Genomic DNA, 72,089 nt, shown 5'->3' on the forward strand with positions numbered 1-72,089 from the left:
ACTTACAGCTATAGTGTTTCATTTCCCATAACCAACTAAATCAAGTGGAGAATAAGCAACTGGTTTCAGAAGGATCACTGATCACAGAATAGTGACATAATTCAACAAGTCCTTTAGTCCATTTTCTATGACCTTGTCTTGAAAATGAGAATGCAGATGGGATTAATTATATATGCATTTTTCCTTTGCTTCCAGGAGTATACAGCAAGGTGAATTATACTAAATATAATACCATGTAGCAGTGCACTGGGCTATTTCTCTATGTAATCTCACATACTTATTAAATTGATATTGTAAGTAGAGATGTTAACTACAGTGTATACATTACTTTTCAAACTGTGATAAAATGCCTGACCAAGACAACTAAGGATGGGAGGGTTTGTTTTGGCTCTCAGGCTGAGGGTGCAGTCCATGATGGGAGGGGATCATGGTGACAGCAGCAGTTAGGATCCTGATGTCCTCAAATCTTGATGGATAGGTTTCTGTTGCTCTGATAAATGCTATGACCAAAAGCAACCTGGGAGAAGAAAGAACTTATTTGGCTTATACTTCCACGTCACAGTTCATTGCTGGGGAGGTGTGTGTGTGTGTGTTGTATTTTAAAAATAGTGCCATGGCGGGAAGGAGTCACACCATACAACAGGACCCACGTGAGAGGTTGATTGAGGGGAAGGGAGTGAGTGAAGGAGCAGAGAAGGAGGCAGAGACTGGTCCCTGGGGATAAGAGCAAAGGAAGAGAAAGAGAGGGAGAGAGAGGTAGGCAAAGCCTGCCTTTTATAAGGAATGGAACATAGGGAATGCACACAGGGGGTGCTCTTAGTGGCTGCCACTGAGGATGTATCCTGTCAGGAACCTAAGGGCAGGCCAGTACAAATGCATAAATGCTAACATCTCTCCCTTTTGTTTATTATAAAAAGGTGAGGAGTTAGAAAGGGGTAGCAGGTGAGGCAGGGATGAGGGTGCCTTGTTCTTGAGACTGCTTCCTGCTGGCCTGGGGGGTGTTGATTATCTTTGGGGGACCTGAGAAAACTAGGATGCTGGCCATGTCCTGGGGTATCTGGCTGTTTTGCTTTGCCATCCAGGCTCTGTGGAACTGTCTGGTGCCTCTTGGACAAGATGTTGTTTGAGGTGAATCCAAGTCTACTCCCTGGAGCTCACAAGAATTTTCTTAACCAGCACCTGTGGAGTCCTCTCAAGAGCAGCCATTATTGTGTGAAGGTTCAAATTCAGATGTTAGCATGGAACTCTCAGAGCCTGTTGTGGAAAATGGAGAGACAGAAATGTCCCCAGAAGAATCATGGGAGCACAAGGAAGAAATAAGTGAAGCAGAGCCTTAGGAGATGGAAGCCACCAGAGGGAAGTACCCAAGAAATGATGGAGGAGGAAGAAGAAATACCAAAATCTAAGTCGGTGGTGGCACCGCCAGGTGCTCCTAAGAAAGTGGAGAATTCTTTCTCGGTTCGCTGACTGCTTGGTCTAAGAAATACTGGGGCCAGTCTCACATCCAGGGGAATGGTCAGAGGCGGGTAGCCCCACCAGAGACCCAATTGTTGGTACTGAATGGAAGGCAAAGCTGTTGGTGAATGAGAAAGCAGATTTGTTGCAGGTGGAAGAGAGCAAATCTGCTGTGGGTGGGCCAAGCCAGGTAGGGGCTTAGCGTGAAGTGGGTATCCTTGGTGGGCCCTGCCAAGGTATACCACTAAACAAACATGCAACACGCAACAAAGTTAATGCAAAAGGTTTGAGGGAGAGCAAAAGGGTGGAAGAATGAAAGGCTGCATTAGAGAAGGGATTTGATAAGGGAAAGGTTGAAAGCAGGGTGCCCTTTCCATCTGTCGGGTTGTTGGGAAATGGCCAGAACTGAAGAAGTGGGGAGCTTCCCAATCGTCGGTGTTGGGTGGAGAGTCCCAGTGATCAGTAGGTGGGAAAGTAGGGCTGTCGTGAGTGGAGCAGGTTCCAGGTGTTGGTTTCATGCGGCAGCACAATGTTATTCATCACGGCACTGTTGCCATGAGAGAAAAGCCACGAGGCATGACAAAACCCACTGTCAGAGTTTTATTAAAAGGGAAGGACAGAAGAGAATGTGATCAGGCCTGTGGAAGACATGTGCAGGGAGAGGGAGGGAGGGTGGGAGGGAAGAGGAAGGGAGGAGGAGGAGGAGTCTGTGGCCTGCTTTTTATGCATTCCCCTGCACGTGTACATTTGGGCTTATGGGGCTATGCGATGAGACCATGCAGCGCACGGATTACATAGCATGTAAAGCCCTGGAATGACTAAACATCTGAACAGCGGTCAGTCGTGTGTGGCCATGCAGATGGAGAAATGGCCAGGAATTCCAACACCAGGGCCCTGCAGGTTATAGACTGCTGGGAGAGCCTGTATTTTAAAAATGGCAGGGTGGGAAAGAGTCACACCAAACAACATGGGAGGTTTATTGAGGGTAAGGGAAGAGAGAAGGGGCAGAGAAGGGGGCAGAGACCAATCCATGGGGACGAGAATGAAGGAAGAGAAATAGAAAAGTAGGCAAAACCTGCCTTTTATAAGGGAACATTGGGAGTGCACACAGTGGGTGCTCTTAGTGGCTGCAGCTGAGGATGTATCCTATCAGGACCCCTAAGGACAGACCAGTACAGATGCCTAAACGCTAACTGGGGTCGGAGCAGGAACACAAGCAGGAAACTGGAGGTAAGAGGGACTGGAGCAGAGTCCATGGAGGAATGTTGTTTACTAATTTGCTCCTCAGGTTCAAGGTCAGATACCTTCTCGAACCTCCCAGGACCACCTGCCCAAGGTGGCCTCACTCACAGTGTGCTGGGGCCTCCCATACCAATCACTAATCAAGAAGATGCCCCACAGGCTTTCAACAGGCTTGCCTACAAGGCATTTTCTCAATTGAGGTTCCCTCTTCCCAGAGGACCCTAATTTGTGTCAGGCTGACAAAAATCTAACCAGCACTGTAGAACAGGAAACAGAGCAGACAGGAAGTAGGGCTGGTCTATTAAATCTCAAAGACCAGCCCCTGTGACTCACTTTCCACAATGAAGCTGTTCCTCTTCAGGTTTTCATAGCTTTCCCAAACAGCAGTACCAGCTGGCACCAAATATTGAAACACACGAGTTTACAGGGGCATTTCACATTCATACCACAACATCTGGAAACTTGAAATCTATAAAGTCCAGCTCTGACAGACACCCTAGCCAGCCTGCCTTGGCCAACCCTTGGGAATGGCTGGGCTGCCTCCTCCATGTCATCTGGTGGCATTCTAATCCACCCAGAAAGACCCAAGACTTAGAATCAACTCTAACTTAGATGAAATGGATTCCTTTTTCCCACTAGCAGAGGCACAGCAGCCTTAGAGCCCGGCAGCAAGGGAACAGAGGGAAGGTCTATAAAGGTGGACATCAAAGGTGGGCATTACAATTATCTGTGGAATCCACGGCCTGGCAAGAAAAGTGTTCTACTCTTCTCGGTTGTTTCTCTCTTCCTGGTGTCCAGTGATAAGGAGACCATTCCATCCCAGTCCCACGTTTACAAAAGCAGAAAGCAAATGGCTAAATATCTCACAGCAGGAACGTCATTATCCTGTTCTTAGCTCACTGGCAGGGTACTAGGATCTCACTGGCATTCCAGGGCGAAGAGGCCCTTGAGGGATGCCTGGTACAATATTAAGTTTCCTTAGCCATCACAGGGGAGTTATGTGTAAATTATTACACAGGTCTGAGCTCTCTGGAGGAAGTGTCTCTAACTGACTGGAACAGAGCAGGCAATAACACAGTGTCCTCAGGTTAGGGCTGGTGGTCAAGTCTCCACAATCTCTTGGCCTCTCTGATCATGTCAGTAGCTGGGTCTCAGCCCCTTCTACTCCTCAGTTCTGGGCACTTTTCCTGTAGACTGTTGGTGGCCTTGTAGATGATTTACTCAAGCTATTATTCCTCCATGAATTCAATACTAATGACCATACTGGATTGTGCTTTGTAATCAGGAGTGTGATCCATTGTAGAAGTCAAAATAGCCAGGTGTGGTATTGCACACCTTTAATCAAAGCACCCAGAAAGGCAGAAGCAGGCCAATTTCTGTGACTTTTAAGTCCAGCCTGGTCTATACAGTGAGTTCCAGGCTAGCCAAGACTAGGAACCGAGACCCTGTCTTTTTAAAAAAAAAGGCTAAAATTGAGGTTGCTGAGCAAACCTTCACGCCCCCATTCTTAGCTCTTTCATGCCCAAACACCACTTAACCTCACAGAAACTTCTGATCTCTTCGTCTCCATCTTTCTTTGTGTTACCTTCACCCTTCTCACGTCCCATTTTTCCACATCTGGCTCAAAACTCTGAATCACTTGATTTTCTTAATATCTTTTGTTCTGTTTTCTTTCTTTCTTTCTTTCTTTCTTTCTTTCTTTCTTTCTTTCTTTCTTTCTTTCTTTCTTTCTTTCTTATTATTATGTGTACAGAAGAGGGCGCCAGATCTCATTACAGGTGGTTGTGAACTACCGTGGGTGCTGGAAATTGAACTCAGGGCCTCTGGAAGAGCAGTCGGTGCTCTTAACCTCTGAGCCATCTCCCTAGCCCTTGTTCTGTTTTCTATATATAATTTATATATAAATATATAGTTTATATATTAAATATAAAATATAGTTTTTTAGACAACAGAAACATAGGATTCCACTTAAAGCTTTTTTGGAGGCTTATTCCCTTTAAATATGCTTCCATTACTTGGGGCTTAACTCCATTTTTTCTTTTTTCACTGAAAACCCACCTTTATCATATGTTAATTTTCATATGTATTTATCTATAATTCTGAAATTTACTTTTTTTCCTCTACGTTTGCCTGTCTTTTCATGAGCCCCGAGCCAGCTGTCCAGCACCACACCTCATTCTTCTTGATCTACTACAAATGGAGGCAAAATATAATCTTACAAAGGAGAAAGAATGCAGTTTCTCACTAGCACCCCTACATGCCACTATTTTAATGTTCTGACCAAAACCACTATATACCTAACAACATTCTATATACTCAATGTAAGTGTCTTCCAAGTGGGAAAGATAATGTGGCTTTTACCTCCCTGACCTCAACCTCAAGAGGCCAAGAAGAGGGTCTGTGTAGGAAGCAGAAAAGTTGAGCCCACATGACTGGGAAGAAAGGCCATTGTGGTTTTCCTGCTGGCTAGTGGGAGAGACAATGTCTGTCTTCCATCCCAAAAAATCTGCTTTCCTCCTACGCTTTTGAGATGGCCAGCCCCTGCCTGAAATCATTTCTGAAGACCGCCTGGCCATAGCAGCCTGTTTGATTTTATCAGCCTCAAGATCAATGAAGTTTGTGCCTCAGGTTGATAGTTCACTGCTGTAATTATAGGAAAGAAGTTGATATGTATTAAATAACTAAAGGAAGTTAAAAAAAAAAAAGACCACTACCACCAGCCTTCATTATTAGTGTGTTTGAAATAATTCCTTTTTATCATTAGCAAGATAACAAGTCTTTATACAGCCAACTATGGTTTTTATTCTCCCTCCATCTGCCCTCTCATTAAAGTGAAGTTGACTTGATACAATGCCTCTGTAGATTCTGTCTTCACACTGTAATGAACTTTATTTGAAGTTTCTGTTGGCAGTTGACTTCCTGCTGGAATCCACTTACTCTTTCTTGAAGGCAATGTTCTGCTCGCTCAGAAACAGATCTTCAATCAAAACAACAGCTTTAATGAGATCTCTGGTGTCCCTGCTGCTCCTCTGAGGGAAACTCCATCATTTTAATAATGGTTGTCACTTTAAGATGTGGGGTAAGATTGAAACCCACTCTTGAGAGTGTGTAGAGAGCTAATAAAAAAATCACATCTCATGTTTGTTTAACAATAAAATTCAGAATGATAAGGTTTTTGGCAGACAGTGATAAATTCCTGACATCCTCCACTGAATATTTAATAAAATATTATTATTTTAATAATAACATTGCTTGCTAGGGCCCAGGGCCATTCCTGGCATTTGTAGGTAGTAGCTTATTTATTCCTCATCATACTTTGAATAGGAACTACTACTGTCTACAATTTACAGGCAAGGAGACTTAGACAGAAAATTTAAGTGACTATCCTAACGCCATATGGCTAGTAAGAGTCCAAGCTGGGATGTCAGTCCATGCATTTGGCCTAAACTACCTTATTCTCCTCTGTTCTTCCACGTAAGTTTCTTTGATTTGTTTTTGTGTTGCTCTGACATATAGCTATGCTATACTCGAGGCAGAACAATTTCTAAAGAGTTTATTTAGTTCACAGTTCTGAGAATTCAGGAGCATGGTGCTAGTATCTGCTTTAGGGAGGGCCTCTGGTGGGTTAGCAGACAGATGTAGAAGAGCATGGAGAGAGAGAGACAGAGACACGGAGACACAGAGAGACTTTGTTTATAATAACGCATCATCATAGCATCCAATCTAGTCCTGCAAAAGCCAGAACTCACAAGGGGAAAACACCAATTCTTTTCTCTTCACTTCTCTTCCTTTAGCTGTGATGTAGTACTCTGAGAAAGGTCACATAAGAGACAAAGGGTTAGTTATGGCTCACAGCACCAAGGGAAAGCCTCCATGACAGGGTAGTCAAGGTGGCCAGAGCTTGAAGTAGCTGGTTACATCACAGTCAGAAAGCAGGGAGAGAGGAATAAATGCATGCAAGTGCTCAGCTCATTTTCTCTATTTTATATTGTGAATTCCAGGGCAACCAGGGCAGTACAGAGAAACTCTGTTTCAAAAAACCAATACACACACACACACACACACACACACACACACACACACACACACCCCAATTGTGTTCAGGCTCAGAATTCATCATGGTAAACATATTTCTGTTCATTTAGTTACAAAGTGAATTGGGGGGTGAAAATCATGACTTGTGAATGACTGATTTTCTTGAGAAGTCATTGCTCTTTGTTCTCAGAACCATTTTGCCATTTAACCTGTAAAAGGTACCCCCTCTGCCTCTGTTTCCTTCTTGAGACATTTAACAAGGAGAGGAGACAGGTTTAAAAATAAAGCATTTCAGACAATCTTTCATCTGTTTGGTCAAAGGTAAAAAATAATGAAGAGGCCGGGCAGTGGTGGTTCACGCCTTTAATCCCAGCACTCGGGAGGCAGAGGCAGGTGGATCTCTGTGAATTTGATGCCAGTCTGGTCTACAGAGTGAATGAATTCCATGACAGGCTCCAAAGCTACACAGAGAAACCCTGTCTCGAAAAAACCAAAACCAAACCAAACAACAACAACAAAAACCCCACAAAAACCAAAAAACCAACAAAAACAATGAAGACACAGGATCAAAATGATCTGCTGTATTTGTTTTATTTTACTTTATTGTGGTACAGGAGATGGAACTCAGGGCTTGCCTTTGGTGGGCAAGCCCTTCACCAGTGAGCTGTGTTCCAGCCCTAAAGAAAATGTCTATTTTGTCACAATAACCCAAAGTGTATTTTGCAAATAAAGAATGTATTTTCTCTACTTTAAAGAGGCTATCATCTAATGGCCTGAATCAGAACTATTCCTTATGGGAGCCACTAGCCACTACTGAGTCTTTGAAGGCAGCTACTCCCGACCTGGGAGGTGGTGGAAGATAAAATGTACAGCACATCCAGTTTTAAATACTTAGTATGAAAAACACCTTTAAAATATTCTGCAAACATCTTTTGAATATCAACTACCACTTGAAATGGTATTTTACATGCAGTGTGTTAAATAAATTTTATATTAGAATTCATTTCATTAAAAAAAGTTTACAATTGTGGTTGTGGAACATTTAAGTCCACATGTGTGACTGTGAGTATCTCTTAGCCCTGATCTAAGGCACCGACATTTTACATGTGAATTATTGCTCAATAAGTCTTTGTAGAAAGTTTAAAAAGAGAAAGACAGTTATAATTTGACTCTCATTTACCCAAAAGCCACTCTGGCTGTAAGGAATCAGTGCTAACCATATTAGAACAAGATAGAAAAGGGGGAGGGGTTGAGGAACTAGGAAATACGAGTAAAGTCAGGGAAAAAATGCCAGACTTCGTACAAAAAGCTGTTGAGTGAATGCCAGTTAAATGTTGGAGCCTAAGGTAGGCCATTTCTTAAGCACTATTTTTTTCCACAATTATATTCCCTTAATTCTGTCAGTGCTTTGCAGTTAAAGCTAAGGACAACCCTCCTGTGTCTCTCTCAGTACTTTCCTGTGTACTTACCAGTATTTTTATGTAATTGTTATCAACATGATAATGATTGCTTCATGTGGCTTCTACACAAAGGCCTCTCAAGTGACAAGGAACACACATCAGAACAGAGGTGATCCCAGCACTAGTGATGGTCTTTCAAAACTATCACCATAGCAACTAGAATGGTCACATCTGTGCCATCTGCCAAGCGATTATCAGGATTGGGAGATCACATTCCCTGTTGTTGAAGTTGCATTATTGGCTTATTTTCTGAGAGGCCCTCCAGTCCATTTGTGCTCTTTGCTTTATTCCTACAGCTCCTTTGCTGCTTGTGATTCTTTCTTCTGCCATGTTGGATGAAAAATGGCTATAGGATTTGCCAAGAGAAGAAGGTAAGAGAGTCAGTGATAATGAGCCTGACAGCTTTCTGGACAGTAATGAAAGAAATGGTAGGTACTAGGGATTGGACAGATGCATCAGTGAGTAAGAGCCCTTGCTGTACAAGTGTGAGGACCTGAGTTCAAATCCCAAGCACCTATGTAAAAAGCTGAGTGTGGCCCGCGTGTTCCTTTAAGCCCAGTGCTGTGGGGGACAAGCCAGAAGGACCACTGGGGCTTGCTGGACTGCAGAATAGCTCCAAGTTCAGTGAGAAATCTTGTCTTAAAGTCATAAGGAGGAGAAACAGAAAAAGACATGTGACAGCCTCCTGTGTCCTCTGAGCATGTGTGGGAAAGCAGCACATACATGTGTGCACGAACCACATGCACACTCACATAAATACACATGCACACACATCAAGGACGGGGGGTAGGGTGGGGAGAGAAGATAGATAGATAGATAGATAGAGAGAGGAACTCCTCAAGCTTTGTTTCCGGTGGCTTTGGCTCACTGAGAGTGGTGTTAAAAGCACAGGCTATAGATGTGAGTGCTTGGTGTTTAACAGGGCACCGTGGGGCTCGAGGGGTGGGTGGGGATCTGAGTGGAGAGCTGAGTGTATATATCATATACTTTATATAATTATGTAAGGTAAGTTTTAGTCATTTCCCTAATGACTTCCTGGATGGTGCCAGGTATGGAGGTGCTTGATTGGACCATGACTTACATGTAGTGAAGGTGGAGTAAAATTGTTCACAGAAAATGAAATCTAGATGTGACTTCTGCTTTCCTCTTGTCTCGGTTCTTCCATTTTAGATTAGGAAATTAAAATTTAAGTCCAAAGGCCAGTAGATTGTCACCCCACACCCCGTGTACTTTTCTATCTGTGTTGACACTTACAAAAGTTGGAGAGGGCTGAGGGCATGGTTCATTGGTCGAGCATTCTCCTAGTGTGCATGAGGCCCAGGGGTTTGCATTCAGCACTACACCAAAAATTAAATAAGTAAAAAAAAAAAATCATCATTTTATACCGGCCGTGAACAGCCCTTATAAGTCTAAGAGATCATAATTTCAAAGTGAAGATAATACAAACTGTATAAAAAGCAGACAGTGAGAGTTGGGGAAAATGAACGATGAACTTGACTCATGGGTTTTTCAGTTATTTCTCTATATGGAAATTGGGAGAAAATGACCCGAGCTGTGCTTAAAGTGAATGATATTACAGGTTTGGAGAATCAAACGCCTCACCTGAAGACATTTTGAATATGGATATCTGTTATGTGTGTGTTAGATGTACAGGTAGGAGTCTGTCAGTTATCAAACACTGGGTTTGAATTGCTCCTCAGAGAGAGGAGAGAGAGAGAGAGAAAGAGAGAGAGAGAAGAGTTAAGTTTACTGAACAACTAAGGTCATTTTCTGTGGGCCCTCTACTTCCAGTCTAGCATTCTGAACTACCTAGTGTGGTCTAACCTATGTCTGTCTGGTCCCACTTTCTCTTCCTTTCTTCTTGTAGGCATAAGGCGGATTGGAATTTGGCTTCTTGTTTCTCTCAGGACCTGCGTGAGAGGGCAGGGAGGAGTCCTGTGGTAGCCCTATGAGCAGCTCACACCCCAGCTCGGCGACCAGAAGACCTATCTAACCTGCCAGCCCTGCACTCTTCCTCTGGGACAGTGAGCTCACACAACCTCTAGGCAGGTTCTGAAGGGAGGGTGTGCACAGGACAGTGCCCACAGGGCAGAAGGCCATCCTGAAGGTGCTGCCTCACTGAAAGATGTCACTGGAGGTCAGCCGTCCATTCAGATGTTCCGATACACGTCTCTCTGCCAGCAGGGCCCGTGGCGGATGAGGGTAAACAGCAGTATCACTAGGATACCAGATACCAGGCAAAAGGTGATGGCAAGGATGACCCTCAGGACTGCAAAAACAAGAAATACACAGATGGGAAATTAATACGTGAATATCACAACACCCCCCCAAAAAAAAACACCCTAAAAAGTAGATGAAAATCATATTCATTGTTGACTTTTGGCCTTAATTTAAAACTTAAAATGCTTTATTTCATGTCCAGCAATGTATTTTCATTACTTTTGCCTTCTTTGTCCTGCTTTTCTGCTTGGTGAGACAGGGTCTCACGTAGCCCAGAAGGGCCTTGTACTTGTGATGTAGCCAAGGATGAGCTGGCTTGAACTCTTGAGCCTCCTGCCTCAACTTCCCAAATACTGGGATTACAGGTGTGTGCCATCATGTCTAGCTTTCCTGCCTTGATTGTAAATTCTAGAGGAATTTCTGAAGCAGTCTTGGGTTCGGTAGAGTGTGGTGGGTAGAACCCAGAACTCAGAGTCAGGAGGGACTTAAGGTCTAGTTTCGGCATGACCTTTGACATTTGGCCTCAGCTCTTCACTGACAAGGGAAGGTAACTGACTAAACTATCCAAGGTCTTTTCATAGTGCTGACTTCTCTCCTTCTCTCTTCCCTTCCTCCTCCTTTCCTGTCCCCTACCTCCCATGCACTAGCTCAAATTTGCAATCCTATTGCCTTAAGCCTCCTCAGTGAATTTCATGTATTTTTTTTTTTTTTCTGAGACAGGGTTTCTCTGTGTAGCTTTGGCACCTTTCCTGGAACTCACAGAGATCCACCTTCCTCTGCCTCCCGAGTGCTGGGATTAAAGGCGTGTGCCACCACCTCCTGGCAAAGTTCATGTATTTTTAAAATTATCATTTAAATCTGGTCACAAGTTCAGAGGAAAATTTGAATAACTCACTTCAAGCAACTGACTAAAAGACATGGAATCATTCCATCCTTTAAAATTGATTTTTCAATAAACATGTTTTATGGAGAAACTGAGCATAGGTTGAGTGTGGGGAGCATTCATTATAAGCATAGAGTAGTGTGAATCTGTAATTATTGAGAAATATCTCTTGATAGATGATGATGAGTGGCCATGAGGAGATGCACAAGGTCATATTTCAGATGAGTAACTACTGCATTAGAGAGCTTTTCTCCCTCCACGAATTGCTCACGTAGCTGACATTACTATACTGGCTTTTTCCATCTCTCAGTGCACATCTTTGTTGTTGTTACTGTAGTTGTTTAAGACAGGGTTTCTCTTTGTAGCCCCGAATGTCCTGGAACTCGCTCTGTGGATCAGGCTGGCCTCCAACTCAGAGATCTGCCTGCCTCTGCCTCCAGAGTTCTGGGACTAAATGTATTCACCACCACACCTGGCCACACATCTGTTCATTGTACAAACATGGGGTGAGTTATTGGCTTAGGCAACGGGAAGCAAACATTTCTGGTCCTGATGTCTCATCTATAGGTCAGTAGTGCTCCAAGAACACAGATGAAAATCACTGGTTTAGCCTAACGTTGTTGCAGAGGGAGGAAAGGAAGAAGCAGTTCATTTGGTTAAGGCTCAGCAGATAATTTTATTGTCCTAGAAATACAGGATCTTATCAATCACACAACTACAAATCCATCTATTCACTAATGACTTCCACCTCCAGCTGTAACTTTGCTTAAGCGTGACTCATATGCAATCTGTACTTGGTATGTAGGAGTCTCCCTTACCTATGAATTCACTTTCTGTAGTTACCCATGGTAGTCAACTATTGTATGAATATATAAAGTGGAAAACTCCAGAAACAACTCCTAAGTTTTAAATGTTGCACCTCTCTGAGAACCATGATGGTATCTCACACTGTCCCACTCCATCCACTTGGGATGAGATGAAAATCATCCTCTGTCCTTCAAGTCTCTGCTGTGTATGCTGCCTACCACTAATCACACTGTAGCATCTTGTTTACCAGACAGTTGTCATGGGTCTCAGTGCCTGTGTTCAAGTAATCCTTATTTTACTAAATAATGGTTAAAGATACAAGAGTAGGAATGATGGAAATTGGATTCATGGAGAGAGCTGTAATGTATTTTCCTTGAGTTAAGGGTGAAAACATATGAGAGAGACAGACAGACAGACAGACAGAGAGAGAGAGAGAGAGAGAGAGAGAGAGAGAGAGAGAGAGAGAGATTTATATGCCCCCATCACGGTACATTTAAATAATTGTACTATTTTTGTTTTGACTTTGAGACCAGGTCTCATGTGTTCCAGGCAGCTAGAAACTGGCTGTGTAGCCAAGGACCACATTGGTTTTCTGATCCTCTGACTCCACCTTACAAGTATTGAGATTATAGGAGTGCATTATCACACTGGGTTTTATGTGGTCCTCGATTGTGTGAGGCAGGTAAGTGTTCTACTGGTTGAGCTACATCTTCAACCCTGCTGCATTCTGTTACCAGTTCTTGTTCATCTCTAACTCTGCCTAGTTTGTAAACTAACCTTTAGTGTAGGTGTACATGTACAGGGAAAAGCATTGTATGTACAGGTTGAGTACTCTCTGCTGCTTCAGACATCTGCTAGGATCTCAGCACTGAGGCTCTTGGAGGACAGGGGCTCTGTTATTCAATAGGTATTTCAACTTTAAGTTCAAAAGTAAAAGCTAAGACTCCTCCCCACAAATCAGTTTTTCCTCATAACCACCCTTTCCTTGGATGATGAAAACTCCCTTCCATTGGCTTAGGGGGAAAATGAGTCTTCTTTGGTTATTTTCCAAATATCCTACACCCAATCTGTCAGGAAAGCCTGTCAGTTCTACTGGGGGAAAAATCTAGAACCTAATGGCTCTCCCCATCTGTGCCACCACCCTGCTTTGAGCTATCCCACCACTGTCATGGCCTCTTGGCCTATCCTCGGCTTTTGTCCTTGCTTCATAATCTGTTTGAAACACAGCAGTCAAATGCTTCCGTGCCAAATCTTGTCATGCTGCTCCTTCAGGTGAAGTCTGGTGTGGATGGATGGATGCTCATGTCCATCAGAGTGGGGGCTGAGGTCCCAATGACGGCTCTTCCAACCACATCATCCTTCAAACAACCCTTAGCATCCCTGCTTGGTGCCCTTGCTTCAGCTTTTAGAATTGCTGGAATACTCTTCCTACAGACCCCAGATAGGTCACTCCTTTACTGTCTTTGCTTAAGTTCATCTTTTCAATGAAGTCTTCTCATTTCAAAGTTCCATTCATAAACCGTACTCCACTTCCTTTTGCCAACAGGCACTTGTGATCTGAATCTTTCAAAATACTTATTACATTTATCATTTGACTCTCATTTCTTCTAATTGACTATTCATTTCAGGACACAAGAACTTTGTATTTATGGATCATAGATCAGTACCTGGATATAGGTATTAATAAATATTAATGCCAAAATCAGTGACCTAAGGACTGAGAGTGTGGCTCGGTAGAGTGCTTGCGTAGCATGATGATAGACCTGGGTTTGCCTCCCAGTACTGCATCGATTGGGTGGAGTAGAGATGCACTCACAATCGCATGCCTCAGGAGGCAGGGCCAGGTGGGTCAGAAGCTCAAGGACATTCTTCTATTACATAGGGAATTTGAGGCCAGCCTGAGATACACAAAACCATGTCTCAAACACAAAACAACTCTCCTCAAACACCCCCACCAAAAATGACTTACAACTCACAAGCTGTCAACTTTTAGTCCAGTGTTTTTCTCATGATCAGGATGCTGCTTAGTGCCATGAAAAAATCTAATCAATTTTAGAAAAGTTAGAGCCTAACAGTTTATTAGAACTGTAGATGGAACTGAAATAAAGTTGGAGAGAACCAAATAGAATTGAAGAAGGAAAGGAGACTAGATAGAAATAAAGAAGAGAGACAGATACTAATGATTTACATATATATCTATATGTATAGCTTGTCTCAGAAAAAAAAAAACAAAACTATTTTCATGGGGCTGGAAGTGCTGACATGTCTATGATCCTATCATTTGTGATGCTGAAATAGAAGGGTTTTAAGCTCTTGACCAGCATGGGCTATAATAGTGAGTTCCTGAAAGGGTAAATCTATTTTCATGGGTAGTTTCCTGAATTTAAAAGTTTGTTTTTTTTAATTAACTCATTAATGTTGGCTATCCTATTACAGCAGTCCCATGGAATAAGCATCCCCACGCTTTCCTGCAGGGAGCACATATCCTGGACCAGGTAGGCTAAGGGAGATGCTGAGACCCACAAGCTCTACTCCTGAGAAACTCAACATGTGAGTCCTGAGAAAGACAATCATGTAGTAGTGTGACCCATAGTGAAATGGAGGTGTCACTGGTGCCATTCCAGCAGAGAAAATTGCAAAAAGGGAAAAATTGGAAAGCTTATGAAATTTGAGATGATGTGTAGAGGGAATAGGATTTCACATGAGACAGAAATTGTTGCACAGGGCATGTCTGGGACACGATTAGTAAAGCACAGGAGTCAGGGTGGGGTGAGACTTGATATGTACCTTGTGGCTCAGTTTTTAGGTTTCTGGTTTAGTCTTGTTCTGAAACACCTGGAAATGACCAGCAATTTTAAAGATTGGGAGAGATGAGTTCTAGTCTGTGTTTAGGTGATGTCATGATGGTGGAGGCATGGTAGGTTTGGTAGAGAGCCATTGAAATATCTCAGGCCAGATAACGGAGGCTCAGAACTAGTTGTGGAATGGGGACACAGATGAGGGAACTAGAATGCTGGTCAATCCTGTAGTTGAGCTGAAATGTATTGGTGACAGACTAAACACACTGGTCAAGGGAAGGATGTGGCTGAGATGATCTCATGGGTTTCCATTGTGACTGGGGATGGACACCACAGAAAAGGGCTGGTACAGTCTATAGGAGGGAATGACCTTTATTTTTAAGTGGGATTGAGGTGAGCTGTTCTGTGGATAGAAGAGGCCAAGAGGTAGCTGGAAACAACAAGTCTGTAATTCTTCACTTAGATGTGGCAGTAGGGATTGGAAAGGTAGAGACAGAGGCTTGTGGTGAGCATGGGATGAGGACAGCAACTACAGGATTTTGAGATGCAGTTATTTCAGGGGTTGGTGGGAGGAATCTGTCCAAAAGAAGCTGGACAAGGGCCTTGAGAGAACAAACACACAACAAACAAAACTAACCAACCAAACAAAAATCCTCAGAAAGACACGCCCCCTTTTCTGTCTTTACCCGCCATCTTTCAGTACTGAGGGTTGAACCCAGGGCCTTACATATGTTAGCCAAGCACTCTTTCAATGAGGTAAATCCCTACCTCAAACTCATGATCATCCTGCCACTAAGTGCTGTAATTTCAGGCACATACCACACCAGCCTCTATGTGATGCTTTAAATTTTTAAAATTTAATTTAAAATTACATGCTTGTTTGAACTATAGAAGACTTTAGAAATTTGACAGCATTATATGTTCTAGAAGCTGAGAAATGACAGTCATCATTTATTCCTTATTGCAAAGAGCAGGGGTTTAAAAAGCATGCTAGGGCTGAAAAGAGGCCCCATCACATGGAAACACACAAAAGCTGCTGTGGGGGACGTCTTGACACAATCTTTCTTTAACTGGATATATAGCCAAGGATGGTCTTGAATTCTGGTCTTCCTGCCTCCATCTCCCAAGTGCTGGGATTACAGGCATGCACACACCATCACACCTAGTATTTTTGCAGTGCTGGGGATGAAACCCAGGTATTGCTGTGTGCCACATCAGCACTGAACCCTACCCCAGCCCCACCTCTCTCGTTCTAGACCTTGTTCACTGTAGTAGCCTTTAACCCTGCAAGCCCTCAGCCTCCTTTCTACCTGATCTGGTCTCTCACTGAAGCCAGGCCCTTTCTAAAACAAGAAGCCAGTGGCAGCATCAATCCTCCACCCAAAACTTTTCAATGACCAGAACAATTCAGCTTAATCTAGGATGCACTCAATCCTCTTCCTAAAATGTCCCATGCTGTCTTCAGTTTTCTGGACTCCATACTTTCTCTCTCCCCTTTGTCTAGGACATTTTCCTTTCTGCTCAGCTCCATCCCATCCACCTGGCTGACTCCTTTTCTCTCTCAGGCTCCTGTTTAAACGTTAGCCCATTAGGGGAAACTCTATGACCAGTAGGCTTAGTTGATTGCTTCTGTGGTGTGTCCTTCGTGTTGCCTGTATGTCCTTCATCACGGTGCTGCTGTGTGGCCGGGGCATGTTTCTTAACTCTTTCCCTGCTTGTCTTGTCTGTCTCTAGGGTTGGGTGTTGGTTTGGTTGGCAGGGCACAGGCTTGATCATCTCTATGAATGCCATGGCTGCCGCCAATGAGGGAAGGAGTAGGCGTGGGGTCAAACCACTGCATGCCAAGTGATACTGCAAGTGTCAAGACCTTTAATGATGGAGGAGAGATGGCCCCAGAAACTGAAGACTGTGGTGACAGGGTGTTTTAATCAGTTGACCTCACTCTTGAGGGATGAACTTCAGTGCTGGGAGGGACATTACAGAGAAGTCTCTTAACTATGACTGTGCTAAAAACAGATGCCAAGTGACACAGATTGATTGGTACATGGGTTTGCAAAGAGAGCCAGTGATTGGGTCTTTAGAAAGCAGCTCCATTTGAGATTCATTCATAGCTTCTTTCCATTATTACCAACCAACCAACTTAGAGTTCCAAAAGGAAGTAAGGTTGAATCTGGAGGGTCAAACAATTATTCAGTCTGCAAACATCAACTGCAGGGTTGCCAGCACCTTGTACATACAGGATACTTCTATATAATTTTTTGTCTTGCTTTAGGTATTGGCTTTCTCAGAACATTTGTTCTGTATCCCACTCCCTGACCCCTGATTCTCTCCCCACCCCAAGATCATAATTCAGCTGTTAGAGCTATTTGTGGATTGACCTTTGACTCCTATACTTTTTATTTGATAAGTTAGGTACTAAATTTGGTGGTCCTATTAAAATGATATTCAGCAATTACCACCTTCCATGCTTAGCTTGTACTGTATAGTACCTATGCTAAGGCAAGTGCTCGTCCAACCCAGTGGTCATTTCCTATATCAGGAATGTTTCCACTTTTGCCTCCCACCTCCAGCCTTACCCATTGAGACTTTATTGAATAGTGTAGTCTAGTCCTTTTTCATTAGGGAGTTCAAATATAAAGTTTCTTTTTATTGGAGGTCACTTGTATCATAGACTCTTAAGTAGTAGACTATTTTAAGGTGTGTTACTTTTGTTCATGTTGCATTGGTTTAACTCTGTGAAGCTGTGTTACTGTGTCTGTGTAAAACACCTGATGGTCTAATAAAGAGCTGGCCAATAGCAAGGCAGGAGAGAAGATAGGTGGGGCTGGCAGGCAAAGAGTGTATAGAGAAGGAGAAATCTAGGAGGAGAGATCTGAGATCTAGGAGCCAGAGAAGGAAAAGGACTCCAGGGGCCAGCCTCCCAGCTTCACACACAGCAAGCCACAGAGTAAGAGTAAGACATACAGATGTTAGAGAATGGGAAAAGCCCAGAGGCAAAAGATAAACGGGTTAATTTAAGGAAAGCTCACTAGAAACTAAGCCAATCTAAGGCCAGGCATTCATAAGTAAGAATAAGCCTTTGTGTATGAATTTATTTGGGAGCTGGGTGGCGGTCCCTCAAAAGAGTAAAAAAGAGTAAGAACCCAACAATACTCCTATCAAGCTTTCTGCTAGATAAAATCAATAGGGTGTTGGCAACTGGAATCTGAAGCAACCCACTGGTTTGTGCCACTCGCTGATTTCTGTGATGGGCAGCTTCAACCAACTTCAAGCTACCAGAGAGAAGTCGTGGAAGTCAGTACCAGGAAGAGACACATTTTTACCCTTGAATCTGCACAGGATGCTGCAGCACGGCAGCCATTACATTTTCTTCTGGTTGATAGACTCTGCTGCTTAATCATATTTCTCTGCACTTGGGTATGGGATTGCCAAGGGTGCTGTTTTGAGGGTGAAATTCTGCAGACATGCTGCAGAGAGGTTTAACAAGAGACAAACTGGCTGGGAAATAAAGCACAGAGTGGGCTAAACATGACTCCCTGACTGCTGGGTATTGTGTCTAATAAGGGAGTGTCTAATAAGATAAGAAGGGGCTTAGGTGGAAAGATAACTAATTATACACCAGTCAGAAAATATTTATTGAACACCAAACAATGCCCTCTACCAGCTCTCTGAGGTACAGGACACAACAGATAAAATTCTTGCTTGGTAGAACTGACGTGTTACCTTATATTTCTTGTATCCTATAATTCTTGCTCCTACCATAACCCATATAGTTACAAAACATGCCCTTGTTCTGAGTCAGATATATCACTTCTGTAACATATTATAAACTTTCCAAGGGTGTTTTCCTGCTAAGTTCTATCCTGAGTAGATGAGACAGAACTAGCTATCCACTGCTTACCCTTTATCTCAAGTAATTCAAACTATGTTTTAATGTAAAAATTAATTTAAGTCAATTGAATAATTTTGTATTATCTTAATACAGTCATGCCTGTTATATTAGAACACTCCCCATCCAGGTAAAGAGAGAGTCCTTATGTCAACCACAGGAGTTGCATTCTAATGAAATACACATATACACACTCAACTTTTCGAAGCTCATTATTAAAGTATTTCCTTTGGACTTCCTAATAATAATGACTTTACCCACCACTTTCCACCTGCCTCACTACTAGAAGACATTCACAGGTGGAGATGCTGCATGGCCCCAACAGCACATATTTACACGAGGGAAAGTAACACAAAGAAGCTTGTCAACCCATGTCTTGGGTTATTCATTCCATAACCAACCCCAGAGAGGGTGGCCGTGATGTAGATTCTGGCTTCCAGAGGAGGCCACCTCCAGCAGCCGTCTCATCTTTATCAAAATAAAGCTCTGTTCTGCTGCATGGCCAGTCAAGGCTCTGAAGGGCCATCCAGGCACGGTTTCTTCTTGCGTAGGGAGCAGCGGTAGTAGACCAGGAATTTCACTTAGGGCCTTGGAAGGTACCAGAATCAAAGCCTTGAACACTCCGTTGTCCTCTGAGCAGATTTTGCAGCCACACTCAATGTTCCAACATTGAGTTTTGGATTGGGAGGCTTCTCTAATACTCTCATTTTGTTTTAGTGGTGGGTGTGGGTGCGTGGGTGCATGGGTGCATGCGTGCGTGCGTGCGTTCATACATCTCTTATGAATCAGCATTAAGTCCTGCATCTTTTAGCACTGGAGTTTTGGGAGACGCTTGGTGGAGCCCTCTCACCTCTGAGGTGCTGTTTCTGATTATCTTGCTCTTGTCTGGTTATTTATTGGCTACAAAGTGCCTTCCAGGAGCTGCTGTATGGACACCATATATGGAGCTTTCTGGAGAGCTTGACTTTTAGTTTCTTTGAAAGGAATGTGAATGGACACAAAGAGGTTTTTATTTTTCAGTTCTGCTACCCAGTGTTTTTAACGTACATATAAAATCTGACCATGCTAGGCGGGGTGTGGAAAACTCCTCCAGGTGTTTCTGCTGTCTCATTATTTTGCCTTCCTTTGAGAGAAGGCAGGAACCGATGAGCACAGCCGTTGTCGGGTAAATTAGTCCTTTGCACATTAGCCTAGGGTTAGCGGCTTCTTTTTCTTGCTTGTACACTAACTCGTGGGCTTTGTTTGAAACCCATTTTACTTCAGATATTTTCAGTGCAGCCTTATTCCATCCCGCTCAAGCAAAACCTGGGAGTCCTTCATCAATAGAGTTCTTTGGGCTCATCACGGCGCCCATGGCAGCCCCACCATTTGGACCTAACTCTTACTCCTGATTACACTGGGAACTGGTTTTCTTTCACAGCAACACTGAAAGAAAGACCAACCAAGACAAGCATTAAGGCTAAATATAGAGCTAGGAGTTGCTCAAGGTTATCAACCCAAACTCATTTCCTTCCAAGCTGGGGGTAATGGCCAAAGAACTTTCTGGAAAACCCTGTCACTTGAGAAAGCACCCTGCACTTCCTGCTGAGCTCTGGGAGCTCACTAACCGGAAATGTCGCCAGTACCTTGGTGATTGCTTGTTCCCATACACTCCGTGGACCAGTCCTCGGGGATCACCGGGTCCAATAGCCCTGCAAACTTCTCCAGAGGGCAGCTGTGGGTGCAGCCTGGCAGCGTGAGTGGGTAGGGCTCGTGCTGGGTCTCATTCCGATAGTACATCTCCACAAAGTGCTCCCTGGTGCGACAGGCAGAGGACAGAGCTGTTAGTTCTGCGATGCTAAGTTGTCCTGTGGATTTTTTTTTCCCCAAGCTACTGTAACATTTCCCTAAGGACCGGTGGAACTGGGAGGGCTGGTTTGCTAGATGCACCGGGCCTGGAGAGTGGGGACCAGCATCCTTTCATCAGAGAAGATGGTTAGCAGAGCTGCTGGGTGTGACTTTGAGTAAGAGTGAGGATCTACTATTTATTAAGGCACTTTATTTTTATATATGTGTATGCCTGTGAGTGTATGCCATGTGTTTTGTGGGTACCCATGAAGGAAAGAGGGCTCAGAGCTGGAGCTGAAATTACAGGCAGTTGTGGGCTGCCTGATGTGAGTGCTGAGGACCAAACTTGTGTTTTCTGTGAGAGCTGTATGTGCTCTTAACTACAGAGACCTCTCATACGCTGTTTTTCATAAATTTCATTTGTTTTTTGAGTACCTCCTAGCTCCTGTTGAATACAGGCACTTAATCCTTGGTGTAGCTTTCTTCATTTTTGTATTGTGGGAATGGACTGTCCTAATTTCTTACCTCTCATATTAAACCTGCATCACATAGGGTCCTAAGTCAGACACCTCATCTTAAGACAGAGGTTCTCAACCTGTGGCTCACAACCGCTTTGGTGGTTGAACGACCCTTTCACAGGGGTCCCCTAAGACCATCAGAAAAACACGAATATTTACATTGTGGTTCGTAACAGTAGCAAAATGACAGTTCTGAAGTAGAAATGAAAATAATTTTATGGTTGGGGGTCCCTACCACGTGAGGGTCTGTATTAAAGGGCCACAGCACTAGGAAGGTTGAGAACCACTGTGCTACAAGGACAAAGGTCAGCGCAGGGGAGGTGCTTTTATCTTCCATGTTCCCATTTGATCTCTGGGTAAGGAGACTGTTTCTCTTTGTAAACAAGAGAAGTTTTTGCCTTCCAGTTCCTGTTAATGGCAAACTATAAACATGGATAAAGCATTACTGATTTCTAAAGGGAGAATGTGAGGATCTACTGCGATGCTGGGTCTCCCTTCTCATAGTCTGTCCCTTGGATGCTTCTCATTTGCTCCTCCCTCCCCCCCTCTTCTCTCAGGGTTCTTTCACTCTTTATCTTAAATGTATCTCTCCTCTTCTTCAGCAGTAAACACAGAAGTGAATACCATAAAACAATTGGGGCTATGCCAACACTTCAGAGAAAGTTCTCTCGGAAGAAAATGATATGCGTTCAATTCCTGAGTCATTCTAGGTAGGACTCTCCCTGAAACTCACTTCTTCTTCTTCTTTTCTTTTTTTTTTAAACCAGAGCTGAGGACCGAACTCAGGGCCTTATACTTGCTAGGCAAGCACTCTACCGCTGAGCTAAATCCCCAACCCCGTGAAACTCACTTCTAAAAACAAACTCCCGGAACCTTGAATGGCCCACACCAACCTGTTTGTGGAAGTCACTTACCAATGAAAGAGTCAGGAGAGAAATTCAAATGGGATTTAATGATCTGTCTCATTATAATGACCTCACATTTCAACTTGAAGATGGTGTTATAAGCAAGCCTTTAAAATATCACTTTAAAGAGGGAACATAGTGACTGCAAACATTCATTTATTAGATATGTTTTTGTTTGTGTATATGTGTGTATACACATATATGTATGTGCACACACCTATGTGCTCATGCGTGGAGATCAGAGGTTGAAGTCAGGTATCTTCCTCCATTGCTTTCCTCTTTAATTTGGAGACAGGATCTCCATCGATGGATGTGGAGCTTGTTGTTTTGGCTGCACTGGCTGGCTTTTGATTGCCAGGGTCTGCCTGTCTTTGACTCCCAGCACTGGGGTTGTAAACACACACACACACACACACACACACACACACACACACACACACACACACACAGTTTTTATATGGGTGCTGAGGATCTGAATTCATGTCCTCATATCTGCATTGCAAACACTGTATCCATTAAGCTATCTCCCCATCCTTTGAGATATGGTTTTTAAAACTCCCTAGTATGGAATGAACTGATACTTATATCTTGGAGTGACTTTTTCAGTAACAGCAGCTCTTTTTTTTTTTTTTCTTCAAATGGCCTTGTTGACCAATATTCTACCAAAAATCATGATTATCTTTCCAAAGACTAGAATTATGGCTCAGAAGTGACTGAATTTCTTAGACCCCCTTGCACCTTGGTGGGATCAAGTGTGTCATTTTAAGTAGTAAAGTATGAACCAAAAGGCCACGTTTTTGGGGGGCTGGGGTACTTGAGAAACCTCTTGCCCTTTCCACTTACTAATTTCTTTGTACAAGTCACCTGCCGGTGGGCAGCTCTCAAAGATGAAGGTCAAAACCTGAGTGCCTAGACCCGCTGAATGTGGGTGACAGTTGTGTGGCTTGATCTGTCTGTGGGGTCCCTGACAGCAGGACCAGAACTTATCCCAGGTGCATGAACTAGCTTATTGGAGCCCATTCCCTGTGGTGAGATACCTTGCTCAGCCTTGATACAATGGGGAGGGGCTAGGCTCTCCTTCAACTTGGTTTGCCAGACTTTGTTGACTACCATGGGAGGCCTTACCCACTCTGAAGAGTGGATGGGGGTAGAGTGGGAGGAAGGTGAGGAGGCGGGAGAAGGGGAGGGAGGGGGAACTGGGGTTGGTATGTAAAATGGAAATAAATAAATAAATAAATAAATATATATATTTTTAAAAAAAGAAAAAAAAACCTGAGTGCCTGATCATCATCTTATGACATCACATCAAGGAGAACCTGCCTTGACCTAATGATCAGCTATCCCCTACACTGGAGTATTAGATACACAAGAGATTATTTTCCATTGTGTGAAGCCTCTGAGAACTAGTGCAGATAGGAAAGTTAATTTTATGAATTAATATATCTGCAGAATAGTTTCTAAATTGGATCAGGTGGTGGAGATACAAACTAAAGGCACACAAAAATGGATAAAATTGTGGCATAAAATGGGAACATGGAAGAGTACAGTAATTTAATATACTAAATTACTTTACATAACCTATGGTTTTAAACGTATATGCCCAATTAGAAAATCCTTGAACTGTAGCAGGCATGGTGCTGCATGCCTGTACTCCCACCACACTGACCCAAGAGAGGAATATTGCAAGCTGAAGTCCTGCTTGGGCTACATTGAAAGGCCCTCTTTCAAAAACAACAAATCCTTTAAGGACACATGCAACCATGTCATTTATGGTTTCAACAGCTTACATATGTAATGGCTAGCAATTGAACACCTTCTCCCTTTGTGTCCCTATCTTTTCTTCTTTCAGGGGAAAATATAGGCTGACTCTGAATCAGGATTAGGTAATAAACAACTAAAGCATATGCTAACTTGAACCCTCCTGTTCTAACTTAAAAGCAAGCAGTCGAGTTTAACCTTTGACTCTTCCCTGGAGTACAGATAAGGATATCCCAGTATAACAACCAGGTTGGTATGTGTATGTGACCCTTTGATAAAGTTTGTGAGTGTTCAAGTCTCTTGGTGGAAAGAACCCTACACTTGGTTGGTAACAGGGACTTGATTGAGGCTGTGAGAGAAAGTGATCCAGTGAGAACATACTATAGCACCCCAATAAATTTATGACTACATACCCCAGTAAAGCAAGTTTAGGACTGCATACCTCAATAAGCAAGTTCAGGACTGCATACTCCAGTAAAGCAAGTTTGGGACTGCATATCTCAATAAAACACGTTTAGGACTGAACACCCCAATAAAGCAAGCTTGGAGCTGTGGTGCAGATATCAGAGAGGAGAGAGGCCTGGAGAAATTGATAAACCCTCTTATTTCTGAAGAAACAGACTACTCCTAGAGCTGATGCCAGGATTTTAGCTGGATCTCTCAGCTATGTGCCCAGAGTTGGTCTTCAAACTCGTGTGTTATAGAGAGAGCATTTGTTTCCAGGCCTCTTATTGTCATGCTCTGACCTGTTTGCTAGTTTCCATTATGGGCTCTTCTCTTCATTGATAGACGTGAGGTGCTTGAAAGCAAGAGTAGCTAAGTTGACATTTTAGTTCCACTTTTTCATGCCTGGTGCCCAGTGAGAGGTTCAGGAAAGAGAGTGTCTACCCTCTCCTGACCGTGCAGAACTCATTCTCTTTGTAAGTAGTGAAGGTATTGGCTGAGGATGAAATCTTAATGATGTTATACTTCCTTACAGTGTCTCCCTGCTAAGAGACTCTGGACAGCCTGCAAATATATCAAGAGAAGAGGTGCATGGACTAATCACAGCATATCTCATATGCAAATGAAGGCTTGGATTTGTGCTAATCAGAGCACACACCTCATGTAAAAATGAGAGTTGATGTTTCATCAATGAGTCTTGCCTTGTTAGCACCAGTTACAACAGTCACTTTGCTATGCCATCAAGGGAAGTGCTCTGCCTTTGGCCTAGCTTGAAATGGTTGTAAAGCCATCCAGAGTTCACCGAGCCTTGCGTTAGCAAAATGTCTGCTATAAACTATGTGAAACAATCTTTGCTGGTATTGCTCCTCAGGAGCTGGTGTCTTTCAAGGCATTCATTCATAGAAAGTTCAAAATGTCTGATGCTGGATAATGTTAAGTCCAGCAAGCTAGCCATTTGAGAGGTTTTTTTGCTCAAGACAGCCAGGGTAGCAAGGGAGCATGCAACAGCTGCCAGCTACGGAGTTAAAATGCCCCACCCTTCAGTGTCTATTGGAAAATGAGCATCAGAAGGAATGCTTACAAGAAGTTAAAGAGCACAGCATTAACACTAACAGTAGTTCCTACAGATTTTTAACAAATGCTCAATATCTGCCATTGCTCCAGGGAGACACTTGTGCTATTTTAAGGGCTAGCTCTCTGCTTCCTGTTTGTGGATTAAGATGTGAGCTCTCAGCTGCTGCTGCAGGGCCACGCCTGCCTGCCTGCTTGTTATGCTGCTCCCTGCCATGAGGGTGATGAATTCTTATGGCTCTGGAATGGTAAGCCCTCAATAAACCCTTCCTTCTATAAGTTGCCGTGGTCATGGTATTTTATCAAAGCAAAGTAACTAATACATTTGTTTATGGTAACCACCTTTTTCTGATTTTTCCTAGAGCGTCCCCATTTGAAAAGTGAAAGAAACTCTTTGTTCCTGAAGTCCCTCAGTTCTAGGTAAACTAGGACATTGGAAGTCTCTAACCTGACTTTTTCTTTGTCCTTTTGCCTTCCAGGGGTCAAGCTAGGCATCAGTTGAGAGTCACACCAGGCCACAAGGGGGTAAGTACCATTCAGCAATTATACTTTGACTATTGGATGGTGGATATGAGTCACCAGGAGCTGTGTGACAGGTTGGACTGTTTAATTAAAAGATATCTTACATTAAGCATCTTTATTCCCCTCTTGGCGTCTTGTACCTGACAGTTTCTTTTCCCCCAAGGGAAGAAAATGTAATGTCTGCCTTCTCTTTAATACTGCCTTCATTTAAAAAATGTCATTTCCTTCACTGTGGATGGTTCTCTCAATCCATCTACTGTGTGTACATTATTTCCCAATAAAAGGCTAATGGAATCAGAAGAGCCAAAAGTCCTGTTATCCCTGTTCCTTCCCTCTGACTATAAAACCAAACCAAGTGTAGACTGACACAATGGGCCTTAAGTCAACAACAACAAATATTATCAGGCTGGCATAGAAGCCCATTCCTGTAACTCTAGCACTTTGGTGAGTGAGATGGAGGAGGATCAAGGCCAGCTTGAGCTACAAATGGAGTTCAAGGCTGACCCCAGCTACATGATGAAACTCTATCTAGACAAACAAGCCAAGAATGAAACTTCCAGCTGAGGAGCTATAGAGGGTTGATGGCCAGTAGAAGATGCAGAGTTAGTTTACTTTAGAGAGTCCTTGGAGGTTGACCATTCTCCATGGATAGTTCCACACACATGAATATATGGGCATCACAAATTGTCACAAATTGGACTTAGTAGGGTAACATATAAAGGACATGAAGTTGGGAAAGTGTATGTGGGGTGGTGGTTGTGAGGAGAATGCAGAAGTAGTTCAGGGGAGGATGGAGGTGAATATGTTCAAAATACATTGAATGCCTGTATGAAATTCTCAAAGGATTAATAATTTTTTTTAAATCTTTATGAGTTCCAGATAGCCTAGTATGCATAATGAGTTCCAGGGCAGCCAAGGCTACTTAGTAGGACCCTGCTCAAACCAACCAAACAAACCCAAACTAGTAATATCAAAGCAGACACTTACCCCTCTTCATGGTACAATTCCATTATGTGGCAAGAAGCATAGGGTGGTAGAAGTCCATTATAAACATCCAGCGCCATCTGCAGGCCACTTACAGTAGTGTCGTGCTACAGAAATTAGAAACACATCATTTTGCTGTTTGCTTCCTGATTCAGAGCCACACATATCAAACTTCAATTCAGCACATGTAGGATACAGTGATGGTTCCATACTCTCAATGCCATTATATGTAAGAAGGGGAAAGAATGAATTTATCTTGAGTAGCTGGGCAGTAAGATTGACTCAGACTGTTTTCATTTAAAAGATGAAGAAATTGATATCCAGAGAAATTAGGTACCTTGCTTAATTTCATATAGTCATAAATAGGATAAATGTGAAGCAAATCTTCTGAGTTTAAGTTCCATGCCTATGGAGGGACTCTTTCCCTTCTGCATGCAATAGTGGTTTTCAATATATTTAGAAAGAAGTCTGGAACACATGAATGCTAAGTTGTATTTTCCACAGAATTGCAACATCTTTGATTTTTAAAGTTGTAGAAGAGTATCTGATACCAGGGATGTTTAGGGAGGTTCAAGATGTAGGGAAGTGGAGAGTGTAAGGTTAAAATGTTAAATGATTAATGCAATAGTTATTCACCTCACAGTGGTTTTTAGTTCCACTTGTGACATGGATAAGCTGTCTAACCTTTGGTAACCTGTATCTTCCATATGTATAAAATGGGAGAGCATTTGACTGCCTGGGGCTGGGGCTATACCTCAGTCTGCAGAGTACACAAATACCTGGCTTCAGTCCCTAGTATATGGGGAAAACACACATGCACAGACACACACACACATACACACACACACACACACACACACACACACACATTTGTTGCATACATCTGGATGCCTAAGCTGTATGGCTGTGCACACATATTCAAAAGGAGTTAGAAGCAATCCAGTTAAAGCTAAGCTTTTCTAGAATTCCCACAAGTCAGGACTGGAACCTCACTTAGAAACTTTAAGGAATTGACAGTACCATCTAATTCCAGGCCCACTTCTCTCTCAGAAGCACTTCTCTTATTTGCCTCCATGGGCTCTTTCTCTAGTCTTTTCCATTTGGAGCGCATGCTGGTAACAACCCTGCTGCAGTGTCTTCAGGCACTTCTTTCCCTTTCTCCAACCAAAGCATAGCTTTCCTCATAACTGAGCTAATGCTTACCTCTCCTGCTGCCACCCCAGTTTTATGTGCACCTCTATTTTCCCTCAACATACACCAGGCTTCTACTCTATAGCCCATTCCCAGCTTCCAGTCATGTACAGGAGGATGCATTCCCAAAGTGATGCCCCCATTTTACCTCCCTGCTACTGTCTTTCCGGTGTGAACACCTTTGGGGGCTTTCCACACATCACCACCTCAGGCATGTAGGACAAGACGGCCTTTCAGAGCCTTCTAGCTCAGACAGTCTGCATTGTTTGAAGACTGCCTAACAAAATGGCGAGGATGAGAAAGCTCTGTGTCTATGCTGTGCAGCCCAAGAGATGCTGGCTGCATGGTTGCATGGTTGCACGGCTGCATGGCTGCATGGCTGCATGAACAGCACAAATGTGGACAGTGCAATTGAGGCACTTGAGCTATCTTTCTTTGCTTCTTCCTTTTCTTTTTTCCTTCTCTTCTCTTTTCTTTCCTCCTCCCCTGCTCCCCTTTTCTTGAGATGGGGTTTCACTATATAGCCCAGACTAGCTTGGAATTCTCTCTGTCAGTGGTTCTCAACCTTCTTAATGCTGCAGCCCTTGAATCCAGCTCCTCAGGTTGTGGTGACCTCCAACCATAAAATCATCTCATTAGTACTTCAGAACTGTAATTTTGCTACTGTTATGAATTGAAATGTAGATATCTGATATGAAGGATTTCTAATATGCAACCTCCGTGAAATGGTCCTTCAACCACCGAAGGAGTTACGACCCACAGGTTGAGAACTACTGCTCCATGCAGTCCAGACTTGCCTTGGACTCATAGTAATCTTCCTGTCCCAGTCTTCTAGGTAAATGCTTGGGATTACATGCATGAACTGTCATATCTAGTCTGAGGTTTGGTTCTATGTAACTATAATTGATTTAAATTTAAATAGTCGAATATAGCTACAAGATTCTATATCAAGTAGACCAGTTATCTGTTAATTTGATACCAGAGTCTCCACAAAAATGTCCCTAGCTGTTCACTATTTTAGCAGTTCTTTCATGAGCCCTACACCCCCTTTCTCTCAATGACTTGGGGCTGCCTAATTCAGGATATCCGATGCCTCTTTTCCCCATGTCCTGCAGCAGAAGGATGACTGGCTGCCTCTTTGGAGGTGCAAAGGCTCTTGCTTCTAGTGGATTTCATGCTGTATTATCTGGTGTGTATGCCTGGCTTGCTGTTGGTCTTAGTATTACATTGTAAATTCCTCAAGGGTGGAATGAAGTATTTAGTTCTAGAAGCTTTGTGCAGGTTTCTACCATTTTCTGGGTGATGGGGACATGAAGACGATGAGGTCATACACTTGGATGTGTCTATGCTAAATGAACACCAAGGTACTTACTGCAGAATACATGACAAATTTTCTGTACTTGTGTGGCTGAGTTGCAGTCTTCATGTTCTTGAGGATTTCATTGACCAGGACACCTTAAAGGAGACAAGATCAACAACAGAGTTGAAACAACCATAGGCTTATCTAATGGTCTGTGGGCTTCTTGTCTAATCATGATCAAGAGTTCTGTCTATTGTGAATTAACAGACTAGGCAAAACCCCAATTTTGGCTCATAATCTGCTGCATGCCAGGCAGTATGATTAGGTCTGGTGGAAGCTGAAACTCAGAGGCATACGTGACTTACACAGCTTGGAGAGGAGAGTAGAATGGGCCCCTGAGCCCTCTCCTGTCCCAGCTTTCATTAAAGCTTAAGTTAGGAGGCTGATACACTTCAAAGTTCCTGTGCTTTTCAGACCATAAAGACAGTTCATTGTTAGCCAATGATTTTTTTCCAAAGTTGACCTGAGATGATGGCATGGCAGGTACTTGAATCTTCACCTCTGGCTTCTACTCTTTGGTAGCCAGACCTGTAGGAGGCCATGGGAGAAAGCAACGACACTCCATAGGTCTACTCAGATCATAGAATGTTTCCTGTGGACCATTTCTTCAGCATACCCAGGGAGTGTGTGTGTGCATATGTGTGTGTGTGTGTGTGTGTGTGTGTGTGTGTGTGTGTGTGTGTGTGTCTACATGAGGCCAGCATCATTAGCTTTCACATGGCATTTCTGTATGTCATTTGCAGAGTCAATCTTCATTTCCTTCATATCCAAAAATCTGTCCTCTTCCTTCTGAGGTATTTGAGCAGGGTAGACAAACAATTGCCATCTCCACTCTGTCTGTACAGGCAGAAAGCTGTGGGAGGACCTAGCCATGCCAGACTCTATTTGAGGACATACTGCTTCAGAGATCCCCACAACCTTCTCTATTGAAGAGTCTCCAGAGAGTTGGGTCCTTGGACCCCTGTTGGTGTATGTGCTCTGGCTCAGGAAAGAGTGGTAGCGATGTATATTTTCAGGAATGAGAAAAACTGGAGTCAGTCTGACCATAATCTAAGAGTGTGTCATATATTCAGAAATGTACACCAAGTAGTTATGCACAACGCTAAGTGAACCAGACTTAGTCCCTGCCCCCCAAAAACTAATGAGATAGTTACATATAGGATTGTGGGCTGATACGTTAATGGAGTCAGGCGACCTCTTTTTTTAAAATGGGGATCCTGGGATTTCCTAGCTGTGGGTAGAAACACTGGGAGCTGCACCTTGAGCAGGTCCACACCTCTGTTCCAGGGAAGGCTGCCCCATAGGATACTTAGGGGACTGCATCTTGTTCTTCATGCCAAGGCAATCCTCAACTCAGTTGCTAAGTTCCTGGGAATCATGGAAACTACCTGCAAGGAGCAGCTTGCCCTCAGTCAGCAGGGGCCCCTGTGGCAGGCTGCAGCCCTGGCAATGAATATACCACTCCCCTTCAGTTCTGGGGAAGGTATCTAATTCTGACTATCATAAGTACCAGATGATAGGCCCTGGAATTCTAATATGCTGTTGTATATGTGGGGAAACGAGGCTTGGCAAGACTCAGAAACATGCCCAACATGTATATGTAGTTTGTAAGCAGGAAGGCTGTGCTTTGAAGTGGTGTAGACCACACTGAAGCATGATGCTCGGTGCTAGGTTTCTTGTGTCGTTCTTTACTAAATCCATATAAATGAGATAAAACCTCTTTGATTAGGAGACACAAACTGCTTTTTTGACTTCTGAGCTACATACAGCAAAGACTAGCAAACTTATCTTTTCTGTACAAGGGCAGATAGTAAATATTTTAGATTTTGTGAAGCATAGGTCTGTTGCCACTACTCAGCTTTACAGTGGTACCAAGGAAGTAGCTATAGGCAGAACAGAATATGTGAGTGTGGCTGTTTCAATAAAACCTTATTAGAACCCCTTCTTAGCCATTGCTGGAGCGTCAGCCACCAATCCCCTTGTGACTCTAACTTCAAAGTGTCTTCTCCATTGGGAGGAACACTGACTTCCCTTCTTTCCAAGGGCTAGGCAGAAGTGCCATGTCTCATCTTTGCCCATCAGATAGGATGATGGTGTTTGCCTTGTACAAGAATGCTATAAAGGTCAGGAGGTTGGCACAGCCGCACAGGTTTTTAGGAAGGAATACATGTGGTGCAGTGGAGAAAGGCTAAATGCACACTGTCCACATGGCATTCACCCCAGGGTGGTTCTTACCACCAGACTAAAACCATACAGAGGCCTCACAACAACCCTGGAATAGAAAGCCAGATCTTGCCAAGTTGGAGAAGAAAAGTGCAAATACAAGGAAGAAGCAATGGAGAAAACACAGGTATAGAGCAATATTGTATACAACTTTCAATAAATGGTAAATTGGAACTAGTTAAATGGAACATAATGGGAACTTCATTTACAAAATCAGGCATAGGGCTGAATTCAGCCTACAGGCAGTTATTTGCCAGTCCCTAGTCTATGGCAAGAATAGACAAATGTTCCTGAACTAGATTTGGGGATTTTGGGACTATATATGGGTACATACTGCTAAGCACCACCATCCACAAAACCAAGTGCAAAACAAAATTTCCAGCAATGGTTAGACAACATTGGCCACCATCCAGGTATTCCTGTGTTGCTGTGTCATGGAGGCAATGGATGCTTTCTATGTAGGATTGTGTCTAGCTGTTTTATTATTTAGTCACAACATGGTTGACAAGTCTCTCTCACTTAGCCAGATCGGAACAACAGGCTGAGAGTGTTTTGTCAAAACCATGCAGGAAGCTGGGCCTGGTGGCACATGCCTTTAATCCCAGCACTTGTGAATTCAAGGCCAGCCTGGTCTACATAGGAACTTCAAGGATATCTGGAGCTACATACAATGAGATCCTATACAACAACAACAACAACAACAACAACAGTCAAACAACAGCAGAAAAACCATGCAGGAAACAGTTTTCTGCCTAGTCAAGGGCAATGGACTTCTCCCAGAAAACAGGTCAGGTGGACTCACATGAAGCCAGCCTTTATAATCCAAGGCCAGACATCTCAGGGAAGGACTATTCTATACAGAATCCTCTCTTCAAATTGAGAACTCGTATCCTTGGAGAGGAATTGATCCCCCTCCCCACCTCCCTGGTGTAATCCTCTAGTAGTCAAAGGGGGAATAAAGTAGGAAAGAGTAACAAGCTAGGATCAACTCCATTTCTATTCATATAAACAAGTCCCTACAACTAGCATTAGACTTCTGATATAAAGCACATTGGGATTTCATTAACACACAGATTTTCATTCTGTAGGTACTGAGCTGGGTCTGAGAGTCCCCTAGCCACTGCTGGGGTAGACTGATGCTTCAGGCTACACTCTGAACACTACATTCTTGACCCCATCATTGATGTGGTTGGGGAACGAATCTAGGATTCCACCTTAACTTTCTAATGGGGCTTGGGACTGTTGGTGTCTGCTGGACCAGTAATGAGGCTTGCTGCTTGTATGGCTAATGAGGTCCTCTGCATCCTTCGCTGGGAAGCATAGAGAATGGAGCTTCTTCTATGCTTCTACTCGAAGTCTGTGTCATATTTGGGAAATTTCCCAGTATGCCAGGTTTCATCTAAGACTCCTTTCTGATGTGATACACTGCTTTTCCTACAAGACTCGAGTTTGCTGCTTTTGCTGTTAGTGTGGAAGGAAGACTTGAGCATTTCCATTAGGTGTGTGCCATGCAATTGAGAGTAATGCCCTTAGATTCTTTTTTTTTTTTTTTTTTTTTTTTTTTGCTTTTTTGACACAGGGTTTCTCTATAGCTTTGGAGCCTGTCCTGGACTAGCTCTGTAGACCAGGCTGGCCTCGAACTCACAGAGATCCACCTGCCTCTGCCTCCTGAGTGCTGGGATGACAGGCATGCACCACCACCGCCCGGCGTCCTTAGATTCTTAATGACTATTGTTCATCATCCCCAACCTACTTTATTTGTATCAATCACGTTTGCTCCTGACCAGCCCGATTTCATACCTTGTTCGCTGTTCTCCTGGAGACAGCTGACATGCAGCCCTACTTTTCTAGCTGCAGTCTCCTCTTCTGGCCAATGATTTATGTGCTTTATTTAGTTATCCACTTCCTGAGCTGGTCCAGTTCCTCCCAGTCTGGTCTAGTTCCTAGAGTACTTTGCCCCTGTGCATTCTCTAACTGACTTGTCTTGATCAAGTGTGAACATCTACCAGTGGCTAAGATCCTGATATAATTGTACTACTGTCCTCAAAATGTTCAGAGCATGTCAGACGGACAAATTTTCTTTACTATGTCAACTGTAAACACAGTTTGACCTTCTCTTGTTTCCCTCAGTGCTGATGACTCCATTAGTCATGTCTGAGCCTGACTCTCCCTATGTCACATTTCAGCCTGCTTACATCGATCCCCTTGCAGGCCTCAATATCTTTCCCATCCTGACGTTTTTCTTCTACTTCCCTATCCTAATTGTAAGGATCCAGCATCCTCTTTTCTGGCCTTGCTTTCATGATGGGAAGGTGTCAAAGACTACAGAGTACCAATTCTAATTGTGAAGTGGGGTCACTGATAAATACCTTGATATCTTTCAATACTAGTGAGAGAAGCCATATAAACCTGCCAATTGCAGTATTTGTCAAATCATTTCAAACTTGTGCCAAACTTCACACTTGTGTGCATCCTAGCAGCTACCAGACACAATTCATTCTCCTGGAACCCACACAAAAATCCTTAATTATTACATTTGGAATAAATGGAAAGGACCATTTGGCTTCAGCCCCAAACTCTCATTTCCATAAGTAAAAATTTACACCCAGAGTGGGCAATGTCAATCTCTTTTAGCAATGCAGTGTTTGTGGACAATGTGTTAGGTACCGGTTCCTGTTTGTTCTAAGCCTCCTAAACATATGTTCTTTTTTAGTATTCACTGTCTCTTGTGCAGTGTTCATGTTATATCCACTTTGCAGAATGGAAACTACATGATGATTAAGTGTCTCCTGTAAAGTCACTCAGTGGGTAGGTAACAGAACTGGAACTCAGACCCAGACTGTCCAAGTGCACAGCCAACAGGTTTTGTTAAAAAAAAATACTCACCCCCCTGGAGTCTAGATTTTTCTTTCTGCTTGTGAATTCCATAAAGAGATAGCAGAGATAATTCTGACAACTCTCTCAACTTAGTCATGACATCCTTGGTGGCCCAGGAGGGTAAGGTGAAATTGTGAACACCCTGCAGAAAATGGAAAGGAGGAAAATGTGTGCACAGTTGGGATTTATGACTTCCTTTGCTGATTTCCATTTTGCTTTCATCCTATAAGAACAATTAGGGACAGGCAGCCTTGCTGATCCTGACATTCCTCTCTAGGAATTTATGAGAACTAGTCATGGTTTTCAGATAGAAAATCTAAGTAAAATAATTTGTCCTTCCCTACAAGCCTGTAGCTTTATGGCTTAACTCTCAGTCAATGCATAATTCAGATTTTACAGAACACGATGCCGCAGGACAAGGGTGTACCTCATTCCTTTATGAAAGGTTTAGGAATATCGTTATGAACCTAGAGGGAGGCTTGCTGGTTAGTTATTGTCCACTAGACACAAACTAGAGTCACCTGGGCAGAGGGAATCTCATTTGAGGAATTGCCCCCAGCAGATTGGCCTTAGGCAGGTCTGCGGGAGCATTTTCTTAATTGGTAATTGATGCCAGAGGGGCCAGCCCACTGTGGGCAGCACCACACCAGCAGGTGGTCTTGGCTTGTATAAGAAAGCTGGCTGAGTGTGAGTCAGAGGGAGCAAGGCAGTAAGTGGCATTCCCCTGTGGTCTGTTTCTAGGACAAAGGCAAAAGGTGTGTATAGAGTTAGGTGATGTTCCCTAAAAACCAGGACTTTTTTATGAGGCCAGTTATAAAGGTCCATGAGTTTCTGGAATCTTCACAGGTTTACTATGAACTTCTAGTTCGCTGCCTGGGGGGGATGTCTGTACCTCATGCACAGTGACTACTGGTACATGTTTGCTAAATGTATGACCAAGCTGCAAGCAGTGAAGATGCACACCTTGTGCAGATGTCATTACCTGGTAGGGAGAGCTGATTAGGATCCTCCTAGTTTCAAAAGTGGGGGAAGGTGGGGTGGGTGAGAGGGAGAGAGAGGGAGGGAGAAGGAGAGAGAGAGGAAGAGAAGAGGTTATAAGGAGAGCTGAGTGGTGTAAAGGGATGCAGGAGGAAGATGCAAGGGCTGTGACAATGACACCAGGTGACAAGGCCTTATCAAAGGATAGCTCAGGTCGAACCATATGAAGTTGTAGGGGTAACATGACTATGTCCCTATTAATCTCCAGAACAAGAAGACAAACAAACAGTAAATGTAGAGAAAAAACAAAGGAGAGGAGGAGGAGCAGAAGGAGGAGGAGAAGAGGAAGAAGCAGCAGTTGCTGCCGTTGCCAGGACTAAAATGAGGCTCCTTAAAGAAATGCTGAAGATAAAGAGAAAATATGGGGGAAGTCATGGTCAGGTCACCTGACTGTCACAGAGATGGGTAAACTGTGTTGTCTCTCTTTGAGACAGAACTAGGAAGGTCAATCTTGCCCCACATACTCATGATGACCTCCATGTCAGAAGTGTACTTGAGGCATGCAGAGGTCAGAATTTTGCTCCAAGACACAGGAATAAAAATTACTCCTTTTGGCCAGAAGATGGAGCCTGGTGAATGAGAAGTTTTATCCAGCTACAAAGATGATTTCAATCGCACCACACAGGGGAGTTCTTTTCTAAGAAGCCATGTCTGGCAGCCTGGTTTACAGTTATCTGACTTATTTTTAATATCCAGAAACCTGACAATTTTTCTCCCCTTTTTGTATATAACAACATTGCTTTTTTTTTCTTCATTAAAACCAGTGACAGAAACCTGGCATTCCAGCATGAGTGCAGAATAAATGAGTGTCAATGTTTTGAAGAAAAGCAATTTTGTTTGCAATTTTCTAAAGGACAGAAACATAAATAATAACTAGAAAAGAGAAGTACAGATTTTCAAGCTTGTATAAGGACATCTTGAGTTATGTTTCAATATCAAAGGCCATATAAGCAGCACATTTTAGAAAAGAGAAAGAAAATGAATGAATTTATCTGATTCAATATACACATCAAATCATAAAATCGGATTGCAAATGAAGTTTTGATAAGTTCTTTTACCTCACAATATAAAGGGTCGTAAACCTTGCTCCAAATTCCAAAAAGATCCTGGCCAGGGAATCCTGACAGTGATGGCAAGGTTTCTATGAAGCTCTGGAACACAAACAGAAGGACAGTATTTCTACATGGAGGCTTTTTTATTTTTATTTTTATTTTTTTATCATACATAGATACTGATATCTATCCCAGCACTCGGGAGGCAGAAGCAGGCAGATCTCTGTGAGTTTGAGGCCAGAAGCAGGCAGATCTCTGTGAGTTTGAGGCCAGCCTCATCTACATATTGAGTTCCAAGACAGCCTGTGCTATGCAGAGAGAATCTTGTTTTAAAACAACAGTGAAGAAAGAAAGAAGCAGCTGGATGGTGGTGGCACACACCTTTAATCTCAGCACCCAGGAAGCAGAGGTAGGCAGATCTCTGTGAGTTCAAGGCCAGCCTGCTCAAAAAGAGTGAGAGAGAGAGAGAGAGAGAGAGAGAGAGAGAGAGAGAGAGAGGGAGGGAGAGAGAGAAGGAAAAGATAACAGGAATGACAGGTGATTAGCACCTTAAATACTAAAATACACTACTAAGTTCTAATAAAGCATGGTTTGATTAATCAAAACAAGAAATAGAACTTAAATTCTAGACATGGGCTCCATCTTTAAGGAGATTTTAATCAACAAGAGCTCACATGAGTGAGAAAAGATGGACTAGTTAACAAAGCATGATGGAGCAACGTGGGATCTTTCCAGGAAGAACACAGAGTGTTATGATGGAGCAGAGCCAGGTGTGGTGGCGCACACCTTTAATCCCAGCACTTAGGAGGCAGAGACTAGCAGATCTCTGTGAGTTCAAGGCCTGAATGGTCTACAGAGTGAGTTCCAGGATAGCCAGGTTACAGAGAGAAGCTCTGTCTCAAACACCAAAAAACCAAAGAAAGAAAAAAAAGGATCAGAAATGATCTACATTTTCAGTAAATCAATCAAAATAAGAAAATAAGCCGGCAGTGGTGGTGCATGCCTTTAATCCCAGCACTAGGGAGGCAGAGCCAGGCGGATCTCTGTGAGTTTGAGGCCAGCCTGGGCTACCAAGTGAGTTCCAGGAAAGGCACAAAGCTACACAGAGAAACCCTGTCTTGAAAAACCAAAAGATTGTTTAAAAAAAAGAAAGGAAAAGAAAAGAAGTTATAAGTTATGGTATATCAATTAAAGCAACACATTTGCAAAAAATTGAGGAAATACTTTACACCAACACATAAAATATTTTCCAGATATTTTATTAAATAATAAAAACAAAAAAAAGTGGTTGTGATTGGTATAATGCTTCTGAGTAACAAAAGGGAACGCTATTTAATCAGGGAAAGGAGGACTTCCCTAATTAAATATCCTAGCCCATTGCTAAAACAAGCCACTAGCAGACACATTCACTCCACAATTCTTTCAAGAAGGCCAAGTTTCATCCTTTGGCTTGACCTTTGCACCCTAGTATGAGGAAGATGACAGTACTAACTTTATATGGATGAAGCCTCTTCTGGAATTCCTCAGATTGCAAAGTCTCGCTTTTGAGTTCTTGAAAACGAGGGCAGTCCATGAAAGGCAGGTAGAGCAACTGTGGACGAAAGAAAAAAAAATAAGACCTTGATTAGTTAGATGAATATTGGCAGATACTCAGTGCCAACATTTTAAGCCTCATTAGGTCTAAAGCAACCTTAAAAGCCCCCAGTGTCCTTTGAGCTGAATAGAAATTCTAAAATTAGAAGCAGTGAGGCAAATGGTCCTCAGGTCTTGAGACAATAGGGCATGTATCCAGATGCAGAAACTGTGATTTACTTATTTTCCTTTCACAAGCTGGTAAAAATTCACAGTTGCTAATTTTCTGTGTGGATGACTGTTATCTTGCCTTCCCCCCATCCCTTTAATTCTGGCACTAAGTGCACATCTGTGTGCACTCTCTCTTCACCAGGAGGAAGGTAAAATAAATTAGAGGCTTGGGACAGAATCTTAAAGGGATCAACTGTTCCTTGATTTCATTCTAGCAAATCTGCAGACTGTCAAAATAAGGGTAAGTATTAAATGTATGGGCAATATCATTAAAAATGTATTAGGACAAACAAATCACCGTAAAATTAGTGTAAGTTTCACAACCGCCCTCAGCTCTAACTATAACGCATGGGCTGCTGACTCACAAATTTGTTTTGTGGTTCTTTTTCATCTGGTCTGTTTTTGCAGCCCTTGAGAGCACTATTTGGAGGCTGCTCTTCGATCACCAGTGTGTGTGTGAAGCTGAGGTCAACTTCATCTTCAATCATTTCCTTTTACTAACGTCTTTACCTCTGCCTTCGATAAAGTTTATAAACCTCCTTTGTAGGTGGCAGTCACTAGAATTGGTCTACTTACAGCCTAGATCTAAAACAGACCTCTCCCTTCGTCTTCACTGCCCTCTCCCAGTCTGGACCGTCATAATCTGTGTTTCAGTCTCATGCCTTCTATCTGGCCAGTTGCTGTCCACTCCTCTGACTGCCCAGTCCATTCTCCTCACAGCAGCTACGCCCTCTCTAAGGGTACCCCAAAGATCCAATCATTTTTATGGGTCTCAACTTTCAGAGACTTTTCATTTTACCTGGAATCCAATCTAAACTTGCCATGCGTCTAAGAGTCTATGTGAGGTGACTAGTAGACGACAGTAAATACTTTCCCCACTCCCCACTGCCCTTCCTTCTCACGCTCTCCTGTCCAGAAATGCTGGGATGAGTACCACACCTTAGGTTTCTAAGCCACTCTGCCCTGGCCACCACAGCAACTTCTTTCCTTCTTCTGAGGAACTTACCACAATCTGAAAGCATTTTATTGGTGTTCTTTATTGTCTATTTCCTATAAGATAGTGATCTCCTGTCACACTCACTGATGTATTGTCAACAAGTGGAGCACGGGCGGCGTGCCAGGCACTACTCAGAACGCGACCTATCTGTCCTTTCTGACTCTGTATGTCACCTGGTTTCATCTTTGCTTTTTTCCTTCTTATGACCACGTGATCTTGGGCTTTCATTTCTGCATCCCTGAATTACATCAACAATTACTCTCTGAGGCTCCCACATCTCTTCCTTTTAAGCACTGTCAGGACAGTGGCTCAATACACCACTCATCACATGTGTGCAATATCATTGAGGAATGCATGCTTTCATCTCCTCTCTTACCTCAGAGGTCTAGCTCCATCTCACTCTCTGTGAGGACCTGAATCCCTGCCCTGGGTAGCCTCTTCTCTGAACTCCTGCAGTATATGCAGCTTGTGTTGAAATCATTGCCCATCATCTTGTATTGTGCCATGTGGTTGATATATGCTAAGTTTCTTTCATCAAACAGATGTTAAGTTGGGGGTGAAGTTTGGTCTTATACTCATTGCTCAGCACAGCTCTGAGAGTAACCTGGCATTTTCAACAATTTTGTTAGACTTCTTAATTGATAAGAATTTTGCTTGCCTTAATGAAAAAGTACCTGGAACCTATGAATAGATAATTTTTGTTTCTCTCTCCATCTCTCTCACTCTCTGTTCCTTTTTCCATCTTCCAATAGCACCGGTATCTTTATTGTGTAATTTGATTACCATCTATCTGGATTATAATTTGCTCCGCATTGGCTATGTTTGGTATTGCATTTCATGTTTCATCTCTGCAGAAAAGGCTGTGGTAAACAATTTTCTTTTCTTTTTGGAAAGTATTGTTCACGACCTTTTTAGAACAATGGTAATATAATGCTTCCATTCTGATCTGTGAAGGTGAGGATATAAATACAACATCCTAACTTTCCAGAAAACATCAGAAAAAAATGGTTATAGTGGATTAACCTTGGGTGGGGTTGACAGGGGAGGGCTGTTTCTACAAAGCATTTTGAAAACTTCTATGAAACATGTATGAAAAATTCATATGGCCATTAAGTCAAGTTTCTAGCAGTATTGACAGGGCAGAGAGGAGAATAGTGTATCCCAGAAGTCCCTGGGAAAAGCTTCCGGACAATACTAATACACAGAGTATGAGATGCTGCTGTGATAAGGATATGTCACCTAGAGAAATCATGTGTTGGAAACTTGGTCTCTTATGAGGCTATGCTGAGAGGTTGAACTTGGGAGATGTAATTGATTGGGTTACAAGTGTGCTGCCCTCAGGAATGAATTAGTGGGTCTCTATGGGTGGAAGGGGATTATAAAAGCAAACTTTCTTAGATACACTTGCTCTGCCTCTCCATCTGACATCCTCAGGCAGGTCATGACTCAACAAGATGGTCAACACCAGATTCTGAACAGATGTTGATGTCATGCCTCAGACCTCAAGTCTTTAAAGTATGAGCTCAATGAACCTCTGTGTTTAAACAAACGACCCAGTCTGTAGTGCTTAGTTACAGAAACACAAAATGGTCAAGTTTACAATACAATTCAGGGAAACTGAGGAATAATTCTCTGTTCCAAACTGTTTCCTTCATATTCCTTTACATTCTACATTGGAAGGTTAGGTTTATTTATCCCTATTTTCTAAACACCAATTCCTTTGAAAAGACTAGATTTCTTGGCCAAGCCTATTCTAAATGAGTTAATTTGAATTTCTCTCAAATAGTTCCATTTAGGCAACTGGGCATATGGTGCTGCATCTCAAACTTGGCTGCCTGTAAAATCATTTAGGAAGGTTATTTTTAAAATACTGATGTTGGATGACAGGCAGCGGTAGTGCATGCCTTTAATCCCAGCACTCAGGAGGCAGAGAGGCAGGAGGATCTCTGTGAGTTCGAGGCCAGCCTGGTCTACAGAGCGAGATCCAGGACAGGCTCCAAAACTACACAGAGAAACCCTATCTCGAAAAGCAATAAATAAATAAATAAATAAATAAATAAATAAATAAAATAAAATAAATACATAAATAAATAATAAAAAAAAATACTGATGTTGGGGCTGAAGAGATGGTGCAGCAGTTAAGAGCACTTGTTGCTCTTCTATAGGACCAGGGTCTGCTTCCTGGAACCCACATAGCAGTTCACAAGTATCTGTAATTCAAGTTCCAGATCTAACTCCCTCTTCTGGCTTCTAAGAGCACCTGGCGCACACATGGTGCACAGACATACATGTAGGCAAAATACTCCTACACGTATAATGAAATAAAAACAATTTAAAAGATACCAATCACGGGCCCTACCCTCAGGAACTGACTTGAGGAGGACTCTAGTCATCGGGCGTCCTGAAAACTCAATGGGGTTCTCATGGGCAGCTGAGTCTGAGAACCACTGTTTCACAGGGAAGAAGATGCTTCAAATGGGAGAGGCCCAGGACTGGTTACTGGTAATGGGGCACTGGGCAAAGTTCATCTGTTATTTTATCTCTCTGAGCACTTTATTTCATTTGCTCCAGAATGTAAATTTTTAATGAGAGAGCAGTTTTTGGTGGGCAGGGAGCTCTTTGGATATTTAGGGGAGATGAGAAACCTGTGTTGGCCATTAAAACCATGGGCATTGAAAGCAGAACACTAGGGTGTGTGTGTGTGTGTGTGTGTGCGTGTGTGTGTGTGTGTGTGTGTGTGTGTATGTGTGTGTGCGTGTATGTGTGTGTGTGTGTGTGCGTGTGTGTGTGTGTGTGTGTGTGTGTGTGTGTGTGTGTGTGTGTGCACGTGTGTAGATGGAGGGAGAGAGATTAAAGTTGACATGGTAGTAAAGTACAATGGAGCTAAAGAGAACCTCAGCTCCTAGCCTTGGTTGTCTGGACATTTCCATGTCCTGTGTGTCTGTCCAGCAGACCGAATCTGTAAGTCCCTAGCAGCCTGGCTTCCTCCTCCTGGATTACGCAGGGTACTGACCCGATCTTCTGAGAGTGACACCGTGTGCACTGGGATGGGCTGCCAGGGCAGGCTGGGATTCCAGATGCTGATCCCTTCTGGGGGAAACAGGGCTGCCAGGTTTGTCATAGCACTCATCAAAGTCCGGTCGACATCTGTGCTCCGAATATAAACCTAGAGAGTGATAAGACAAAGCAAAGGGAAATTAGAGAAAACGTGATGATTTCTTTCTGCGGAGCTAACAGGGTGTCAGGGAAAGAGCTGAAGAGAAGCATGTCAGCAGGCATGGTGGGAACATCATATTCATATTTGTCAAGGTATGGATAATACCATAAAAATACAGTGGGACAAAGAAATCAGTAGGCCAATAGTTGAGTTGACCAGTGACACTAAGCCAAAGTATTTACACAGGTACCTATAAAAACTTGAACTAAGATTCATAAATTTTTAGGGCAACATAATTCCATATAGAGAAGTACATCTGTAAATAAGATCTCTGATGTGTATCAGTTCTCCAGACAGTAGGCAAAGGTATAAGTTCTTCATGCACATGAAGGATTAGTTTGATTTTTTTCCAAGGGTCAAGGTTCAAAGTCCTGATTCTCTAACTTACCTGATCATGTTTATAGGAATCATTCAAGAATCTTCCATATCTTCTCCTGATATAACTTCCAAGTTCATAATGTTGTTCCATGCCCCGCTATGGGGAAAGAAAATAAAAAAAGAAGATTAGGGAAAGTACACATTATCATAGTAATGTGAACAAGACGTGCATCACAGTTCCACAATAAAACCTCCAATTTTAACTAAGACAAGAGAGAAGAGTGGCCTTAGGCAGGACTCCCTGAGAATATTCCTTCATCTTCGTTAGTATGTGTTTAATTGAAAGTTGACAATTTATCTAGGTAAATGGCTCGTCTGAGGTGTGGAAGTGGGATTCCTGTGGGCAGAACATTCAAAGTGATTGTTTGATCACTTCCTAGGGATTTTTGCGAATAAAATCCAGTCATCCGATGAAGTTGAGCTTGCTGAATCTGAAGGTCCCTTTAAACCTTACTGATTTATTATATTCACAGTCTATTTATGGCTGGCTCATAAAAAATATAGCTTGTTATTCAGTGTGATCTGTGGATCAGCAGGGTTGGCATTACTGGGGAGCATGTTAGAAATCAAATTCTTGGGCCCTACTAGTGATGTATTAAGCAAGAAATTTTGGGAGTGCTGGGCATGGTGGTACAAGCCTTTAATCCCAGCATTCAGGAGACAGAAGCAGTGGATTTTTGTGAGTTTAAGGCCAGCCTGGTCTACAAAGTGAGTAACTTTGGAAGAAGGGTCCAGAAAACTTTAAAAAAAGATTTGTTTATTTTATTATTTTATGTGTATGAGTGTTTTGCCTGTATGTGTCTATTCAACACATGTGTGCCTGGTGCCCACAGAGGTCATAAGAGGGCATCAGATCCCCAGGAGTTACAGATGGTTGTTGAACCACCATGTAGGTACCAGGAGTTGAATCTGAATCACCTTCTAGAACACCAAGTACTCTTAACCACTGAGCCAACTCTTCAGCCCCAGGGATCTGTTTTCAGCCATCTCTCTCAGAGAGTCTGGTGCGCCATTGAGATCAGCCTTAGCTCAGAGCATTGATGTGCATCAAAATAAAAGTATCCAGAGGCATTTATTGAGACCCAGAATCATCAGCATCTCCCCCTAAGATTCTAGCTCTCCACATCTGGAATGCAGCCCTGGATTATGTTTTAACAAGGACCCTAAATGATTCAGGCTGGAGGAACAACATGCCAGGCTTGGAGGAACATTGCATTTGAAGTTTGTCATGAATCCAGAGCCTCACCAGAGATTCACAAGTCAGAGAGGATGTAGTTGCTGGGGCCACTGCTTGCACAGGATTATCATGTGCATATTACTTGCAAGCATCTCTGTCATCACACCTCTTACCAAATATGAGGATGAATGTTGTGAAGGAACAATGGACCACAGCCTGAGTAGCTGAAGAAGCAGGTACTTTGGGTTTAATTGTCTTCTAACTTAGAGCTGTTTTTTGGAATCTGCTACTTAAGAGACTTCTAGGATGGAATCTGGATCTCATGGTCCTCCAAAATCTTTTGGTCTTACTAGAAAAGCAGAGCAAGGAAATAGGAGCCCTGTACTAAGAAAACAATATGTAAGCCTTTGTGACATTCTCTCATTAGCTATAAAGATGGTTAGGCCATGGTGGGAAGTGCTCTGGCCTTCTGAAGCAGCAGATACTGGCTTCCCATAGCTTCTCTGAGTTATAATTTCTACAAAGCCTGATGGTTGGTTAGGGCTGTGATTCTCAGCTTTGGCTGAACATTAAAATGAGGCAATCAGTTGAGGATTGTCCAAACATCCTAATGCCCAGGCCATGCCCTATGCCAATTAAATAAGACATTGTTGCCATTTTTAATGTCTCTAGACAATCTCCATGGAAATCTCTCATGCTTAAATACAGTCAGCAAGATAAATGCATCAAAGTGGAAAATTTTGTACATATTTCTCCTTTACTCAAAAAATTAACCAAAGCCGTGGTTCACACCTGAAATCCCTGCACTTGAGGGGTGGAGGAAGGAGTTCAAGGTCATTCTTGGCTGTGTACAGAATTCAAGGCCAGCCTATGCTATATGAAACTCTGCCTCAAAAATATAAAACAACAACAAAATAGATCAAACTAACCTGGGTGAGTTGACCAAATCCTTGTGGCCATGAGGATTCCTTAATGGGGTCGTTAGGAAAGGTATTGATGGGACTTCGGTCTCCATGCCGAAACACCTAAGAAGAGATGTGGGACAACATTACAAAGTTCACTTGAGAGTTTTACCTCTACCCATCATAACAGAGTTTCTTAAACTATGACTGCTACCTTGTCTGTCCACTGGAATCACCTGGAGAGCTCTAGATTCTAATGACAAAGCACTCCCTCTCCACTGATCTTGTTTTTGTTAGTTGGGCTTATGACCAGGGGTATCAGTCTTCTAAAATTCTGTCCAAATAAAACTCAGGTGAAGAACCACTAACATTTTTTTGTGCTTGAGGTAATTATAACATCAAGATGATTGGGCATTGGAAATTGAATGGTATATACATGGAGACAGAGTTACATATCCAAGATAACAGACAGATGCATGAGCACACAAGATCACTTGGTGCAGACAGACTGATTAGAAATATTCTTCTCTTAATTACTGTGACAGCAATAATGCTCTTAAAATTTCACATATTAAAAAAAAAAAACAGTGGTTTTGAATTGACACACTCATTTGTGGATACTTTGGCTCAGCAATTATTTAGTTTTAGGAGGTTGAGGGCACATGAGTTACAGATTGGGAGCTTAGAAAAGCCAGATTTCATCATGTTAATAATACACTTTGGATCTATATATACACCATGCTATTCTGATTGTGCATGTGTTTCTGAAGAGAGATGTTTGGACTTCTGAAGCCTTGGTACTTGATTCTAAAATAGTAGCATGTCAGGCCACTTTCAATGCTATTTTATAACCAAAACATAAAGAAAGAAACATATTCAAGAAGGACAAGACGAGGTCTTGCATGGATGCAGAAAATATTTAATAATATAGAGGATGGTTGCTAACACTTCATTTGATCTGAGTCACCTCCGCTTGTCACTTGGATCACCTACTGAGAGACCCCACTGTAAGTAAGCAAGAACGCTGTGTTTCTGAACACCTACAAAACAGTTCGGTAGACACTGAGGAAGGAACAACCTCAAATTTGAGACACGTTAAGGAAGGAATTCCAGAATAGCAAGGAACGCTTCCAAGACCCATGCTATGCCTCTGGTGTCTGAACGAAGTGGGTCTTTGCTGCCCTAAACCAGTGGGAAACTAAAAGCCCAGCAAGACAGCCTGCAGAACACAGAGAGGAATAGGGTAGAGGGTGGTAAGAGGCCCCTGGGGGCAGGTAAGGAAAAAGAGCTGTGAAGTTTCCCTTTCCGGCAGGAAGACCAGCTGCTGGTGCCAGTCTGCAGGAGTGACTTGGTTGTGAGTGGGAACCACCAGTGTGACTGTTTCCACAACCAGGCGCATCTTAGACTGTGCAACAAACTTCCCAGATCTGAGGAATAAAAAAAGTGACACAGCTTTCACAGGTTCCAAATCTCACATTGATTCTTCAGGGTCTTTCAAGCTTAGCACTGTACATTTTCAGGGGTAGATAATTCTCCACTGTAGGAAGCTGCCTTGTGTACTGTTCAGCAGGCCCTTGGCCTCTTGCTCACTAGGTGCCCATAGTGTTTCCTTGTTACGACAATTGCAAAGACCAAACCAACCTCACCACCAAGTTAGCCAAAGAGAAATCCCATAATGAGTATTCTACTGAAACAATGAACAGCTCTTCTTACCGGGGCACAACCCTTTCTACTAGCATTCGACTGCATATTTATGTAGTTAATGTTCTTTTCCATACCAGCTCTGCCTTGAGAAGTTGCTAAGTGCTTCTTGTGTTTAATCCTCTCAACCAGTTCTGCATCTTAGTCACTATTAGTATTATGTACACTTCACAGCTCTTCTCAGTCAAGTGATGAGCCCAAATTCTCAAGCAGGTAGGTGGTAGAGCTACCCAGGCATTGGCCATGTCTCTCTCTCTCTCTCTCTCTCTCTCTCTCTCTCTCTCTCTCTCTCTCTCTCTGTGTGTGTGTGTGTGTGTGTGTGTGTGTGTGTGTGTGTGTGTAGACTGAACCCAGGGCTTTGGGCGTATTCTCTCCCAGTGAGCTACACCTCCAGCCTTCAACACTAGCATTCTTTTTTTTAAGATTTATTTATTTATTATGTATACAGTGTTCTGCCTGCATGTATGCCTGCAGGCCAGAAGAGGGCACCAGATCTCATTATAGATGGTTGTGAGCCACCATGTGGTTGCTGGGAATTGAACCCACAACCTCTGGAAGAGCAGTCAGTGCTCTTAACTGCTGACCCATCTCTCCACCTCAACACTAGCATTCTTCACCACTCACTAGTGACAACTTCACTAGTGACAACTTTGTTTCTCCAGGTCCACTCCTCATCCCCCCTCTCCCCAGCTAAGTCAGCATGATCTGAGACCTGGAGATTTTCTTTGTAATAAACTCTTTTCAATATCCTCTTCTGTAAGATTAGAATTTGTATGTATGTATGTATGTGTGTGTGTGTGTGTGTGTGTGTGTGTGTGTGTGTGTGTATCTGTGTGTGTATGTATTGCACAAGAAGAATTCAAAACCTTGTTATAAAAAACAGTCTCTAAGGCACCATACTCTATAATTAGTATTTAAATAATAAGGCTGAGACACAACAAACAAACAAACAAACAAACAAACAAAGTGTGACTTCCTTGGCAGAGCACTGCCCTGCAGGTTGGCAATCCCCTGTAATCCCAGCACCCAGGAACTGAGACAAGAGGCTAGCCAAGTTTCACATGAGACCCTGTTCCAAAACAAGCAAACAAACAAACACAACTGGGCATAGTGGTGCACATCTTTAATCCTAGCACTCGGAAGGCAGAGACCGGAGGATTTCTGTCAGTTCAAGGCCAGCCTGGTCTACAAAGTGTGTTCTAGTACAGCCAGGGCTATGAAGAGAGACCTTGTCTCAAACAAACAAACAAATAAACAAACAAACTCAAAACAAACAAAACAAACAACTCCCCCAAAAGACCCAAAGCAACATCAAAGCAGCCAAGTGTAGTGCTGAATACTACCTAGTGAGTTGGAGGCCAGCCTAGGTTCTAATATGAGACCTTGTTCAGATAAACAACACATATATATATACAAATAAAATAAAATGATAAATTTAATAAAGAGCAGAGCACTGAGATTAATCCTGACTATACCCAGGAATAATTGTATTCTCACATGATACAGTAGATTTTAAATGTTGCTAAGTTAGTGGTTGAAACATACTATGAACTTTTTAAAAGAGGAATTCCATAGAAACACTAAATATCCCTGTTCCAGTGAGGAACTGCAGGTTAAGATTTTTTCTTTCTTTCTTTCTTTCTTTCTTTCTTTCTTTCTTTCTTTCTTTCTTCCTTCCTTCCTTCCTTCCTTCCTTCCTTCCTTCCTTCCTTCCTTTCTTTCTTTCTTTCTTTCTTTCTTTCTTTCTTTCTTTCGTGTTTGTGTGTGTGTGTGTGTGTGTGTGTGTGTGTGTGTGTGTGTGTGTGGACATCCTATCCCTATGTGTGCTTGGACCCATGAATCCATGCCTGTATGTACAGATGACATTCTTTGAGCTCAGAGCTTCTCAACTCAGCAAGGACTATGTCTAGGCATTCTTAAGTCTACAGTGAGACAGTCTCTTAACTCTACTACATTATTGCTTCAGTCAAGTAATTTTGTTCTATCAAAACCTTTAGAAAACTAAAACTACATTATTAAAGGTCAGGAGTTTCCACAGAACTAGTGATGATTGCCACAGGAAGAGATCTGAGACCACGAGAACTCTCAATCACACACTCCTTTATGCTTTAAAGAACATTTCCCTTGTTATTTCTTGTTTGTTTTAGAAGGGGTCTTCCTCTACATGCCCTGATCTAATTCAGGCTGGCTAGAATTTGCAGTGATTTCCCTGCTTCAGCCTCCCAAATGCTGGATTGCACCATACCTGGATTTCCTGGCCACTTTTACTATGTTAATCCTACCAATCCATGAGCATGGGATAGCTTTCTATCTTCTGATATCTTCTTCAATTTCTTTCTTCAAGGATGTGAAGTTTTTGTCACTCTAGTCTTTCACTTGCTTGGCTAGAGTTACCCCCAAAATATTTTATATTATTTGTGGCTATTGCGAAGGGTGTCATCTCCTTGATTTCTTTCTCCACCCATTTGTCATCTGTATATAGGAGGACTATGGATTTTTTTGGAGTTAATCTTGTGTGTAGGCACTTCACTGAAGGTATTTATCAGCTGCAGGAATTCCCTGGTAGAATAGTTTTGTTGATTATGTATACGATCATGTCATCTGCAAATAACAATACTTTTTTTTTTTTTTTTTTTAAACAAGCAATCCCCATGAATCCACTGCTGGCTCCTATGGTCAGTCTGTATACAGTTAGTATTTAACTTAACAACCTTATCACTCTTAGAAATATCATGTTTTACTGCTCTTCACTAAAGTCCTTGTAAGAGTTCTTCCCCACAAACCCTACCTGGTCAGGCCTCTCCTTCACCTCAATGTCCTCAGCTGACATTCTTGCTAAATGTGCTTAACTGCAGTGGCCCTCCTGCTAGCCCAGCCCCAGTGCCCTTGCCCTGGTTTTCTATCTGCTTTGAATGCCTAGTGTCTGCTGCTTCTCCAAACACACACACACACACACACACACACACACACACACACTCGATATTCAGGCTTGTCAGAAAAACAGGAGGAGCCTTTCTCATTGAGGAACCCTTGCACAATCCCCTTTCTTACTGTTTTAGTTCCAGCTAATATTTTCTGGTTGTATTCATTAGAGATTTAAAAAATATTACCTGTTTCCTTCTCTTCCGTACTAGTTATTTTTCTCATTGCTGTGACAAAATCCCCAACAATACTACTTAAGGAAAAGAAGGAAGGTTTTGCTTTGGCTCTTTGTTTGAATGTGATCTGTCCTGGAGAGGAGGGCATGGTATTGGGAATGTGAAGCAGATAGTTACATCATATGTGTAGTCCAAGAGCATAGAGAAGGAGGGGAATGCTGGTGGTCAGTCAGATTTCTATTTTTAAACTCTCCGTTTTATCCAATCTAGGACCCTGGGCCCTAGGATGGACCTGCTGGCATTCAGAGTGTGCCTTCCCTCCTTAGTTACTTTTCAGACATGCCCAAGGAGTGTCCCTAGGTGATGTCAGAGCTATCAGGTTGATAATGGAGATCAATATTGCAGTTTCCTAGGAAGTCCTTGGAAGCAGAATCCCTGAGGAAATGGCCACTGTCTAGAATACAATAGCATACAAAAGGCCTGTGTGGATGAGCAAATGGAGCCTGGGAACCATCCTTCCAGGCTGGTGAAAACATCTTCCAGCCCTCTGGTTTCATGAGAGCTTTTGATTTTCATTGCCATGTAGCAAAAAGCTATGCTATGCAATCTTGCTTTCTTCCTTCCTCCCCTACCCTCAACTTCCCCTTCTATTATGCCATTTTCTGCCTTTGGTTCAGAATAGTGAGTCTTCCCTTGGACTATGCACAAGTTTAACAAACCACCACGTTGTCCTTTCAGGTTTAGAACTCAAGACAGCATAAAAACTTTGGGATGACTTTGGATCCAAACTCCAGTGCTCACACTCACACAGACAAAGATTTTAATCACTAAGCCATCTCCTCAGTCCGATCTCCTTTTAAGGAACTGAGAAAGAAATCCATTGGCAGATAATTAGAACGTAAGACAGTTTGGCAGAAATTATGTTTACTGTAGATGGATGCCATAAGAGTTAAGAGGGAGAGTCAGCTGTGAAAAGTCAATATGTAGCTACATCTTGCTTTGGCCCTGAGGAATATGTGAGAGGACTAAGCAAGATCATTCTCTAGGGCTCAAGAAGAGTAAGAAGCCTGCAGGAAAGGGAAGTGGTGCAAACCATGTGCTGCATTGCATGCAAGCTGTAAACAGAAAGCTCTCATATTCTGGTTACCCAGGGCATGTTTCAGACCCCAGCTTTGTCAACCACTGCCCCAGTGTGACCTTGAGAAAACAACTAAACTCCAAGTCCTGTATGTCTCAATTTCTCTTTCCAGGTAACAACAAAGTCATTTCAACCAGTTAAGAGTAACACAAGAATTGCATGTGTAGTAATATATGTGAGCACGGAGCACACAGGATGGAATTTCTTACTATGTTTGTTACTAGTGTTATTCACACCCACAACTGTCCCATATGCTTCCTTTCCTGCTGAAAGTAGTTTGCAGCATCTATGGCATTACCCATTGAGCAAAGGAAAACAGCCCTCTCTTTCAAGAAACACATTTATTAATATCTAATCATCTCCCCTGACATGCATTTACCTAAGAGCTATACTTCTTTTGCCTTTGGATTTGGGCCACCCTGCAAACTTGACATGTCTAGTTTGGCAACCTAAAATGTTTTTAGCCAAATACAGTATCTCTAATGACGTCACTGCTCTGAAAATTTGCAAGATGTGTAAACAGACAATTAGGAAGAGGTTTCTGACCCTACAAGCTTAGACTGACCTCCTGCCTGGCCAGTACCAGCTCTTAGGACCATCAGCTTCCAGCACACATGTCTACAGAACTTAATGGTTGCCAGAGACATCTTCTGCTCCTGGGTACTCATGACTAGGGAGCCACACAGTAAGAGAGAAAGAGGAGAAGGTTGTTTGTGAGCAGAAGATGTGCTTTTTCTTTTCCAGTGGAGCATTTTACGTAGTGGCTCTCTTTACAATCCAAGCCAAAGTTCTGGATTAGCTTCCAGAATAGGATTTATTGAATGTTAGGCCATTAAAGACAAGGTCTAGGTCAAAACAACAAGAAACAACAACAGCAAGAACTCTGACTCTCATGTAACACTAAGATCATATGATATGGCCTTTGGGTAATTTGGAAGATTCAGTATGAAAAGTCAAGTGCCTGGCATCTGGTAGATACTTACAACCTATTACTTACACTTAAATTCTACTTCAGTTGAAGTTAAAAAAAAAAAAAAAAGGTCTTGCAAAGTCCATGCCTGTGGCCAAAGGCATTTTCTAAACACAAACAGTGAAGATGAAGGCAAATCGAATGTCTCTTCCAAGCAAAAGCCATGAAGGAACTGAATGGACCAGTATACTGAGTAATTTAGCAATAGGTTTTGTGATTCTGAATCACTCACCAATACATGCTTCTCTTGTGTTTATTGAGCCAAAGCCTGAAGCTAGGAAGAAAACGGACTGAACTTAAAAGATATGTAAATATTTACTTGATTTTTTTGAGAATAAAAAGAATGAACTGGTCACGTGAATGGTTAGTATATGGAGATTAGGGCTTGTCACAATGCTCCATGCACTCATCAGAGAGGCCTAAGTACTTTTCATGTATTTCCTTAAGCCTCATAACAACTCCACAAGGCGTTATTAGCCCCATTTCCAATGATGACTCACGGGCTGGTGAAGTGGCTAATCTCTTGAGAGCCACACAACTAGTACTGGGTTGAGCTGGCATTGCAACCCGAGTGGTCTGACTCTGGGGTCTGCACTTCTTGCTACAGTGCTCTATTGTATGTCCAGAACCATGTACATTACTTTCAACACCCTCTACATATTCTACCTCTGTGGCATCCTCATCTCTCCAGTAACCCAAAGTAGAAATCATGGGGTCATTAGCTATTCATCATGTCCTGTAATATTTATACCCCAATCCACTGGGTTCTGTTTATATAATTTACAACATTACCTCTGCTTTCCAGTTCTACTGTATTCTGATCCAGTTGGGTGGTCACAGTGCTTTTTTTGTCTGAACTTTGGTGTGGTAGCCCCACTCTGTTTTCACCCCTATCCTCTCTCTGAAAAACAACTGGATGAATAGAACTGAATGTCCCTCAAGGAAAAAAAAAAGCCAGAGTTAATAGATGTGGAAGACATGCATGAAGATGAGCTATGTGGCTGATCTACGATGCTAGAAGAGCTCCTAGTGGTCCAACATCTGTCTCCTTTCTTTGCCCCTATTCAATTAACAAGTTCTCTCATAATGAAGGGTTTTCTCAGACCTTGAGGACATTATAGTGAGCAGTACATGCTGGTCACAACAGACAACTATGGTATAGTTCTGAAAATGAGAGGCAGCTGGAAGAGTTTAACTCATAGAGACATAAAGCTGAACAGTGACTTCCAGGGGTCTAGCTGGGTATGGCCAACCTTCTGACATTGTAATGAGACATGGTTATCTGCCAAATAAATTGTAAAATAAATTTAGGTGAATGTACAATGTTGTGTTGGGTCACATTCGTAGCTATCCTTGGTCAGAGGCTGCTCATGAGCCAAGGGTTGGACAGGCCTGGATGGGGAGGGCAAATTAGGAGCTACCATGTAATGGGTATGAAGTTTCTGTTTTGACAGAAAATTCCAGAGATGCACAGTGATGGTAGAAGTCTGTGAATACAGTTACACTGTTGAAGCTGACTCTTAAAATGGTTAAGACAGTAAACTTTAAAATTAACTAGAAATCATCTACAACTTAACCAAAAAGTTAGAAACCTTCCATTTTAGATGGTGAGGAATATTCCTTTACACTGTGTGAAGATGTGTCACTGTGGTTGGTTTAATAAAGAGCTGAATGGCCATTAGCTAGGCAGGAAGGGGCTAAGATGGGGACAGAGAGCTCTGGGAAGAAAAAAAGAAAGACGAGTAGCCAGTGAAGGGGGAGGGAACAGACAATCAGGAGGAAAGGTAAAAGCCACAAATCATGTGGCCACATATAGATGAATACAAATGGGTTAATTTAAGATATAAGAGCTAATGGGACAAGCCTAAGCTATAGGCCAAGTTTTCATAATTAATAATAAGTCCCCATGTTATTTATTTTATTTTGTGAGCTGGTTTGGCCCAAAGAAAAATCCATCTACATGACTCCCAGCAGCATTTAATGTTGGACCCATTTACACTTCCATATCTAAATCATGTCACTTGATCCTGAAGATGACCTTGTGAAGGCAGAAGCTTAGCCATGGTTGTGATCCTCAACTTTAAGTTCAGGGAATGTGAAACTCAGTTGTTCTCGTTAAATGGTTCTGTTTCTGCTCCCAGACCTGGTTAAAACAGTGGTGGAACTGAGTCAATAAAAAATTCTGTGCTTTTCTAGGTATCACTTTCAACTTCTAACAAAAAGCATTAGGAAACTCCTTATGAGACTGGCTGCTAACCCTTGAGGAGTGGGAGTGAAGAAGATGGTTGGTACTGGGAGCGTGCAATGGCTAGCATCATGCACGGGTCCAGCCTTGATTGGGAGGTTACTCATCCCACTGAAGGGACAATGTGCATAGGGCTTAGAGGCTCTTTGAGCCAAGAATATACTATGAGTCAGGTAAGTCTGAAGAAATAAGGTCAGCCCTGAAGAATAAAAGGAGGCACCGGATTGTGAGTCATTACCCCTTTCTTTATAAACAGCCAGAAGAGCAACACAGAATTTTTGTCTGTCTGAGATCACCTGATCTGTGGCTTTTTCCCTCACTGAAGGGGGAAATGCTTTACAATGGCATTCTCTCTTTCTGGTGGAATAATATGATGCATGAGATTATTGTAAAAAGAAAGGCAAGTGAGCACGTGTGGGAAATGAGTAGGTATATAGGTGAAGCAAGATTGACCCTGAGTGATAATTACCAAAGTTGGCTGCTGCATACACTGAGATTCAGCATACTTACTCTGTTCTCTCTACAGAGTTAAAAATACCATTTCTCTACAGACAGCCCAGAGAGTCATCCCCAGAAGCAGTTTACTAAGTAGATTCTTTCCTTAAAATCCATAGTGTCTGTTAAAGATGCACTTCATTTAACAGTTTACAGAGACCCTTTTAACCATTTAAACCTGTATTAGACTTAACTTTTTTTTTTAACCATCCAACTGTTAATAAGTCATCACACTACAATTCCATGGGAAATACTTTCATAAGTTTGTTTTAAAAGATCATGTAAGATTGCTGGGCTGTGAAGGTTCACATCTTTAATCCCAGCACTGGGAAGGCAGAGGCAAGTGGATCTGTGAATTGAAGGCCTGGCTGGTCTACAGAGCAAGTTCCAGGACAGCCCAGGCTACAGAGAAACAAAAGGTCAGGTAGGGCTGGCGAATGGTTAGATAGGTAAAAATGCTTGCTATGCAAGTCTGGTGCGTTGACTGCAATCCTTGCAATTCAATGTTGGAAGAAGAGATCAGCTCCCCCAAACTGACCTCTGACTTCTTCATGTATTCCATGGTGTGTGTGTATGTGTGTGTCCAGTGGAGTAGTGGGCTGAGGATGTACTCCTTCTTGGCTTTTGCCTGGCACATATGAAGCTTTGGATTCATGCATAAGACCTTGGGCTCAGCCCCCAGCCCTACAAAAATAAATAAATAAATAGTAAAACAAATCACGGGTAACTGACTCTTCACCAGCAAGAACAAGAACAAGAACCAAGAACTGTCTCCTTCCCTTTTTGTCACAAATGGCTTTTCAGAATTGAAGACTTATTTTTCTTGGATTGTGGAGGAAAAACAAGGAAACTATGTACAGCCTCTGAGTCATGGTAATGCTACAAACCATACAGGCATCTTAGACCAGTTCTAGGTTCTGAGCTACACTCACACAACAGAAATAGCTGGAATCGAGTGATCATGGGCATGGTCAAGGGTGTCAAACATGTAGGTTTGAAGCTGTTTGTCTAGCTGTGTGACTCAAGTTTCCTAACTTCTTTTACTTGTATCTTCATCTTGAAAATAGGAACAAGTTTGTAGGGGTTTTTCTTTTCTTTTCTTTTCTTTCTTTTTTTTTGAGACAGGATCTCACATAGGTCTTGCTGGCCTCACACTACCTTTTAAGATGACCTTGAAATTCTGATCCTGTTGCCTTCACCTCCTAAGTAATGGGGTTACTAGATTTGGGGCATGTGCTACTTAGAACTTACAATGTAGAACAGGCTGGCCTTGAACTCACAGAGATCGTACCTACTGTCTCTGCCTTCCAAGTGCTGGGATTAAAGGTGTGTGCCACCAGACCAGACAAGTGATTCTTCTATTTGTTCTCTTAATAAACTTCTGAGGATTTCTCCAAATGTTCAATCTAACCATTCATGTACAATCAAATAGCCTCTATAACCAATAAAAAGAAGAAAATGATACTTTCTGGCTTATATCATCAGAGGGAAGTTGTTTTGTTAGAAGCCAAGGAAGTTATATTAAATTGCCCATTATTTAACATTTATAGAAGGAAGCCACTGTAGGAAAAGTAGTTAATGTGTGCTTTATGCAGTATTGGTTAAGTTTTGAGTTGTAAGAGAGTTACCTTTGTAGCTTGGTTTTTCTTTAAGGAAGAGTTAACTGGTAGTCACTGAACGTATGTTAACTGAGAGTGGCGAGGTAGAAGGGATGGAAAGGAAACCCACAACCATTGACAGCTGCAGCAAGTTACCTGGGCTGTGGGTAGAGCTCAGAGGGCTGCTACTGCTTGCAGCCAACTGGAGTTCACCCTGGTGCCTCAGAGAAGACTGTCATTCAGCCCCCTGGTTCCAAGCACAGTATGACAAGAGTAACAGGACACAGCACAGTTCCACACACACTCCCTATGCTCTTCTAATGACATTGGCAGGGAGCTCATGCGTGTTAGAGAAAGAATCGCTCGAACGGGTGTCCTGCAGAAGGTACAGGGTGTTAATGTAGCTTTGTCAACACAGAAGCCTTGCAGCTGGCAAATGGTTTGCAGGGAAGAGGATGGCGTTTCCTTGGTTTCCTCCTCTTTTGTTCTTGACCCAAAACCAATAAAAATTTACTGGACTAAGAATCATGATTTATGTAAAATTCAAGATTTTCTGTAGAAAGAGAAGAATGTTCTGAACAGCTCACACTGGCAGGAGAGGAACAGCATGTTTAAGTGTCAAGTAAGAGATGTCCTCTAAATCATGAAAATAGTTTCTCAGTATTCTTGCAGAGGGAAAAGATGCTTATAAATGAGTCAAATTTCACTATATTGAATAAAAAATGTAAACAGCAATGGAAGATGTGAAATAAAAGGAGAAGCAGAAGGCTGGAAGATGGCTTTTCCAGAGGTCTTGAGTTCAATTCCCAGCAACCACATGGCAGCTCATAAACATCTGATCTGAATGCCCTCTTCTGGCATGCAGGCATGCATACAAACAGAACACTGTATATACAACAAATAAATAATTAAATAGATCTTTTTTAAAAGGAGAAGGAGAGAGAGAGAGAGAGAGAGAGAGAGAGAGAGAGAAGGAAGGGAAGAGAGAGAGGCAAATCCTGTTACCTTTGAAAATGCTCTTTCCATATGTTTCTAACACTCAACTGTATATGTTCTTTCCCTGACACCAGGCAGCACATACCTGTCTCCTTTTTTATTCATCACAGTTAATATATGTAGGGAACATCATGGTTTTTAATGCTCAACTAAATCATTTAATCTGAGAGTCACTCTGAAATTCTGTGTTCAGTTTCTCTTGTGCTACCAAATACACACAACAGACCTGCTTCAGTGTCAGGATAAACATAAGGAGGGACTTAACTTCAGAAAGTGACTGTCCTTTGATTTGAAAACACACACTCACTGGATGCGAAGAAGCCAGGCTAGCTCCTGACATATGAACAGTGTTAGCTGTGCTTCCCGTCAGTCAAAGGGAATTGGAGCAGAGGGCAGCTGTAATGTAAAGAAACAGTGTCCTCGACGGCAAACGAGAATGCCATCTTCCTTAAAGCAAGCTTGCATGACTTCACTTTCTGAACAACGTCTGGTCTCAGGCCGATAACAGAAAGGAAACACGAAAGGTGACATTTGGTTTCCCTGACTCTCCGGTAACAGGAAAAACAATGAGAGAAGAGGACTTACCAGTGTCACAAACTTCAACTCCTTGGCTTGGCCTGCGCGCAGGTGGAGAGAAAGCAGGATCAGGCAGCCAAGGCCAAGGCTTACTGTCCTGGTCAGGTGCAGAGGGACAGTTCTCATGGTGGGAGAGAGCTGCTTCTGGCAGCTGTAGGAGGTGCTGCACTCCAGAAGGCTTCTGGAGGGAAGTGCCTATTTAATCAAGAGATTGACAGGAAGGCGGAGCCACATTCTCCCCTAGTAGGATTTCAAGAAGGGTGGGGCAGGGCTTGGCATGCAAATAATGCCAGGTCATATGTGTGTTCCGGATCCCAGCCTCCTCCACTTCAATTAGGACTCTGAGGCCCAGAGCAGGCACAGCTGGAACAGCTCAAGGTCTCCACTCCTGTTCAGCCTTCTCCTTTTCAGGTCACCTTTATCTCTTCCACAGCTGGAAGATGATGCTGTACTGGCTTGGTGGCAGCTGTTTGGGAAGAAATCCTTGCTGCCTCTGGAAGGCTTAGGCTTCAGCTCTCAGTGTTTTAGGAAGCCTCAGCTGTGGGCATGTATTGACATGATGAGGCTTATTCTCCTGCCAAACGTGGTGTGTGGTTGTAGAGTCTTGGGTAGCTAATAAAGGTGTTTTATAGTGGCAGCAAAGTGAGGATGGGGGTATGCTGAAGATTTCTCTTCATGTCTTAAGACATTTGGGGTCTTTTGTGGCAAGGCAAAGTGGGGTTTTGAGGTCCCTTTTAGAAAGAATACACACCAACAATAACAATCAGCTTACAGCTGCCATCTGAGCACCTAAAATACTTGTTAAGTCACAGACCAAAAACAAATAGCAAAAAGGAGCTAGCAACAGGACGATTGGGAGTTGGAGGAGAGTAAGATGGGTCTCGAGGTGAATCTGAGAGAAATACATTCTGTACATGTATGAAAATGTCAGTGAAATCCATTATGACATATAACTAACATATACCAGGAACACACACTAAAACAATGAAACTAACCAACCAAACAAACAAAACCCAAGCAAAACCAAAGAAGCCCACAGTGCTTTGCTTTGTTGATAGTCATCAACTTTGGTTATGAACCTTCTGGGGGAGACACACCCTTGACTCTCTAGCCATGACCTCACTGGGACTCTAAGGAAGGAGATGGTATGCAGTGAGGAAACTTGGCTTTCTGTTTTTTTTCCCATCCTGTCAGTCTCATCACTGGCTGAAACAACACCTGGTGGTGAGGCATGGTAAGAATCTGCAGGTGAAGTGGGTGGAGCGAGCGGACTGTTGTGATGTTTCCGGCCCAAGGATATAGGAAGAACAATACTTTGCCCACAACATCCTCAGCATTTCATTAAATTTACCGGACAGCTGGTTGCACTGCCATGTGGTCACAGGAAGCCCTGGAAGGCGGCGTGTGGGAGAGCTGTGGTTCTTTTGGTATGGGGAAGTAAGAATTTGAGTGTGTGTGGTAGGATTATTCATTGAAAGGGCAGTGTGCTCTTCTCTTTGCCGGCGGTGTTCTCCACCAGATAGTTTCAACACTGAGAAGATGGGTGCAAGGCAAAGGGGATGGAGATGGAGACTGCCCAGCATCGTGGTTTGCCATGTCCCCCTTACACCCCAGTGTTTTGACACACGGTTTCCAGCTGGGGTTGCTGTTTTAGAATGTTGTGAAACCTTGGGGAGGAGCCTAGCAGTGAGAAATGAGTTACTAGCGGTGAGCCTTAAGGTTTTATAGCTGGGCACCAATTCCTGCTCACTCTCTGCCTCCTGTTCTATCAAGATGTAAACAGTCTTTGCTGTGAATTCCTGCCACAGTGGAGCCGCCTGCCGCAAAGGTGGACTTCGGCTCCTTAACATTGAAGCCCGAACAAGCCTTTCCTCGCTGGGGTTACTTCCTGTCAGGTAAATGGTCACAATAAGAAAAAGCAACTGGTACATCCAGACCAGGACAGACATGAGTTGCCATAGCAATCCCTGGGGTGTTCCCCTAGTACAAAAAGGAATCTCCACCAGCTACAGTTCACGCAGGCTTAGTCAGCTCCCAACTCTTTTTTTTTTTTTTTTTGCCTCCATGCACTTTTCTTTTTTTTTATTTTATTGAATATGTTTATTTATTAAATTTTTCTTTCATTTTACAAACCAACCCCAGTTCCCTCTCTCCCCTTCTCCGCCTCCTCACCTCCCTCCCACTCTACCTCCATCCACTCCTCAGAGTGGGTAAGGCCTCCCATGGTAGTCAACGAAGTCTGGCATACCAAGTTGAAGGAGAGCCTAGCCCCTCCCCATTGTATCAAGGCTGCAGCTCCCAACTCTTAACCAGTGCTGGATCCCTGATTCTGCTGAGCATCCAAGGTTCTCAGGTTCCAGCCCCATTTCTCCTTCTGTCTCCTTCCTTGTCCCATGGGCCATGCTGGGAGCTATTGTAGTCATGGCCTTTGCCCTTCCTGAAAAGGCTGTGGTTCCATAAGCTACCTGTTGTCTGGACTGTGTAAGCATTTCTGATTCTTGCTTTCTCTGTGGTATACCCGTTGGGTTTTCCTATCCCTCCCAAATGGTAACATTTTAAGAAACATTAAATATTAGTCCTTTTGTCAAAAAACTGCAAAACTTCCATTTACCACCAGGGATACAAATGTGTTTATCTTCCCAACCTTGTAAAACCTTTATGCAAACGTTTAACCTCCCAACCCCACCCGGTGAGACTTTTGTTTACATAAAGGCCCTGCTGCATTCCCACACTTAAGTGTGCCCTCCTGCCTTCCTTCATTTCCTTCCCACAGATTCTTTGAAAATGAGGTGTCGGTGTCCAGGAAGACTGTGAGGTTGGACCCAGCCAATAGGGAAAGGAGAGTCATCTGAGTTAGGCTGCCAATCGGGCGAACATGTCCCCGTGTGCTTGCTTTTGTGAGTACCGTGCTCTTCTTGCTAGTACACACTTTCACTGGAGCAGGGTTTTTTTCTTTGTGACCCTGAACGTGTTTTCTTTTCTTTTTTTATTATTTTGGACAAGTTGGCTGCTTTCTACGGTACAATCTATAAATTCCCCCAGCTCCGCACATTGTTACAACTTGTTACATTTTGAGCATATACTACAATTTATTTGTAGGCAAATTTCTAAAATAGTCTTATTAAATTAAAGACACAGAGCCAAATATAGGGGTGAAAGCCTTAGAGAAAGGTCTGGGAAATAGGGAAAGCCACAGCTAACCCTACCTCACCAACACGGCAGCTTCCAAAAATGTATGTCTTCCTATCTACCCAGGCTTATATGCCTTGCTTTTCTGCCCTCTCATTGGCTCTCTTAGCCCAGCTACCTCACTTCCTCTTCCTACGTAGCTCTGCCACTTTCTATCTGTCTGTACAAACCTCCAGGTCTCTATGGTTGATACTGAGATTAAAGGCATGTGTCACCATGCTTGGCTCTGCTGAACGCATTTCTAACAACATCAAGAACAAAGCTTTCTTAAAGACAGAACCAGGGGAAGGCTGCTGGCATGGACACAACTCAAACTCAGTTTCTGTTGACTTAGGTAGATGGCTTGATTCCACTTCCATCTTAGTCGTTATTATGTCTTAGACCTTGAGCATCAAGTATAAGGAGAGAAGGATTAAAATTGTACTTGTGGAGGGCTGGAGTCGGTGGCTCAGAGTTGAGTGTTTGCTGCTCTTTCAGAGGACCTTTGTTCCATTCCCAGCATCCATTTCAGGTGTCCCATAATCATTTGTAACTCCAGCCCCAGAGCACCTGATGCCCTCTTCTGGCTTCCACAAGTATCGACACACACAGAAAACACACACACACACACACACACACACACACACACACACACACACGCACACGCACACGCACACGCACACGCACACGCACACGCACACGCACCATCGTCGTCGTCATCATCATTTGGGCTACAGAGATGGCTCAGTGGTAAAGTACATTTACTGTGTTATCATTCCTAGCCACTTTCTAGCTACATGACAGAGCATGCAATGTCTAGCAGTCGGGCAAAATGTTTAGTCACTCCTAGGCCTTACATCCTAGTGACCTGTGTGCCGTAATCTATGCACATATGTGGTGTAGCTGCATAAGCCCATATGCGCATGCGCAAGGCGACCTATAAAAGCAGGCTCCCCCGGCTCCCCAATCCTCTCCGCACTTTCATTTCTGGTAGACCTACTTGCACATCTCCCCTTTCCCTCCCCTAATAAAACTCTCATTGTGGGTTCCACTGTACCTCGTGTTTTCCCTCGCCAGGTAAATAGCACCGCAAATAAAAAGCATTGGTGCCGTGCCAAAACAGGCTTTCTGATGGGCTCCTGAACCGAGCTTGGTTCATCCATGACTGCCTACCTTCCATCTGCCCGGCTGCGAATCACTCTGCACAACACCAGCTACTCCAGTTGGTGAGTTTTCCCTTTGCCAGCCAGAGCAAATGGTTCCCTGGACTCGTAGGAACAACTGTCGATCATCCAGCGTCCTCCTGGTGTCCTTGGGACTGGGGGTATACCTATCCACGGTCTTTATCAGCTACAGTTGGCCCCCATGGCTGGCTTTTACCTTCAGCCATTACCCATGACTGTGGTCTGAGATATCGTTTTTTGTTTGTTTCTTGTCTCTCGGCCCCTCATCCTCGGGCTACTGCCCCAGCCCCCACTCTTTGCTAGAAGGAACACTGAGCAACCGGTGCCATTAATAGATCCTTGCTTGATCTCTGGGATGCCTGAGATATTGTAGCCAGTGGATCTCATTTATTTATTTATTTCTCTTTGCCACAGTCATGGGAAATGAGGGTTCCAGTCCTAGAAGCCCCACATCTCCTCTGGGATACCTTTTGGAAACACTCAAACCTCTCAGCCTAATGCCTTACTTAAAGACTTCGAAGCTTATCTACCTCTGCACTAAAAAATGGCCTAAATATCCCTTAGATAACAATAAAAAATGGCCACCTAATGGCTCATTAGATCTTGATATTTTACGGGAATTATCTAACTTCTGTCAGCGAACGGAAAAATGGAAGATTTACCTTATATCCAGGCCTTTTTCTATCTTGGCTCCAAACCTGTTCTACTTGACTCCTACTCACCTGCCTACATGCTCTTAGCTATGCACCCCAAATCTAAGGAACCCCTTTAGGGTTCACTACTGCTTTAGACCCTGCTAATGAATCCCTGCCTTCTGACTTCCTGCCTTTCCAACCTCCTGCTCGGCTCCTCCAGCTCTTTCCCTCTCTCTGATATCAGGCCGCTCCAACCACCTGACTCTGCCCCCCCCCCTCCTTTATTCCTCCTGTCACTCATTCTTGAGCTGCTAAGGAATCCCACCCCAGTCAAACCAACCCGGTAGCCATCCTCTCTTTGTGAGAGATAGCGGGGTGGATGGACTAGTTAAGGTTCATGTCCCTTTCTCACTAGCTGAACTTTCTCAGATTGAAAAAAACCAAACAAACTGGTATGCTTCTAACTCTACCTCCTTTATTAAGCAATTCCAATATGTTACCCAATCTTACAATCTCACCTTTCATGATATATACATGATCCTTACTGACAACCTACTTCCTGAGGAATGCAGATGAGTTTGAGGACAGGCTAGGATACATGCAGGTGAGGTCCCTAGGCTAATGTAGCACATACACCCAGAGCAGAAGGAGTTCCTGACTGGGACCCACAATGGGGTTATGATACCCCAGGTGGCACTCTAGCTAGGGATCAGTTCACAACTTGCCTTTTAGCAGGTCTTTGTAAGGCTGCCCTCAAACTAGCAAACTATGAAAAGCTTCAAGAGATAGTGCAGGACAAAAAAGAAAATCTGTCTCAATTTCTAGAACAACTTATAAAGGTTCTCTTACAATATACTAATCTAGATCCTAAGAGCCTAGAGGGCAGATAGCTCCTTATGGCCCATTTCATCTCTCAGAGCTTCCCCAACAGTAAGGACAAACTTAAGCATCTGGAGAGAGGGCTCCTGACCCCACAGGCAAAAGTCTTAGCACTGGCTCTTACGGTGTACCATGGGAGAGATGAGAAAGCCCGTAAACAAAACTGCCAAATGCTGGCCAAGGCTGCCCGAGGGCCCCCAGGTCCCTGTTTTAAATGTGGTTGAGAAGGCCATTGGGCTCATACCTGTCTTTCCCCATGCTGGCCACCTGGGCCAAATCCAAAGTGCCACCAAAAGGGACATTGGTCAGCTGACTGTGCCCCCCCTCCCCGTGCACCTCGTGGCATGGGGACATCAAAGGAAGATCACCCTCCAGCTGGTCTCCTAGGCTTGGCGATGGACGATTAAAGGTGCCCAGGTTTTGACCTGACAACAGTCATCTCTCACAGGGAACCCAGGGTAGCCATTACAGTATTGGGACAATCCATTTCCTTCCTTTTGGACACTGGGGCCACTTACTCAGTCCTGTGGGAGTTTTGGGGTCCTACCTCTCCTTCACATCTCCCTATTGTCAGGGTAGAGGCACAGCCCTACCCACTTCATCAGACTCTACTACTTAATTGTATTTTCAGGGGTGTCCCTCTTACCCACACATTTTTGGTTGAGCCAACCTGCCCTGTGTCCCTAATGGGAAGAGTTTTTTTTAGCTAAGGTAGAAGCTTCCATTTCATTTGCTCCCCCCATCCGGACTCACCTCTCCTTTCCTCCTTTGCTAGCCACCCAGCCCCCTAACTTTAACATCTCATTTCCCTTGCCAGCCTCTCAGGTGGACCCCCAAGTCTGGGACACCCAAAACCCTTCTGTTGCTAGGCACCATTCCACTATTGTTATCCAGTTAGAGGACCCTACCCAGTACATCACCCAAGCTCACCCAGTAAATAGCACCACAAATAAATAACATACTGCTCTTGCAAAAGACCTAAGTTAAATTCTTATCACTAAATTCCTTCTTCAGGGGATCCCACACTACTGGCCTTCAATGGTGTCTTCTCCAACGTGCATAAATCTATACACATACACATATCACATTTAAAAAATTAAAAAAAAACATTTTGAAAGATTGTACATGTCTTATAAATCCTGAATACTATGAACTTGAGCCAGAAAGAATCTCAAGTAAAAAAAACCCCAAATCAAGCAGAGCTTAGACTCTTCTGTGGAGACGTTGGAAAGCATCAGGGCTTACTGGGGTATAGTAATGTGAGTGAAATTTTCCAGAAAGAAGCTGTGCCTTCACAGGCTGATTTATTAGGATTTCACTGATGTGTAGAAGTTGGAATGTTGCAGGTTCAGAGCAGGATTTATCTCAGTCCATCTTTAGCTCCTTTAACAATGACTTAGTTCCCACCTCTGTATGTAATATAATTCTTATCAGGTAAGTCCTTTCGAATGTATCAATGGACCCTCACATCCACCAATGTACATGCTAAGACTGTCATCACATGGCATCTGACACCCAAAGTGGAAGCTTCCCTACTCTGTTCTAACCACCTACTTGATTGTCCCATCAGTGTGTCTAAAAATGTCCTGATTGATGCCTTTCTTCATGCTGTCTCTATAAAGTTCCATGTTTGGATTGGAATTTTGGGGTACCCTAAAACTGTTCCTAGGCCATGGTTACTCATATTTGACTTCAGAATAAACCATGTCTTATCTTTGTCTTGTCTTTGAGGCAAGAGCTGTGTTTTTGCCCTAAAAGTGAGGTTTGTAAAAAATGAGATGCTTTGATATGAGCTAAGGCTAGCAGTCATTTCCATGATTAGAAAGCGGTACAGTCTGAAGCACATGCCCCCTCCTACTGCTCACTCCTTCCTTTGTCAAGTGTCAACCTCTGCTAATGCAGTGCTAAGGAGTCCCATCATTGGAACATGCTGGGAGTTTTTGGAAAGTGTATGCTCAGATAGAGATTTGCATACAGGAAGCTCACTAAGGAGGGCTCTCATCAACATGAAGAGGGGGAAGAAAAATAATCAGGGCTGGGCAGAGGGAGGAGTTGGACTGCAATGCAATGTCAGTGAAAGTCAAGCTGCCCCTGCTAGGTGTTTTGATGGTCTTTTGGTGTTGTCCTGAATTGGGGTAAGGGAGCCAAGATTGTTTTTACCTCTGAACTAGCCAGGTTTCAGCTGGGTCCTCATAGGGAGGGTGGCCAAGGTAAGGTGAAGGGAGCACCACTGACAAAGCTGTCCTCAGATAGGGCAGAAAGAGAGTGAGCTGAAATGATTCCTTAAGATGTGAAGAGGGTGGGCTCGGTGAGTAAAAGTGCTTGCTGTCAAGCCTGATGACTTGAGTTCAATTCCCAGAACCCACATGATGAAGGAGGAGAACCAGCATTTGCAAGCTGTCGACTGGCCTCTACACACAAGCTGTGGCATGGGTGGGGACACACACAAAAATCAAATGAGCAAATAAACAACAAATACATAAAAGATCTGGGAGGAATTAACTCAGTATATGGTTATGGTTTGGGTGATATAAACACAAATCTATGGCAATGAATAAAAATTCATAGGAAACACTTTGATGCTCCTAGGTACATCAAGGGCCGTAACAGCTCTAAATGTACTGCTGATAAGGAGATGGGTTGGGGCTGGAATTTACAGCTGTTCACCAGGTGGGGATGCTGCCTACCCTGTCTGGATGTTGATAGTCTTCACAATTATATTATTATATTATTAAACGCTTAGCACCTGATAGACTTTTAGCCGACTGTAGTATTGATTAGCCAACTGTGATTATAAAGGCAAATTATTACATCTGCAGCTTGGGCTAAGGTAAGCTGCTCCCAGTCAATATTTATTTATTTATTTATTTATTTATTTGTTTGTTTGTTTGTTTGTTTGTTTAGTGGTTTTTCAAGACAGGGTTTCTCTGTAGCTTTTGGAGGCTGTCCTGGAACTTGCTTTGTAGACCAGGCTGGCCTCGAACTCACAGAGATCCACTTGCCTCTGCCTCCTGAGTGCTGGGATTACAGGCATGCGCCACCACCGCCCGGCCCAGTCAACATTTAATATAAGGTGGGTTTAAAATAAGTGTTCTGCCTTTAATCTATCTGTGTGTATGAGTTTATGTGAGTGTATGTAAGATGGTATGTGTGTGTTTGAGTGTATGAATGTGAGTGATGGTATGCATGTCTTTTGTCTATGACATAGCATACATTTTTACTGTTTAATGTTCTCAAGTGATCCCACATATGACATTAAAGTAAGGTGCATATACCTCAGGGAGCTCATTACATAGGCAAACACTTAAAAAAAAAAAGAAACGAGCAAATTTTTATTATATATGTATTTTTTATCTTTAAAGTTGGGGGGTTGCCAGTGGAAATTTGTTTTAGAGCAAATTGTTTTTAAATTTGATATTTTTGGGAAGCATAAGAGCAAGTAATACATGTAATAGCATGGATGAACCTTAAAACATCTAAGAATGCAGCCACCAAAGACCACATACTGCATCATTCTACTACATTAAATGTGTCAAATAGGAAATCTTAGGAGACAACAGGTAGCTTAGTTTTTACCTGGAGAAGGATGGGAAGTGTCAGATCCTGGGGTGATAGTCAAAGGGTGGGAAGTGTCAGATCCTGGGGTGATAGTCAAAGGGTGGATGATCTCTTGGGCCTTGTGACAATTCTTTGATGCTTGCCCAACACTGAAGGTACTAAACCTGTTGAACTGTTCATTTGAAATGGGTGAATTGTATAGTATATGTGTTATATGACAATAACGTGGCTATGAAAATAATTTAGTACACAACCAATGAGAAAGTACTTATGAAAATAACTTAATGTACAGTTAGTATTCTATTTAATATAAAGATGATAATAGGAGCATGGATGGATAAACAAACATATTTTGTAGAGATTTAACACTGATAGAAATCATGATTGAGTAAGTTGGGAAAACAGTGGTCCATGTTGGTATGTGAAAACCAAGGATGGTAAGGTTATCTGTTGCTTTGAAGCAAATAAACACAAACTTAGTGGCTTAAAATGAACTGTAATTATCATCTGACATCTTCCTTGGGTCAAGAGTCCAGGGATGACTTAAAAAGGGCTTTGCTTAAGACCTCTCCCAAGACTGCAATTCAGTGTCAGCCAGGCCTGGGGTCACTTCCTAGGTCATGTGGTTGTAGGTGAGATTTGGTTCATTCCTTGCTCTCTGGGTCCCTCCAATAGGGTAGTGTGGTTCTCTGAGTGCACCAGTCCAGAAGCTAGGAGAGAAACACTAGTGATCATCTTTTTAGTAATTCTTAAACTTGACCCTATGTAAAAATCACTTGGAAAGCTTACTGAAACAGGTTCATGGCTGTCCCAAGAATTCTGAAACAGGAGTTCAGATGAATACCTGCCAGGACTTAATGGTGCCCGAGAGAAAATGAAAAAATGCCAGCACTGTTTATCCAGCCTTCACTTAAAATGGTTGCCTGCTTATCGTGGCTTGTTTAAAACCAACTTTCAAAAGGTTAGTCAGAGAATAAATTGGAGGAGCAGGTGTTCTCCTTCCATTAGGGGGAACCAGGGATAGAACTCAGGTTTTCAGCCTTGATGGCAGGCATCTTTGCCCACTGAGCCATCTCACCTACTGTAAACTTCTCACCCCTATTATTATTAATTTTTAATATTCAAGGTTAGATCATTTATTTGTGTCTCTCAAAGACTCATTTTTGACTGAACTCCTCAGACGCAGAAACTCACTTAGTGAGGACAGCCTGTGTATCTTGGAAAGTCTGTCCTGGTGGTTTCCATTGGCTTCCTTCATTCTTTTGGTCAAAAGTTTTGCTTCAACCTTCTTGTCTTTCTTAGTGCACTGTTTGTTCAGAGCAACACATAGGTGTTTATGTTGCAGGACATGTGGAGTAACAAGATGCTGACTCATGAGTGCTTTGGTCTCGGGCTTCTTGCCTTCTTGGTTTAAGGGCTTTTTGACAACATATTGGTGACATCATCTTCTTTACAGAGATTGAACAGCTTTCCAATTCTGCTAGCTCTTTTGCCCCCCCCCAACTGTTGAGGCACAGTAGTGTCTATCAGTCCTGAAATATTCTTCTGTTTTCACAATAACCAGGTTGAGAACACTCAGATTGGCATCCACAATGTAATCACAAACAGACTTGCATTTTCTTCAGGTCTATAACAGTGGTTCTCAACCTGTGGGTCATGAACACTTTGGGGTTGCATATCGGATATTTACATTACAATTCGTAATAGTAGCAAGATTACAGTTATAAGTAGCAATGAAAATAATGTTATGGTTGGTGGTCACCACAACATGAGGAACATGGGTTGCAGCATTAGGAAGGTTGACAATCATTGGTCTAGAACAAGAATGCCTTATTCTCAATAGCAGGTGCACTCTGCCATGTGCCGAGATGTCCTGTTTCATGGGGAAACCTTGTTTATCACCCCCACCATGGATTCTGACCACATAACCCTTCCACTCTTCACCTAGAGCATCAGCAGCTACTTCTGTGGCCATGCCTTTCCTATAGAAAGTGTGACATTTATGCTCATCATCCACTTTAATGAACTACTCACAGCCAACGGTTGGGGAGGAGACAGTCAGCCTCCTCTGGACACAGCCGACCACCAAAAGAAAGAAGACTCATTATTTATTTTTGTAATGCTTCTGTAAAACAGTCATGTTGACATTAGAGTTTTTCGACATCCCCTGAGTGTGGTGCCCAGAGTGAGTGGCTCATTTACCTTCCTCTGATTCCCAGCCGTGACACTAAGGTTTGGGAGTCGGGCTGTAACTGCTTCTGTTTCCTCTTGAGATGAAAGGTTCTAACTTTTCCTGATTTCTCTCAACAAAAAAATGCAGGCTTGGGTGAGATGAAGCAGACAGTAGGTAATTGTTCTGAGGCTCCTGGATGGGAGGAAGTATCTGCTTTGATCTCCGAGGCTGAACAATGCTGAGGGCAAGCCACCCCCTGGACTTGGCCTACAGACAGCTGTCCTCGTACACTTTCCTGTTTGTAATAAAAGGGTCCAAGTACATTCTAAATCTTATTGTTACACTCACAGAAGACTGTAACTACCACCCCCACCCACCCCCTGCCCCGGTCAAAACAGCCTCCCTTTACAGCAGAGAGACTATCATAGAAAACCACAACAGGATACAATGCAGAGATCAATGGATCATGGGAAGCCCAGACCCAATGTTACATCTACATCAAAGCTGCTGCATTTACAGATCAGAGAACATTGGCAAAGAGTAGAGAAAGAGCCGGAATACCAGGATCTCCTGGGAAAAGTCTCTCCTAGAAATGGCTATACAAACTAGCCTGGTGCAATGACAATATCAATAGACAAGCTAACAGGGAAGGAGAAAATTCTCACCAGGTCCCACCCTTAGACAAAGAACTACAGGGAACTAGTGGCTGCTAAGAGGGGAATAAGCCTCTCCCAGGGATGAGGCCCCAAGTCAGATACCTGGGACAAAGTGGTCAGCCCTGAAACTACATACACACAAACAACAAAAACAGACTTAGCAGATTTATTTATAAATTTGTGAAAATTTATATGTATATAAAAACAATAATAAAAGAAAAAGGAGCTATCAATTAGAGAGTGGGGGGACATCAAAGGAGTTAGAAGGGAGACGGGAGGAGCTGAAGGAAGGAGAGGAAAGGGGACAGTATTATAATTATATTTTAAATAAAAGTGTCTAAAAAAGGGTCTAAGTAACCTGAGGGAACAGAGCTCATGGTGACATCATCTAGGAGTTCTGGAGACACAGATGGGGTTCTGCAGCTCTGAAATTATTACGTAGAACAAACTAATCATTCACTCCTGAGTGGGAAAACAAAGCCCTTACATTATGCTGCAGTTCATCTGGAGTGTCATGCAAGGATCTGATACTTGGAACCACATGGCAAATATCCTATCACTACTCAACCTGCAATGCAGCCTTACAAAACCAACAAAATCATAAAACTTAAAATGCCTAGCAATTTTAAAATTCGAGATAAAGTCTCATGTATCCCAGACTGGCTTTGAACTCACTCTGTAGCCAAGAGTGACTTTGAACTTATGATCCTCCTGCTTCCAAGCCCCCCCCCCCCCAATACTGGGATTATAGGAGTGAGCCCTCACATCTAGTTTATATAGTGCTGAAGATTGAGCTCAGGGCTTTGTACATGTTAGGCAAGCACCCTGCCAACTAAGCTACAATCCTACCCCTGAAATGTAAGTGTTTACTACATGCTAATTCTCATTTGGTTATTGAATGCCCGCGGATGTCAGAATTTAGATAGGTTTTCCAGAACACGTTTGTTAAGTCAGAAGCCATCTCTGTTATACAATCTGTTTTGTTTTTGTTTTTGTTGTTGTTGTTGTTTTGTTTGTTTCTTATACACTTGGCTTGGTGTAGATGAGAGAACAATGGGGATTCAGCACAGGTAACTAGTTCCTTCTGAAACAGCAGATGTTGAAATGTGTGATGGCATGAGAAAGAAATCTAATTTTTTTTTTTTTTTGAGACAGGGTTTCTCTGTGTAGCTTTGTGCTTTGGAGACCAGGCTGGCCTTGAACTCACAGAGATCTATTGGTAAAATTATTAAGGCCACTCCATGTAGTTAAAAGGAAGTTTTATTTAGTGGTGTAACTTACAAATGAAGGGATAGGTTGCAGGGTCTGGGAAAGGTGTGTCACAGTCCAGCGGTGTTCTCTGGAGAACACTGCTCGGTCTACCTCCAGCGTCCAGGGTCCAGGAACCAAGAGAGCCCCACATCCGGAACTTGGGTCTTCAGCATCCTCTCTCAGCCCTGCCTTGTAGGCGTGACCATTATTGAAGCCTCAATGTGGGTTGGAACTTCCAGGTCAAAGCTGGAATGGCTACCCACTACAGAGATCTGCCTGCCTCTGCCTCCTGAGTGCTGGGATTAAAGGTGAGCGCTACCACCACCCCATGAGAAAGAAATCTAATTTGATAATCTTAAATAAGTGTTGTGGTTTGAATGCAAAATGTCCCCGGTAGGCTCATGTGTTTGAAGATTTGGTTTCCAACTAGCGGTGCTCTTGTGGAAGGCTGTGAAAACTTTTAGGCAACAGAGCTGGTTGGAGAAAGTGGGTTAAGAAGTGGGCCACTGGAGGCAGGCCATTCCAATTCTGCAGCCTGGTTGCCACCTCCGGTGTTCTTTCTGTTTTGTGAATGGGGAGGCGATGTGACCAGCTGCTGTATGTGCCTGCAGCCTTGCTTTCCCCATCATGATGGACTGTGCTCGAGAAGCGCCAGCCAATCTAAACCTCGCCTATAGCTGCTTCTTGTCTGGTCACAGCCATGAGAAAATTAGCTGGTGGGTTATTAGAAAAGAT

The 72,089-nt window shown here is 43.0% G+C and overlaps 1 protein-coding gene across 1 annotated transcript; it reads right to left on the bottom strand.

Moving 5' to 3' along the window:
- Positions 1-8,973: 8,973 nt before the first annotated feature.
- Positions 8,974-58,021, bottom strand: Acp3 (acid phosphatase 3). Its single transcript, XM_036192861.1, has 11 exons — positions 57,860-58,021; positions 45,061-45,156; positions 42,965-43,051; positions 42,373-42,525; positions 38,052-38,150; positions 36,566-36,658; positions 34,479-34,611; positions 29,382-29,464; positions 26,822-26,925; positions 20,415-20,584; positions 8,974-10,461 (listed from the first exon to the last, which is right to left on the bottom strand). The coding sequence occupies exons 1-11, from the start codon at positions 57,974-57,976 to the stop codon at positions 10,343-10,345; spliced, it is 1,254 nt and encodes a 417-aa protein (XP_036048754.1). The 5' UTR covers positions 57,977-58,021; the 3' UTR covers positions 8,974-10,342.
- Between the last annotated feature and the right edge of the window lie 14,068 nt (positions 58,022-72,089).

The sequence above is a fragment of the Onychomys torridus genome, chromosome 7 (assembly GCF_903995425.1).
Source record: "Onychomys torridus chromosome 7, mOncTor1.1, whole genome shotgun sequence".
Classification (NCBI taxonomy): Eukaryota; Metazoa; Chordata; class Mammalia; order Rodentia; family Cricetidae; genus Onychomys; species Onychomys torridus.

What these genes read in the sequence shown, in the direction of transcription:
- Acp3 (XM_036192861.1), bottom strand. Translation starts at nt 57,976, where the DNA reads ATGAGAACTGTCCCTCTGCACCTGACCAGGACAGTAAGCCTTGGCCTT. An exon ending in GATTTGGTCAACTCACCCAG is followed by an intron (nt 43,052 to 45,060) that starts GTTAGTTTGATC and finishes CTTTCCCCATAG; the next exon opens with CGGGGCATGGAACAACATTA. An exon ending in TGTCACTCTCAGAAGATCGG is followed by an intron (nt 38,151 to 42,372) that starts GTCAGTACCCTG and finishes TTTCGTCCACAG; the next exon opens with TTGCTCTACCTGCCTTTCAT.